This window comes from Chenopodium quinoa, unplaced genomic scaffold (assembly GCF_001683475.1).
Source record: "Chenopodium quinoa cultivar QQ74 unplaced genomic scaffold, ASM168347v1, whole genome shotgun sequence".
Taxonomy (NCBI): Eukaryota; Viridiplantae; Streptophyta; class Magnoliopsida; order Caryophyllales; family Amaranthaceae; genus Chenopodium; species Chenopodium quinoa.
The window spans coordinates 8654848-8726936 of record NW_018743252.1 but is presented as its reverse complement, the minus strand read 5'-3'; the positions used below and the strand labels follow the sequence as shown (position 1 = coordinate 8726936).

The 72089-nt window shown below is 37.5% G+C and overlaps 3 protein-coding genes across 4 annotated transcripts; all 3 read left to right on the top strand.

The window, feature by feature from the left end:
• The first annotated feature begins 27955 nt into the window (after positions 1-27955).
• LOC110735175 (mRNA-decapping enzyme subunit 2-like) lies at positions 27956-39895 on the top strand. The gene is made up of 8 exons (XM_021915350.1): positions 27956-28133; positions 28822-28973; positions 29278-29405; positions 33037-33132; positions 36003-36155; positions 36972-37075; positions 37159-37226; positions 39243-39895. Exons 1-8 carry the CDS (start codon positions 28054-28056, stop codon positions 39425-39427), a joined length of 966 nt encoding a protein of 321 aa, XP_021771042.1. The 5' UTR covers positions 27956-28053; the 3' UTR covers positions 39428-39895.
• Positions 39896-52188: 12293 nt separating this feature from the next.
• On the top strand, positions 52189-58554 carry LOC110735174. 2 transcript variants are annotated; one of them, XM_021915349.1, is made up of 4 exons: positions 52189-52572; positions 53826-54219; positions 56592-56641; positions 58049-58190. In XM_021915349.1, exons 1-4 carry the CDS (start codon positions 52386-52388, stop codon positions 58057-58059), a joined length of 642 nt encoding a protein of 213 aa, XP_021771041.1. In that variant the 5' UTR covers positions 52189-52385; the 3' UTR covers positions 58060-58190. The 2 variants fall into 2 exon arrangements, with proteins under 2 accessions (XP_021771041.1, XP_021771040.1); XM_021915348.1 differs by lacking the exon at positions 56592-56641 and having other exon boundaries at positions 52199-52572; positions 58049-58554.
• A 10042-nt stretch (positions 58555-68596) lies between these two features.
• Positions 68597-68953, top strand: LOC110734926. The gene has a single exon (XM_021915049.1). It carries the CDS (start codon positions 68597-68599, stop codon positions 68951-68953), a length of 357 nt encoding a protein of 118 aa, XP_021770741.1.
• The last annotated feature ends 3136 nt before the right edge of the window (positions 68954-72089 follow it).

Sequence of the window (72089 nt, the reverse complement as noted above, 5' to 3'; positions counted from 1 at the left end):
AGAACAATCTAAAATGTTACAAACTTACAACATAATGTCCAATTTAATAAATTAAAACGATAATATTTAAAGTGCTCTATAAATAAAATGACAAAACCATCAGTAATCCCTCCTCGACGCCGACTCCCAATGCGCAAGGGTCTGTTCCAGACTATCAACAACAGCTCTCACTGTTGCACTCATGTTGTCCTTCTCCAGAGAGAGTTTCTGTACGTCCTGCATTATCTTTCCCATCCACTGCATACAACAAAAAATAAAAGATGAAATACAATAACAACATATAAAACTTAATTAAAAGACAACGATAAATATAATATAAGACATACCGCTTCCATGGCAGTAGGCGGTGGCACATAATCATCATCGCTGTGGTCGAGATCTGCGATCAACCTCGGGTGCGAATACCGGTTGAACCATTCCATGTAGTAGTGGTCACACATGGGAGGAACCCCAGAGGGCGGCCGCTGCAACTCCGCAGTCCATAAGCGGGCCACCATCGGAAACTGGTCCCACATCCCGGTCATGATATCCGGCCATTGCACGACGTAGTCCCTCGACGATGCAGGTCGGACCGCCTTCATCGGGCATGTCGGGGGAGGAGGGACAACTTGGACAAATCCAAGCTGGCGAAGACAACGCTGGGGCATGTACGCCTCGACGATCTCACGATACTGAATGAGTCCCGTGTACAGGGTCCTGGGTACCCTAACACTAGGGTTCGGGCCGAAAGGCATCCAGTTCACCTGCACATACTTTTAAAATTTAATAACATGAATATAATATGTGCAAATAATAAAATGTAGAAACAATTTATAAACGTTACCTCTAAGGGGAACAGCCTGTCCAGCAATAACCGTATCGATCGGAGGCGGTCAACGGACTTCTTCTCCGAGCGCGGACTCCACGCACAAGCACGCGGCATCCCCTCATCAATAGGAACCGGGTCACGATGTGGTCGCAATGCAGGAAAGTACTCGTATATCCAGGTCTGCAATAGAGTCAGACACCCAGTGATACCTGCCGCGTCAGCCCGACTCGCAAATCCTAGTTGGCGATACAAATACGCCAACGTAGCCGATCCCCAGGAAAACTGGCCTACACTGTCGGGGTCACACGCCTCTACTATGTCGCGTGGCCTGAGCTTGTTTTCGCCGCTCTTATCCGGAAACAAGGTACATCCGAGGAGTAGAAAAACATAAGCACTCAGCTGTCCGTCGTGCGTCCTATGTGCACTGGGGTACAAACACCACTGCAACACGGATGCGATCTTCACACCGCCGTGTTCCCAAACACCAAGCGCCTCAGTGTATAGTGCAGCCCTGTCCACCGCCAACAACTCCGCCAGCAAATCTGCCTGATCCGCATTAGCCACAGCACAAAGTCGTTTACCCTCAACACGAATCCCCAGAATGGCCTCGATGTCATGTAACATGATCGTCATCTCACCGAACGGAAGGTGGAAAGAGTTTGTATCCGGCTGCCATCGCTCAATGAAAGCCGTGATCAGCGTATTGTCAATCTTATCGTGCATGGTGGCAGGAACGTGATTCACCCCAGTGCCCTCCAGTCGCTCGAACATCTCGCTCTCCGCCGGCCAAGCCTCAGCCCATGTACGCAAAAAGCTACAAGTCTTTTCCCGGGTATGACATTTCAACAACCCAGTAACTGAAGGCCTCTCCTAGTCCTCCCAAATACGGGCAGCTATGTGTCCTAGAAAGCTAGGAATCACACTCCCGTCAACAGGCCCACCGGGCACCTCACTCCTAACAACCCAAGAATCATTAACGACCCTCGACCGTTTCCTGCTTTCCCCAGATACAGTGGACGCAGATGATGTGCCAGATCTACTAACAAACCTACCACCCCTACCCTTACGCACCTCCACCATATGTGTCTCGTACATGTCATCAACCCTCTGACTGAATGGACCGTAATCATCATACGGTCCACTGCCATCGTCCACATCCTCATCCTCATCTGCGCCCTCCTCCTGCTCCTCCTCCTGGTCACCCTCCTCAGCATCATCATCGTCATCGTCATCCTCATCCCGACGGTGGATCCGTTCTCTACGAGCCGAGGCCGAAATACCACAGGATCTAACATGTCTATGCCCCAACCTCTCCACTGAATAGCTTCTACTAAGAAGCTCTACATTCTTCCCCGCACCATGACGACGCAGTGAATTCTACAAAAAATTTAAAAATATATAAACATACAAAAAATTATACGAAAAATAGCTACCACTACCCAAATCAAATAAACTAAAAACATACTAACAAATTAACATAATAAAGAAATTAACAAAACACTTAAATAAAAATAATAGAATAAAAAATACACTAAGAAAGGAAATAAAACCAACACATAAGAATATATATAAACAAAAATAATTCATTCCCAATTAAAATAAATTAACTAACCAAAAACAATATCAATAATAAAAAGTAAAATAAATTAACTAACCAAAAACAATATCAAATGAACAAAAAAATGTACTAACAAATTGAAATTGAGAATAAAAATAAAAATGTACAAATAAAACAAACAAATAATTGTAAACAAAATATAAACATAGAAAAAATAGTTGTATTTTTAAAATGTACAAATAAAACAAACAAATAATTGTAAACAAAATATAAACATAGAAAAAATACAACAAAATTGAAAAAATTTATAAAAATAAACAACATAATATAAAAACAATTGAAAAAGATATTACACAAAAAAAAAGGGAAAACCGCCGTGACGGAGGAGGGGCGCCTTGGCCGGACGCCCAGCCAGCGGTGGTGACGCCAGCTGCAGACGCCGCAACCAGTAGGCTGGCGCCTGGGCTGGACGCCATAGCCACGGTTGTGGCGCTATGTCGCCGCCGCCAATTCCTTGCCTTGCCGCTTCGACATTGCCGTAGTTTGAATATTTTTTTTTTTTGAGATGTTGAAAGAAGATGAGCGATGAGAGTGTGAGTGATGAGAGTGTGAGTGTTTTTTTTAGGTCAAGGGCAATATTGTCAAATCAAGTGAATTTTGTGGGCTTTATGTGGAGATTTGCGGGCGATGTTTAACAAATCCCATGGTCTATGGTGGCATTTGAATAAAATTGTAACTTGGTTTTTTTTTTTCTACTTTTTAGTTCAGGTATTTGATATTACCTATCCACCAACCTATTATTGATATAATCATCCTTATCACACTCCCTTTTTTTAAAAAAAAATAAAAAAAATCAATGCAACAATAGAAGAATATTTATCTTAAGTTTGTACCCAATTAAATTATGGATTATAATCTTATTCAACGAGCAGAGAAAATAATGTTGTGTTTCTATTTTTCTTGATAAGTATGATGAAGTCAACCCCTTTTCCCTATATGTCTCTTGCACATATTAATTAAAATTAAGTGTATTCATGCACCCCACTATTATTCCAATTAAGCTTATCTTTAATATCATTTTTTGACAACCTTAATATCATCCCATGTTATATAATTATAATCTCTAGCAAATTATCTGCCATCTTTTGTCAATTCAATTTGACCTTTCCTCATTTTGTCAGAAATTGATTTGTCTGCTACTTTTGGTCTTACAAGCTACAACATCAAACTTGCAGGATGGAAGTCAGATTGCAAGCAGGCAGATAATTTGCACTGGATTTTGGATATCCTATTGGCAGATTGCCGAAGACTTCCTGACTACATGCCTACATGGGCTTCACAATCAGAAATGTCGAAAGCACATTCTAAGGTTCCTCCAGTTCACAGATTCATCCTGGTTAGGCTACTCGGGTTCGTCTTTTGTTGTTAATTTTGTGTAGCAGTAGAATCATATAATTACTGATGATTAGAGAGCACCAGCCACAACCACAACAGTAACAACAGCAGAGGATATACTCAAGCTCGCTGAAGGATGTCAAAGCTATACGGTCTTGTTCATCAAAAGATTAGGGAAGCAAGTTGCTCATAGGCTTAGCAAAGTTAGAGTTCAAATTTTAATGGTTTCATGTTTGGTTAGAGGATGGAGTACCCCATGATTTACCTGGGGTTGTTTGTAATGACCTTGATATATATATATATATATATATATATATATATATATATATATCACTAGTGGAAGAAAATCTATTTGTAACGGGCAATAAGAGGCTTTTTGTAACGGGCAGCGGGCATTACATATGCGGCCGTTACAAATAAAAATGTTATTTGTAACGGGCACTTGTCCGTTATAAATAACTACTTATTCGTAACGGGCAAAACAAGTGTCCGTTACAAATAACCCTGTTTTTCGTAACGGGCACATAATTTACCCGTTACAAATAGTAGGGTATTTGTAATGGGCTGCTTCAGTGCCTATTACAAATAGTGTCCAAAAAAGGCAAAATATTAGGGGTATTTGTAACAAGCACAAATATTGTGCATGTTACAAATACCCTTTTTTTTTATCCATTCACCACTCAGATCAACTATAATAAATTAATAATACTAAAAATCCAAACATTGGTTTACATGGCAAATACACCAAAATTTAATTTACATCTCAAAATTTCATCTCTAGTGCTACAGTCTAGATGACAGAAAATTTAACACACAAGGGGACCAAAAAATAAATGGTCTCTCAATCTACTCGAATGCGTCATCATCATACTCTTGTTCATGCCTATAAAAACACAAATATGACAATATGTTACCTCTGACAACAACAATATCTAAACATTCACTAATTGAAGAATATCATGCACAAATTCTCAACCAAGCCTAACAAAAAACATGGAACTGGTATTACCTCTGTTGTTTAGCCAAGTCAATCTATACCTTGACAAAATGCAAGTTCATCCATGTCAATCTGACTTACAACCCACTATAAATCAGTTTCACATACTATTATGAATTCTAAGCTAACCAAAATTATGAATTCTAAGGTAACCTAAATTTAGAATTTCAATTATCTAAAACGTGAAGATATAACGCATAAATCCACAACACTTATATGAGTCACATACAATATAAACATAACAAAGGTGTTATGTATCATATTTTGCTCTACTATATTAATACTAATTTATGCGCACTTAAGATTAAGCTTGAGTACTTTGATTGATTAGCAATTCGGATTACAATTGAAAGATGATAAGCAGAACTTGAGGTTATGAATCTCCTAGTAGCTTTAGGCCACCAATCTCATAAGTGTTTCACTCTAAATTTCTGGATACCTTTGCTAAAGACCGACTACATTACTTATACTCAAGCCTTAGAAAATTCATGTGACTAACTTAGCTAAAATAGAAAAACCATCAAGAGACATTGTTGAAGTAGCTTGCTTTCCTTCCTTAATTTCTCTTTAATTAACTTTGTCTTGTTGCAAATTGTTTCCTCCTGCCTTTGACCCTTGTTGCCCCTGTTTTACGCGCCTTGATTACACCAAAAGGGCTGGCTGATTTGACCCTATGACCCCGTTGACCCATTCCATTACAAAAGGTATAAAGCATTGAAACATTTTATTCATAATTTATTATTAAGGTGAATAGCATACCCCTATTCTGTCTGATGGCCTTGGAGCCAATGCCTTACATGTCCAATATTTTTCGGAGCTATCACCTAAAAAGAAAATGCTCAAAACAAAAATCAAAACAATGAATACATTAAAAAGAAGATGAGCTTAACAAATGAGGAAAGTACACCCCCACTGAATGAAATGTCAATAACACAACAAAAATTTAGTCTCAATATGATTTAGGGTCGGCTAAATCAATTAAATAGAGCATAGCAAGATAACCGATTAAATAAAAGTGGGAAACTAAGTCAATTTCAATTCCTAAACCCAATTCAGTTAAAACATGTTAATTATTATTCATCAAGGTAAAAAAGATTCAATGAAAACCACCGCACTCACCACAAATCACCAACTATGTGCCGCACCTCTTATCCCAACCTCATAGTAGCCATCTCCCTCGCATATATACTATTAGAATTCTGCATTGCTAAAACAAAACCATCATAAGTTGATTAGTCATATCACAACAATCAATAATAATCATGCAACATAACTTTAATTTCAACTAGTTCATTGGTAAATATTATATCCTATGATCAAATCTCATAAGAATTTAATCAAAAACTATACTTTTCATTTAAGAAATATGAAAATTTTATAAATCAATGTCAAACTATCTATATCAGTCATCTAAAAATTAACCAAACAACTCATTCTGTCAAGCCACCCAATGTCAACAACATGACTGTCCAAAACAATAGCTCGTTGTAGGGAATATTTCAACAATCAACTTTGAGCCCTACTGTGATCATGCACTTAAGCATGGTGGCGCCCAAAGGGAAAGAAGCTAGAGATAAAAGAGTCACCAACAAGTTTTAGGAACTTGTAAACCGTTCACGGGTGTGAAGGTTACACCCCATTCACGATCACAGAGATCGCTAAATCCATAGTGGTCCGGAACCATGACTGGATATTTGGGGATGATGGTACAAATCCAACCTAAAAGAGATTGAACCCGCCCTAAATAGGCCTCTACTTAATTCTTATGATATTCATGCGCGCTTTCCGATCAACATACAACCAACAAGTTAACCCTAAACCTGTTTAATCAATGTTGATTGATTATTAATGCACAAATAAATCTATTATTGGTGATCACTTGAATTAAAATCATATTAGCCTAAAATCAAATTATTAATTATCTTAGTAGGCGTGATTTCAAGTACAAATTCTCCTTAAACCTGCAACAGAGGGCGTGATCAAGCAATAACAATAAATCATGAATAATAAAGCAATGTATAATTATTGACACAACAAATCATCATCATAATAACATCATCATCAATATAATCATCATCTCATCAAAACATGATTAATAGCAAGATCCTAGGCATGATACTAAACGGATTAATAACAAACCCTAACATGTCACTAAATAATAAAAATCAAAGCTTTAGCCTAAACATGATACTAGGAAGCAACATGATATTAGGAATTTTAATTAAGCATCCTAACATGATACTAGAAATCATAAAAGCATCGTAACATGATACTAGGAATCATAAAGACATCTTAACATGATACTAGGAATTAATATAAAATTCTAAGCATGATTTCTATATCAAAAGGAAGGAATAAAGATAGTAGATCTACTCACTTTGAAGCCTCGTACCTCTTTCTATTAAAACAACACACACGTTAGTAATTTCAAGAAAGGTTAAATCAAACAAACCAAATAAATCAAATAACAATTGAAATAGAGATTTGGACCAAACCCTAAGAACTATCAACCTTTCATGTCGAGGTCGAAGGCAACTACGAGAAGGGCTTGGAGTATTCAAGTCTCGCAAAGGTCGTATTGTGTGATGTGTTTCGGCTAGGCTTAGAAAGAGAAAGAGAAAGGAAGCTTAGAGAGAATTAGATGACTACTGTTGGTGAATGAAAACGGAGGAAATCGTCCTCTATTTATAGAAAAAAACGACCGAAAAGATCAGAAAACGATCTGAATTCCATCCGGAATAAAACAGGTTTTATCGCGTGGCGATGGATTCATCGCGTCGCGATGGGGATATTGTTGCGCGATGCTTTCATTGTTGTGTGATGGATCCATCGCTGCGCGATGCTTTTCAGAAGATAAGACTCGTACAGAATCCGACTTCCAATGAAATTGGGTTAGTTGAATATCCGTACTTATCCTTATTTTATCAGAATTAAATCTATTAAAAACACTCGTTTTATTCGAAATAAAATTCTTAATCATTATCTTTTCAAAACAGGATAATTAGAATCTAAAAGAACCTTCTAGAAGATTCTAGAAGATTAAGTTAAATCCTAAGGGTTTTAGAAATATTATGGACCCTCCACATGATCATTGGGTCCGCATACAAAGCTCGATTTGGGCCTAGTTTAGTATTTTGGCCATAACTTCCTCGTTATAACTCGGATTTGGGCTTATAATATATCGTTGGAAAGCTCTTTTCAAACCTCATCCAACTACACATTTATTGGATCTAGATTCTGGACCAAAATAAACTGGTTTGGATGTTTTTATAATGGACACGAAAAAAATGATTTTAAGGAACGAAATGAATTAAAACATTTTAGAAAAGAGATTAGAAAAAGAGAAATTCACGAGACTCTTCAACTCTTCACCTAACTCGATAAACAAAGACGTGAAAGGTACTCATCACTTGGTTTGATTTTCGGGGAGACACAATCGAGTGTCTACAGAAGCCCTCACTTTGACTGAGTTTGGAGAAACGTAAGTTTCGAAAACATAAGTCAATGTAGATCAATAGGGACGGAGAATGATTCAGAATGTTTTGCGATCCTAAATCATTCTTTTTAACGCTAATACCTGCAAACTAGCGTTATTTATACAAATAAGGGAGTTAATGGAGAAAAAAAATGTGTATCTGGGGGTGATGACAATCCTCTTTAGGAACAATTGTCAACACAATTCTTGAATGATGAGCGACAATCGGGTTTAGGGAAAGTTGTCAATGCCACGTAACAATCCATCTAGGAAATTTTGCCAACGCTTGGAAATTTGTCGATGCTATGCGACAATCCTTTTAGGAGAATATTGTCACCATCGACAATCCACGTCTTGGAACATTTGCAAAAAAAAAGATTCGATCGACAATCCGTCTCGGGAAAATTTGCCACTTCTGATATGAATGACAATCCACGTTGGGGAACCTTTGTCGAAATATTAAGTTGAATAAAGACTATGACAATCCTTTGGGAAATTTTGCCATAAGGAACTGGGTGTATGACAATCAAATCTCGGAAAAATTGCCTAGGATTTGATGAATGTATGACAATTCGAACTTGGAAAAATTTGCCAAACGGAGAAGGAGCACGACAATCCACTCTTGGAAACATTGCCAGAGGAGACAATCCAATCTTGGAAAAATTGTTAGTTGAAGAAGATGCGCGACAATCCACTCCTGGAAATATTACCAAAGGAGATGACAATCCAATCCTGGAAAAATTGCCAGATGAAAAAGGTGCTCAACAATCCACTCTTGGAAACATTATCAATTTGAGATGACAATCCAATCTTGGAAAAATTGCCGTATAGGTGATGTGCTTGAACCCTGCAAAAAAGATCAAATTTTGCCAAAGGACCTTGACAGTTGATTGGCTTGAGGTTGACTCAAGGCTTGGTGTTACTCGACTCATTATGTAAGACAAATGTACTTAGATCGACTCGATGTGTAATTCAACGTACTTAAATCGACTCGATGTGATGACACGACATGACTCAATGTGCATGCTTCGTGTGTGCATTGTGTTGTGACTGTGCTCACGTGACTCGAAAATGCAGAAAGAACAAAAATTTTCCTTCATTTTTGTGGAAGGTACCGACTTTCTCCCGAAAAAGAAAGAAGTGAAATGAATGAAGGTAAATTGTTGGTGAAAAATAAAGTTTTTGAACTTTCTCAAATGGAAAGAAGATGAAAAGAATGAATCAAGCAATGGTGCATGTTGAATGAGCTTAATCAAGCGTATGCGTTGATGTTGTATCACGTGGTGCAAGGATTGTAGTATCCTAAACTATCTTAATTAATGATTCGATAATGAAAGTATTTGGGTAACTTAGGCGCGGAGGCTAAGTACTTCATACTTTGTGATGCAGTGATGATTATGATAATGAGTGACTCTAAGAAGACAAGGCATGCCTCAAGGTTGTATCAAGATTTCATAACAAAGGGTTCCTAAGGAAAGGATTATTTGGCTATGTAATTGTGATGTGTGTGAAAGTGACACTAAGGTTAGGCTGCAAAGGCTAAGGGTGTGGAAAAATATTTTGAGAAGAGTCAAATGATGGTGCCTCTTAGGCTAGGTAGGCTAATGAAGTGGGGATCAAGCCCCCAAGTCTAGCTCTAAATAAATGGATAGGGATGAACATTGGAGATCCCTTGATATGATCATGCATGAGTGTGAGTGAATGAATTTTTATTACGGCCGCACCTCAATGCGAGGTTGCCTACGTATCCATTAGGAATCAGGTCGAACATAGCTCTAGCCGAACCTCACACGAGTGTGTGTACACCTCAAAGAGGTCTTTTAAGGGTTGTAATGGGGTTAGGCTAAAGGTTGAATAAGAAGGGATAAGGCTCAAGACCCAAAATAAGCCCCCAAGGTGTGCAACCTTGCATATAAATCTTGGTATTTGTATGCTTGAGCCTTCTCACTTTTGAACTCATTTTTATTTATTTTTTGCACTTGAAATTTGTTTTTGAATTTTATTTTGTATTAGTGTGGGCAATCTCGATCATGCGGTCTATCACTCACTTGGCATTCATGTTTCTTAGGCACGGTACCGAGCATTTGATAAGAGACGCAATCTGAGATGTGTTCATATCAAAGACATATTCATATCAAAGACATTGGAACATTTGCCCTTTTGCACACTTTTATTGCTTTTTTTTGGATTTTTTGAAATCTTGGTAAACATCACTCAAGCTTTTGCTTTGAAAATTTGCATAAGTTGTACACCATCCCATCCCAAGGTTAGGTAAATGTGGGTTGAAAAAATATAAAAGATCTATCATTAGACGAGGCTCAAAGTGTTTTGTCAAGAAAGAGATTGTATATTCAAAAGGGTGAAGGTGACATGAGGTGGCTACAAGGGGTGCCTCAATAATAAGTAAAATGCAATGCAATGATCATATGCAAGGAAATAAATGCTCATTATATTGAAATGGAAAAGGTGAAAAATCAAACTCATGAAATAAATCTAAGGAAGATGAAGGGTGCCTATGCTAGACTTATTGAGGAAAGGTTTGAAAAAAGAAGAAGAAAGCATGAAATCTTGGTGAGAAGCTTGCATTGTGCTTTGTGTCTTCCTTGACCAAAGGTTGGAGAAAGTGAAACCATATATGTTTTTTTGTCAATCACATGATTCAAACTTGATTCAACATGCACATGTAAGGAAAGGGTATAGTGTATGAGGTGAATGATATGTATGGGGAAAGCATGTAGGAGGAGAGTGTGTGAATGTGGAAAGTGTGAGGTCTGTAATGTATGGAAATGTGATGTGAAGGGAAAGGGTGTATTTGTACAAGGAAAGTATGTGAATGTGGAGGACATGGAAATTTGTGGGAATAAGATGGTCCGTTAACTCAAATGACGGAAAGGATGACTCATGCATGGACCTAAGACATGGTCATAGTGTGATAAAAAGTATGTACAAAGTGTGTGCAAGGACTCGTGAGTGAAAGTGATATGTTCAAGACTTGTGTCATGACCATGTGACTAGACATGTGGTTAGACTCATACAATCGGTTATTAATGAAATTAATTAATCATGTGAATTAGACTCGACATGAAGACTCGGCAAGAAAAGATCGAACCATCGCACAGCGATGGAACCATCGATCACGTCAACCCCATCGCGGAGCGATATTACTATCGCGTCGCGATGGAAGCTGATGCTTTGCGTCACAAGCCAAACTTCTGCGCCAAGACTGGAACGTTAGTTTTAACTTGTTTTCAATATTTCTTTCGAAAGGGTAAGCCTATATTCTTGCTAAGTCAAGTATAATTAGACTTTACTAATTCAAATTAATTAATTAATTAATTTATTAAGCAAAGTCCTTTAGTCATTGGTTAGATTGTTTACACTTTATTTATAAACACAAGTCAACACAAACGGTTAGTTTAGTCACAAGCAAGTATGCACAAGTAGTCAAGTAGTCACAACATGATGCAATGATCCTATGTTTTTAATGTATTTCGGATGGTCTTTCCAATGCGGACCTTTTTATGCTTATGCCACAATGTTAATCAAAATTACGCACATGAACATCTAGAATTTTTCAAGACACATCCACTCATTCTAAAGTCAATTGCCAAAATAAATTTTAGAAATGAAAATTAGAAATCCTCCCTAGTGGAGTCGCCAAAAAACTGTATTGAATATTTCAACACTCAACTTTGAGCCCTACTGTGATCATACACTTAAGCATAGTGGCGTCCAAAGGGAAAGAAGCTAGAGATAAAAAAAGTCATCAACAAGTTTTAGGAACTTGTAAACCGTTCACGGGTGTGAAGGTTACACCCCATTCACGATCACAGAGATCGCTAACTCCATAGTGGTCCGGAACCAAGACTGGATATTCGGGGATGGTGGTACGAATCCAACCTAAAAGAGATTGAACCCGCCCTAAATAGGCCTTTACTTAATTCTTATGATATTCATGCGCGCTTTCCGATCAACATACAACCAACAAGTTAACCCTAAACCTGTTTAACCTATGTTGGTTGATTATTAATGCACAAATAAATCTATTATTGGCAATCACTTGAATTAAAATCATATTAGCCTAAAATCAAATTATTAATTATCTTATTAGGCGTGATTTCAAGTACAAATTCCCCTTAAACCTGCAAGAGAGGGCGTGATCAAGCAATAGCAATAAATCATGAATAATCAAGCAATGTATAATTATTGACACAACAAATTATCATTACAATAACATCATCATCAATATAATCATTATCTCATCAAAACATGATTAACAGCAAGATCCTACGCATGATACTAAACGGATTAATAACAAACCCTAGCATGTCACTAAATAATAAAAATCAAAGCTTTAGCCTAAACATGATACTAGGAAACAACATGATATTAGAGATATTAATTAAGCAACCTAACATGATACTAGAAATCATAAAAGCATCCTAACATGATACTAGGAATCATAATGACATCCTAACATGATACTAGGAATTAATATATAATTCTAAGCATGATTTCTATATCAAAAGCAAGGAATAAAGATAGTAGATATACTCACTTTGAAGCCTCGTACCTCTTTATATTAAAACAACACACACGTTAGTAACTTCAAAAAAGGTTAAATCAAACAAACCAAATAAATCAAATAACAATTGAAATAGAGATTTGGACCAAACCCTTAAACTATCAACTTTTCACGTCGAGGTCGAAGGCAACTACGAGAAGGGCTTGGAGTATTCAAGTCTTGCAAAGGTCGTATTGTGTGATGTGTTTAGGCTAAGCTTAGAAAGAGAGAGAGAAATAAAGCTTAGAGAGAATTAGATGACGATTGTTGGTGAATGAAAACTGAGGAAATCGTCCTCTATTTATAGGAAAAAACGACCAAAAAGATCAGAAAACGATCTAAATTCCATCCGAAATAAAACAGGTTTCATCGCGTGGCGATGGATTCATTGCGTCACGATGGGAGATCAGAAAACGATCTAAATTCCATCCGAAATAAAACAGGTTTCATCGCGTGGCGATGGATTCATTGCGGCACGATGGGAGATCAGAAAACGATCTAAATTCCATCCGAAATAAAACAGGTTTCATAGCGTGGCGATGGATTCATTGCGTCACGATGGGAGATCAGAAAACGATCTAAATTCCATCCGAAATAAAACAGGTTTCATCGCGTGGCGATGGATTCATTGCGTCACGATGGGGATATCGCTGCGCGATGCTTTTATCTCTGTGTGATGGATCCATCGCTACGCGATGCTTTTCGAAAGATTAGACTCGCAGAATCCGACTTCCAATGAAATTGGGTTAGTCGAATATCCGTACTTATACTTATTTTATCATAATTAAATCTATTAAAAGCATTCGTTTTATTCGAAATAAAATTCTTAATCATTATCTATTCAAAATAGGATAATTAGAATCTAAAACAACCTTCTAGAAGATTCTAGAAGATTAAGTTAAATCCTAAGGGCTTTAGAAATATTATGGACCCTCAACATGATCATTGGGTCCGCATACAAAGCTCGGTTTGGGCCCAGTTTAGTATTTTGGCCATAACTTCCTCATTATAACTCGGATTGGGAATATATTGTTGGAAAGCTCTTTTCAACCCCCATCCAACTACACATTTATTGAACCCAGATTATGGACCAAAATAAACTGGTTTGGACGTTTTTATAAATTGAACACGCAAAGAATGATTTTAAGGACACGAAATGAAATAAAACATTTTAGAAAAGAGATTAGAAAAGGAGAAATTCACGAGACTCTTCAACTCTTCACGTAACTCGATAATCAAAGACGTGAAATGTACTCATCACCGGGTTTGGTTTTTGGGAGACACAATCAGGTGTCTACACTCATATATATCAATAATAAATCTAAGAGTATAAGTCCATTAAACATGGTTAATTGAAAATTGAACCATAACAAAGTTAGATCTTGATACTAATTAATATGCCATTTTTTTTGTTTGACATACATAATTAGCTCAGATGCAATAGTAATCTGAAATCCTTACAAATTCATTTTTTTTAAGAATAAATATATTCGATTAAAAATTTTAGAAGGAATGATATGTATCTTAAACAAAATGCAATTGCCAAGAAAACAAAATGGAAAAATTCATCAAATAATTATAAAGTCATGCATATTAAATAATTCATTATGAACTGGAAAACAAATTTGAAGATACACCAAAAGAGAGAGAGAGAGAGAGAGAGAGAGAAAGAAAGAAGTATGAAATAAGAATTAGAGAGCTAGGCTAATCATAGAATAAGATTTACACTACCAAAGTATGAGTATCGACAACACTACATAATAAAAAGACACATAATCATGGAATAAGATAACTAGAAGGAACTCATGCAATTAGTAATCAGTAGAGAATAGACTTTTTAAAGGACCTCTTAAGAAGAAAGTATGAGAAGGACATTGTATTCTATATGAAAACCAATTCAAAATTTAAAACAAAAATAAGCATCCACTCCGTAGTAACATCATTGCAGAGGCATAGAGTTCAGATCTAATAAATGAGAGTATCAGACTATAGTCCAAAGGTAAATTTTTTTGCCACCAAAATGAATATTAAGAGACCTAAACTAGAGACTAAATCAATTATATGCTTATAATCTCCCATCCATGAGAAATCAATTATAGCAACTTAAAACAGCAGAAGTGGTGCTTCAATTATCATAAACTAAAATATAAGTACACAAAAATGGATTTAGAATCATATTGTCGAATAAAATTATCTACTTTCATCAATAATTTTAGCTTTAGGCTTGCATTCAGCAACATGCAAAGCTCCTGCAGGATAAAAAATTGAAAGAAGTTATAAAACATTTCACATTTCACATTGAAAATCATCAATAAATTCAATCAAAATCATACATAATAAAATGACAAAGAGAATTATGCAGCGAATTACAAAAATAAAACTAGATCTAGTTACAAAAATAATGGAGCGAATTATAATTAAAATTCAATGTAAAAAAAGAGGTTTAATACCTTCTAATAGCAAAACCTCAAAGAAACTTGTAACAAAGACTTTCGCACTGAGCAATAGTGCAAAGATCCTTGTTGTTAACCCTCTCGCATACAGATCTGGAAACTTAAACCTCCTTTTCACAATCGAGGTCAGCTCCCTAATCCTTCTTCCTTTCACCAAATCCAATCCATCCAAACAATTCAAAACCAAAATCAAATTCGTAAAAACAAATTAAATCAAATCAAAAACAAAATTAAGGGGAAATTACCAAGAACGTTTTGGGTACGAGTAGCCCAAATGCTTATCTCAGTGCGCATAGGAGTAACCCTACCTTGAACACCGGAGTAACAATCTTCAGCTCTATCAACGACCGACTGTAAGCTTCATACCATCAGCGACCGACTGTAAACTTCATACCATCATCTGAGTCGCCATGATTGCAGAGATCTATATGGAGAGAGTGAAGAGAGAGAGCGTTAAATAGTGAGTGAGATCTAGAGAATTACAGAGAGAGAGAGAAGAGAGAGAGTGACGATTGTTTGCCTGCATGAAATGGGATAGGAAGTTAGACTTAGGTTTTAATTTACACCGAATCTATTTGTATCGGGAAAATAGCGCTCGTTACAAATATAAAAGTTTGTATCGGGCAAAACGTTGCCCGTTACAAATTGTGTAATTTTTATAACGGGAATCAATTTGACTGTTACGAATACTAATTTCCGTACCCACTATGCTGCTTTAATGTAACGGACCATTTTTTGCCTGTTACAAATAGGTTTATTGTAACTAACATATCATTGTCCGTTACAAATAGGGTGTTACAAATGACATTTTTTCCACTAGTGTATATATATATATATATATATATATATATATATATATATATATATATATATATATATATATATATATATATATATACACACACATATATACACACACACACACACACACACATATATATATATATATATATATAAACAAAAAAATTGTACTATTTGCAGCGCGAGCCGCGCTGCAAATAGTACAATTTTTTTGCAGCGCACAGGGTTAGGCACGCTGTAAATAACCATTTTTTGCAGCATTTTATGCGCGCTGCAAATAATATCCACTAAGTGCATCGCCCACATATGCAGCGTGTGAAAACGCTGCAAAAGGGGGGGTTTGAGCACGATGCAAATAACGTTTTTTCCACTAGTGAGATTAGGGAGTATGACTAGTATAGAGCAAAAGAAACAAAACCATGAATATCAAATAGAATCCAAACGCATACAACATGCCTGCTCATACGAAAGTTTAATACTCAATCGCTCATCATGAAAATTATATCAAGACACTTTATTTACATAAGAAAAACAATTTCATGAGTTAAAACGTAAATAAAAGATTCCTAAGTTCAAAATTAAGGGGTCTTCATTTTAAATTCTCTATTGTTGCGCGAATGAAAAAAATTGAAAACATTGGAATTTCGCAAAGAGGATAATATCTTCTCGAGCTTCAATCAGTAACAAAATTTAATTTCAAAGGAAAGAATTCGAAAGTAGCTAGAATAAAGTAAAAAGTTGGACAACATTTCATTTTCCCTCTTACTTGTTCTAACGAACGACCAATATTACTAGACTTAGAGAATTTCCCTTGTTAAAACTATGAATGGTCGAAAACGATTCAAACACACTCGTTTAATCGTTTCCAAGATCCTAGTTGTTATCATAATAAGACGGATCACGGATTTCTAGACCCATTTAGAGCAACATGAAAGGGTCTAATTTTTAAAAACAAACATGTCATCGAAGCTACCCAATATTGGGGGCTACGACACCCGAAAATATTAAATTGGGGCTCGAAAGCCCGAAATATAACCAAATTACACCAGTTCGATGATGTCTTCAAGAATTTCCTAAACTAATTAATTTTATGCAAATCTTGAAATCATAGTTTTATAAGTGTATAATAATAACTATCGATTATTGTTATCATTGATAAAACCAATTTTGCAACTTAAGCATGATCCGCAAGAACAATTTCATGCCATTATCAAAGTCCAAAGTTTCAATCCTAATTTTAATGCATAATTGTCATTCTAACACTTCAATTTACATTGAAATTGACAAGTATAGTCCATGTGAGCAAAGAAAAAAAAAAGAAATAAGTTCAAGCACAAATTTGGAAATCAAATGAAGAAAAAACATATCTGCTTGTGTATGCTCATACATGACTCAATACTTGACCACTTCACATGAAATTTATTGCAATATATTCCTTAAACATGTCACAATGATATAGAACAAACAAATTCAAGAAAACAAGTCGAATCGAATACCCCCAATTTCAAAAATTAGGGTTCTTCTTTCGATTTTCCCCATTTTGTTAACCAAATTCAAAATTTGGTACAATGAACAAGGAGCAAGAATTACTTTCCTTAGCTTCAAACGATAGCGAAAATGGAGCTCTAGAGAAAAAGATCGAAAATGGCAAATGATGAAGAAGAGCACGAGCCGCGGATCATGTTTCTTCAGAATTGTTCGTTGTTTAAGTTATGCGCGCAACTCATAAAGTTGTGCAAGACAACTGCACGCAACTTCTAATATTACGCGTGACACCCCAGCGCAATCCTCAAAGTTGCTCGCGGATCTGGTCAGCCAAAATGGTCATTTTCCCGGTTTTTGTTTTGTCTTCCAAACAAAACGTTTTAGCTCGTTGAATTCGCGCCTCGACAAGCTTTCTCGCGATTTTTTTTAAAACCTTCAAAAACCTTTTATTGCTTTGCATTTTGTAGTTTATTTTCTTCTTTGATAGTTTTTTGCATCATCCTGCATACACATCATGCTTTGTGCCTGCCCCAAGCATATGTTTTGGATGTTTTTCGTGAAGCACTTAAAATGTCCCGTTGTGGTGCTTTACGTAAAATCTCCCATAGACAGTTTGGCATTTTCCTGTACTGTCGTTTTAGAAATGTCATGTTTTTCGTATTTTTGGCGTCCATAACAAAAATACCGCGTACCGTACAGCGTAAAATTGTATGGCGTAACGTACATCGTAAAATTGTATGGCCTATGTGCTACGTAAAATTCCACTAGCAACGTGATCTGCCTCCCGTCGAAAACGATAGAACTTCTGTTTCTGTCATTAGGCGTTAGCTTAAACGAGTCGACGGGCGCGCCGAACCATCGGGGTCAGACGCCCCCCGTTGGAAGCAAATACGGTTAGCTAGGAAGCACTCTGGCTTTACCGGACAGTTAAGGTATCCGTCCACCCCCTATATAAAGAGCGGCCCCTATTGAAGCCGCACCCATCTAGACACGTGCCCCTAGTCTTGAGACGCGTGTTTTCATCTTGTGGACAAAACTGCTGAGTGAGTTGCCGATTTTCTTCTCTCTCACTGGATTTGGATATGTGCCTCCAGTCCTGAGACATGTATTTCTACCTTGTGGACATCGAGTATATGTTTTGACAGCATACGTCAATCTTTTATTCGAGTGCTAGGCTACAAATGCCAAAATCCCCCCATTTTATTATCTTTTACTTTGTTAAAATCATGGACTAAAGTTTCAATGACATATCGAGGGACTTTAGACCGCCGATGACATATTGAGAGGGTATCATCCTCTTTACTCTTTTTTAAACCCGGTACCTTCTCATAACATGACATCACCTAGGACAACCTTTACTTGTAAAAGCGTTCTATGCTAGCAAAGGGTCAATCTAGATTCTTTAGCGCACTAAAACCAAAAAAAACCTTTTCAGGTCTTAGCAGCTACTTGTCTTGAACACTTAGCGAATCGAGAATAGTTTCGACATTCTCAACAAAACTGAAATATTCCTTATCCCTAAGGAACTTCGCAGAATGAGTCTCGGATTCATTTCCTTGGCTACTTTGATCATCGTCTATTCTAGACTCGATCAAAGTGGGGGCTTACTATAGACATCTACTTTTGGTCCCCTGTCCCGAACAGAAGTGCTATGACGATACATAATTCCATCTTTGTGCTGGGTTGGAATGAAGAATGCTTATGGACTATTGATTAAGGCCTAAACACATAAACCAACTAGCTTGAACTAAAATGAAATGAACCAAACCTTGTTAATACTAAGCCCGATCAGCAATTAGGCCTAATCCAGAAAATTAAACCTAATTTTGACGGATTTTAGAAGCGTCTAGGTTAAAATCTAGGGCCGCCGCAAGAAAAACCGCGCATAACTCAAGGAGTCACGCAGTTGCGCGTGACACCGAGCGCAACAGTTATGCACTTGCGGAAGATTCGAAATTTCATAAAAATACTGAATCGAATCTTATCACAAAGCCACGCGCAAGACCACAGGCTTAATCACTTGCGCGCAGCAGCCGCGCACAACCTGCTACGCTAGAATGTCTGAAACCATAAACTCACCCATTCCCTATAAATAGAGGTTCAATACGAGCTTTGAACACACATAAATTAACTTAAAAAGTTAGCAGAAACTTATTGAACTTATGACATAATCATCCCTCTTGTCCTAAACACTCACCCTTGTATTGTTTGTTCTTACGGTGGAGGTTCCCGAACAAGTGTTAGGTTTTCAGCAATTCAACACAATAGGAATTACTTAAAATTGGTGGAACAAAACCTAAGTAGAGTATAATTCAATCAAATTATACAATAATCAATACTAGTTAAAGTATTACAATCCAAGCACCAAAATATCAAAGTAATCAGAAAATTACAAGGAAAACTCTAATGTGAAAGATACTAAAACTTGCCTCTACTCCAAGCCAATGAAATAACCAAGAACATGAGAATACAATGGACCACGTGAGTCTTCAATACCGGATACTTGTCTAAGGCGTGTAAACACTTTCCTAAAGTGATTATTTCCCCCACCACGGTACTTGGGTTGAAACCCCGGAAAATCACTTTGAGATACAATAGACAACACTACAATCTTTGCACTTAGATTTGTAGTAAGATGACCAAATTCTCAAAGAATAACTTAAGTGATAGAGATTTATATAAGAGATTGCAAGTTTCTTAGAGAAAAGTTTGAAGAAAAATGAAAACTAGGAGAGAGAAAATCAGAGAGCAAAAAAACCAGAACTTACGTTCTTCTTTTAATTTCGCAATTAAAAGAATAAACGAAATCGCAATTGCCAGGTGGCGCGGGCGCTCCCAAAGTGGCGCGGGAGCGCCCCAAGGAGGAGCGGGCGCTCCTCACGAAAACTGCGAAATTTCTGAAGGAAGACAGTGAGGGGCGCGGTTTAGGTGCGACCAGCAGCGCGGACGCGCCAACCAGGACGCGCGGGCGCCATCTCACCATTCCAATTTGCCTATTTCCAGAGAGGTCCGCGGTTTAGGCGCGCTCTCTGCGCGGCCGCATCTAACTTGCGCGGGCGCACTTTCATGGTCGCGATCGCGCAAACCATCAACACTCTAAATATCTAACAATAAGAAGGAGTCCATAAATGTTCTAAACGAAGATTAGTAAGGAAAAGTGGTAAATTCCCGAGCACTTAGATAAATCACCTTTCTTTTCTTGCTTAAACAACTTTTAATCAATTAATTAGTGTTGATTGATCACTTTGAATAACTTTAATTAATTAATTTCACATAGTATTCTTGCGTTAATCAAGACTAGAATTTTAATAATTAATTGATTGTTTTATCACCTAAGCCTAGGCGAATCTTGTTTATTTTGTTCCTTTCACGAATTTGAATTAAATAAGGATAACGACATTCGTTGCAATGTAATCTTTATGTGATTAACGTGTGTAAATAAAATAAATTAACTTAGTTTTAGGTATCGCGTTGCATATATTATTTAGTAATGAAATTGTGAAAAACGAAGAGCTAGTAGAGGCCGCACTAGGGCTAGGATGGCGATTCCCGTCAAAAAGAAACGTTATCTTAGTACCCTCGCTCCCGAACTCATTTCTGGTTTAGTAGACCAATTTGGGCATGGGTAAACTTATGATTCATGCTAAATATCCCTTGAACTTTACTTAGGAGAAAGGAATGAACGAGGTTTATGAGTTTTCCTAAAACTCATTGGCGACTCCCTATTAGTTTCTTACAAAAAAGCGTAATGATAGAATCAATTCTAATTCAAGGTCCCCCAAACAGTCAGGAATTCAAATCCTAACACACCTTCAGAGTGTAAAGTCCTAGGTTTTTAAAGGGCCATGGGCATAAAGGAAATGGGATCCCCAACGACGGGGTACCCTCCTCACAAAGTCATGTGTAGGATAATGTGCTTCATATGGTTTCATTGTCAACATGCGTATGCAATCATCTTCCCATTTTGCATTAATATACACCCTAATTCATTCTTATATGCGTCACTATACACATCATAAGAATCACTAGGGGTGAAAGTTCGGTATTCGGTTTGGATTATAACCCAAACCAAATCCAAACCGAAAAAATTCGATTTCAGATTTTTGGATCCAAATTCAACCGAATAGAAATTTGGTCCAATCCAAACCGAACTGAAATTTCAAGTTCGGAATCAAATCCAAACCGAAACCAAATATATTTTTTTGTCAATTTTTTTTTATTGAGAAATTAAGCAAATTCGTATAATTTTAAATTGTAAAATTGAGCAAATATGTATAATTTTAATTACAAATTATATATTAATAAGATCTAAAATTCGCAAATTTGTTAATTATTTATTACAAAATTAATCTATTCACGCAAATTATAAACAAACCAAAAAAAAATCATGAATGTTAATATCTCGTTGCTCTTCTATGCTTCGTAGACCTCTTGCTCGATTGTCAACATGAACTTTAGATTCATCATCAACATTTCCCTAAAACAATAAAATGTATAATAAAATAAAACGAATCGATTGAGTTGAAAATTTAGCATAGAAAAAAGTTCAGAAAAATCGAATTAATAGATAGAGGTAGAAAATTGAAGGTTAAACTTGCATCTGGAGAAGAAAAAAGAAGATATAAGCATGAGAAAGGTGAAGATGAGAGGAGAGAGGAAAGAGGAAAAAAATTATGAGAGAGAAATCAGAAATGTAATCTGAGTTTTTGAGGGGAAGAGAGGCGTGATTGTAACACCTCAATAATTCTCCCTTTTCCAAACCACTTACTTTAAATAAAATATAGGAGAACCATTTGCATGTTACCGTCACGTGTTAAAACGTTAAGGCTTTATAAAAGTATCGCAGCGGAAAACCAAACTTAAGTCTTTAAAAAATAACATAGTTTAGAAAACCAATAAGTCAAAGCTTACAAACTGGAACCATAAAGGCCCTTATTTAAAACCAAACCAATGTTCAAAACCCAAATCATAAATGAAGTAACAAAATATAAATAAATTCAACACAAAGAATGAATACTCTCAATCACACTAATCCCTTGACAATGCGATTGCCAAATCCCCGAACTTCACATCATCAAGCTAACCTGTGCAATATTGCTCCCCAATAATACAAGTGTAATACTCGGATCATCACAAGGTCATTGAAAGGCGAAGGCCATGACCAAAAGAAAACACACAAAAGCACGCAATCAGCAAAGCCGAGTACATACAAGCTACAACACACCAACTTAGCATACTCAACTAATTAAAATAAATAACATTCAACATAAATTCATTAACCAAGACTCCACATCAAAATAGTTCAATCAACTCAACATATTCAGTAACCAATTCCAATCCAATTGACTCTTTATATTTAATTTAATTAATTTAGTTTGGAGTAAGCAATAGACGAGGTTTTCCAACCCACCAAATCATTTTGGTCCCAAATGACCATTTAAAATAAAATTATAGTGCGATGCAAGAATGGGCGCGACTCCATTCTCACAAAGTTAGTCTAGGATCCCATCTAACTTTCATTATAAAATAAAATGTAAATACCAAAAGAAAAGAGGACATGTTGATCAAACAAGCCTCGAAAATCCACGAGCTACCACCGTGCACCCCAACCCATAATGGTCAATACTCTAGAAGTGCACGCTTTCCAGAGTTTTATTACTCATCCATGTTTCACTTTACGTGATTACAAGTTTAATTAATAGCCGACTCATTCAAGTAAACCATACATAACAATCATACATACAATTCACTTTTAATCTTATTTAGGACAATGATGATTGCATCACAAATTGACTTTTAATTCCATTAAACTTCCAAGATATTGCAAAATTGTTGAACATAGTCAACCCACCTAGCCATTTCGGCTTAATCCACCTTTACTCAACATACTAACAAGTCATGGTTTAGTAATAAATAAAATAATAGTAACCTCATGGAATAATTAATAAATTCATTCCACTTAAACCATTAAATTCCAATCCTTCAATAATCCAAATGTGGTTAACAAACCAATCCAATAAAAATATTCTTGTATTAACATTCCATACAAACAATTAATCCAATATAATTCAACATGTTTGCATCCATAATTCCATACAAACATAATTAGTTCATCAAAACATGTCTCATAAACATAAGCACATGAATTAATTAGATGTTTAACCAAACAATTTCCATTCAAGAGTTCTCTAGACATGAAACTAATTTCTTTCCTTTTGGTACCTAAACATGATACTACTTACAACGAGGTAGACATGTACGTACCTCGTGTAAACAATCCTTTGTGCCACTTTTAATCAATTAAAAGTCTCATAGGGAATAATCACCTCTTAGAAAACAACCAACAATCATAAATTAATACCCAAACAAATTTCCAGCAATATAACTTGATTTAAAATTCATTAAAACTTCCTGAAAACATGTTTTTATGCTTAATTAATCATTAGAAATTCAATAGGAATAAAAGCCCCAAATTAATTAATCATTAGAACCCTAAAATCCCAATTTAAATAAATTAAAACCCTAGGTTTATAGTTCATAAAATCTGAAAAAATTAAAACATGTGTAAAATCTGAAATTATAATCTTTATACCCTCAAAATAAAATTTTGATACTAAAAATATAAACTTTATACTATAAAATCAAAACCCAAACAATTACATATAAAATTATACAAAATAGTAAAAATAAAAAGGAGGAAAAAGAAGTAAAGGCCATGTGGGCCAGCTGGTGGGTCGGCAGGTGGTCGCCGGTGGTCTGGTGGCGGCGGCAGGGGGGTGCGCCGGAGGTGGCTGGGCGACAATGGTGGTGAGTTACCACTCACGTAGGAAGGAGGAAAGAAAAAGGAAGAAAAAAAGAAAGAAAAAGGAAAAAAAAAAAGAAAAGAAAAATAAAGGAAAAAGAAAATAAAGAAATAAGGGGAAAGAAATAAAGACTAACCTTTTTGTGTTGGGGAAAAAATTTGGGAATTCATGGGGGTATTTATAGGAGAGAATTGTAGGGTAGAATTGAGCCTCATAAAAATAATGGGCCAATTAAATAAATAAATGGGTAAGGCTTTATGTTTTATGATCATGAATTATAGGATATAGGTTCATAAAATAATATGTACTAAAATAATTTTTGACCCAAATTAATAATTTAAAACTTTTAAAATCAAACTTGCGGAAAAATACAATAAATGTTATAAATAAAATAAAATAAATTTATATAATATTTAAAAATACGGAGGATTACAATCTACCCCTCTTAAAAGAAGTTTCGTCCCGAAACTTAGCACAAAATCCCTTAAATTGCAAAACATTTGCATCAAACCATTTTAAAATTTTCAATATTATGTTGCTGGAATTCCAATTATGTCATAATATCGACACTAATACCTTATCACCATCCCAATTTACGTACTTCATTAGATACGTAAACAAATAAAATAGCTATGAAAAGTATAAAAACACCACAAAATAACATAAAATAGGGCAAAAAGCGCGAAATTATACGCATTCTACCCCCCTTAAAGAACAAGAGTTACGCCCTCGTAACTCACCTCATTAAATAACTCAGGGTATCTCTTTCTCATAACTCAAGGAATCTAAAAACAACATTAAACATCAATGCATATGCAAAAATGCTGATTTAATCACAGGAATATGATTCAAAAATCTTTCAAGTCTCATCCACTCATCTCAATTAAATACCAATCACTCAAATCGATAAATAACCAAGAATCCTCCCTAGTGGAGTCGCCAAATTGTAGGCGTCATTCGAAGCGCGCCTACTTTAAGCATGTTGTGAATATGCTTGGCACTCATACGATTGACATATACGATTAGGGACTACGATTAGGGACAAGGAAAGTAGGGAGCCGCCAACAAGTTTTTAAGGAACTTGTAAACCGTTCACGGATCATTTAAGGCAACCACGATTAAGGGACAAAGAAAGACAATAACGATTGACCCGTGAAGGTTGCACCCTATTCATAATCTATGAGATTACTAACTCCATATGGTTTGGAACCACGAAAGGAGGATCGGGGATGATGGTACGAAGTGAGTCATGGAGTCACATTCGCCCGTATTGGCCTCTACTCGATTCTTATTGTGAAAAGTAATTCCTGCGATTTTAAAGGCATGCAAACAAAGATTCAATTTGCTCCAAACTAATATTAGGCTAAATTGGTTGAATATTGATGCAACACATAATTCTAAAATATTGTGATCACTTGATTAAACAACAAGATTAGAAAGGAACCTAAACCGATCGTCCAAATTATCTTATTAGGCGTGATATTCAATTATATATTCCCTTTAAACATGCAATACGGTGATCAATAAATATAATAAAAATCAACATCAACATTGGAAGCAATTTAACCATAATAACGTTGGCCAAATCAAATAATGATAAACCTAATTATGGTACTAGCAACAAGAATAATAAAAAGAGTAATTAAGTGAATTAACTACTCACGTTCCACGTTTCCTTGAATTGTTACATCATGAATAAACTATTAGTAACTTCAATAAATAATAAATCAAATTGAATTAAATTAAATAAAAAGTAAAGTTGATTTGGTCCAAACCCTTAATTAATTCTACCTTTCATGCCTTGGTTTAAGTATAGAACTTCGGGTCAAGTATGGACTCCTTGGAGTGCTTTGGGAAAGTATTATGAGAGAATAGGGTGGCTGGTGTTTAGGCTAAAGAGAGAAGAGAATGATTGTTGGTGCAGGGAGAAAGAGAATGATTTTTGGTGCCCCGAAACTGGAGAAATCAGGTCCGTATTTATAGAGAAAATGTAAGGGGTGAAGCACGGAACCCTAGAAGTGAAAAGGCGCCGCGGAGAAACCCTAGAAAAATGCCGCGTCACGGCATGTGTGCCGCGACACGGCGCAAAATACAGTGACACGGTGCAATATACCGCGACACAGCACGGAATACCGTGACGCGGTGTGTCTGCCGTGATACGGTGTACATGTTTTCCTAAAAACAGTCCTGATTCATTTATTCCTTGCTTAATAATTAAGTACGTGATATATTATACGCTGTTTAAGCTATTCCGGATTAATTTTAGCCTTAGGGTTTTTATTATTTATTAATCGGGCTTAATTAATAAATAACACGAAATGGATTAAAAGGGTTTGGGTTAGGATATGAGTTGGATTGAGTTTGAATAAATGGTATGACTGATTTGTTGACTTAATATGCTTGACTGAACATGGATTTTAAGCACTCCCGAGATTAAATACTCGACTCGACCAATAATGACGGTGAAAGATTGTTCATCACCGGGTTTGGTTTTGGGGAGACATTTTCAGGTGTCTACAGTCGGCCATTCACTCACTGCTTAAATCTTTGCTGGATCCACAGAAACACCTTCTTTAGACACATAATGTCCCAAAAATGCAACATTCTCTAACTAGAACTCGTATTTCGAAAACTTAGCATATAACTTGTTGTTTCTAAGGGTTCTCAGCACAGTTCTCAAATGCTCATTATGTTCTTCCTCACTCTTCGAGTATACCAAAATATCATCAATGAAAACAACCACAAACTTATCCAAATACTCATGGAATACTCGATTCATCAAATCCATAAAGATTGCAGGTGCATTGGTCAACCCAAAAGGCATAACTGTAAACTCATAGTGCCCATATCTAATTCTAAAAGCAGTCTTAGGTATATCCTTATCAACAACTCTAAGTTGATGGAACTCTGAACGTAAATCAATCTTCGAAAACACACTACCTCCCTTTAGTTGATCAAACAAACGATCGATCCTGGGTAGTGGGCACTTATTCTATATCGTCACATTACAATTCTCTATATTTAATGCACAATCTCATGCTCCCATCTTTCTTCTTCACAAACAAAACAGATGCTCCCTAAGGAGATGCATTTGGCCTAATATATCCCTTATCCAACAACTCTTGCAATTGCACTTTCAACTCTCCCATCTCAGCAGGTGTCATTCTATATGATGCTTTAGAAATCGGTGCCATTCCAGGAACCAAATTTATTGTAAACTCCACTTCCTTTTTTGGTGGCATCTCAGAAATCTCTTCAAGAAATACATCCAAAAACTCATTCACAATTGGCACATCTTCCACATTCACCTTAATACTTATTTCCAAGTCTTGCACACAACAAAAGAACAAAGGATACCCCTTACTCACAAGTTTCGACAACTTCATTGCAGAAATAATCCCAATACCTTTTGGTTTTCCAAAACGTCTGTAAGATATAGTCTTTCCCAAAGAAATCCTTAAATAAACCTTTTGTATCTCACAATCAATCTTAGTTTTATAAGTTCGCCATTAGGTAGGCTAATAGGCGAGAAGCATAAGCTATCACCTCCTCCTTTTTTTTTTTTTTTTTTTTTTTTTATTTTTTCTTAATTTTTATTTTTTAAGTACAAATTACCCAATAACATCCATAAATAAGCATTGAGCCCATTGTTCCTCCTCCCTCGGGGATCAATTGATCAGCGACACACACATACAGTCTCGGAGCGCCGGAGTGATGTCAGGGCTTCACAGATCTTCTAGCGCTCCATTGAAGAACGGTCTTCCTCCTCAAGAACTCCTCGATGATCTCTGCAGGTTTCCATCGTCTCTCTCCTCTTTTTCCTCTATTTTCCGCCATTTTTACCACCTTTAATTCTCTCTATTCTACTCAACTCAACTTGCATTGTCAATTTTTTTTTTCATTTTTTGGTTCTCAATCTCAGTTTATTTGTCAATTCAATTGATTTAAGTTTATTTTTTTGTTTATGATGTTTAAATTCGGGCTTCTACAGCTTTCTCGACGATTTGTATAACAATAATTCGTCACTTTTTTGTTCTTCAATTTTTTTGTTTGTATTGTGTTTGAGTTTGATTTGGGTAAGTTGTCTTAAACCCTTTAAAATGATGAGAAAATGTTGATGTTGATCTATGTAATTTTGTAATTCCTAATTACCTATGTGTTACCAGTAGAAGATCTAAATTGATGTATAGGCGCGAGCCACGGTTTAGTACTGTGTGTCTTTAACTTGCTCTGTCGAGATAAATTGTCACGTTACTAGTTCAAATTACAGTATGAATACGAGTATTAGTTCCGGACTTAACAAAAAATGTCATAAATTTTCATGCTTAATTTGGGGGATTCCTATTATGCACAAATTATGCTTCTGTTTGCCGTCCATGCTGACTGTTTGACCATGATCAGATGACTCGTAGAAAATAATTCCAATATTTGTGCTGCCCTAATGCGTTATTTCTCCTGTTACATTGTTTTGAAATTGTGCAGCCGCTTTGTCTTGAATGTTCCTAAGGAAGACCAACAATCTTTTGAGAGAATCCTATTTCTCGTTGAGTATGCACATTGGTTTTATGAAGATAATACAGTTGAGAAGAACCCATCGTTGAAATCGTTTACTCTCAAAGAATTTACGTCATTAAGTATCCTTGAATCAATCATATTTCATTTTCATTGGGCGAATATCCCTTTTCCTACTTTTCCTTTTCAAATTTGCACATGCATGCATATCTTGAAATTGCTTCCTTACGATTGCAGAACACTTGTAAAAATTTACTTTTGAGATTGTGTGTGTGTGTGTGTATTGGGTGGGGGGGGGGATGGATTTGGTTTGGGGTTGTGACTAGTGTCTGATCTAAGATGGTTAAATTGATTGTCTAGTTTTGGCATTTATTGCAAATTTTGTACTTTTTGATTAAACACTTGTTTTACCTTCAATCCTTCTAGTGTTTAATAGTTGTGAGGTCTTGAAACCCTATGTTCCTCATATTGATGATATATTCAAGGACTTCACTTCCTACAAGGTTCGGGTTCCTGTCACTGGAGCAATCATTTTGGACAAAGCATATGAAAGGGTAATATCCATGAATTTTCATCTACTTTATTGGGGATCAAGTAATTTCTTTTCTTTATCATCTAGTGAAGGCATACCTTATTATCATTCTCTTTGTTTTACTTCTTGATATTTTGTCTTTACATTGTCGTATACTCGTATGGGAAGCTGAAAAAAGTTGTTACCTTGTGCTAGCACTTTTATTGGACAATTTGTCTTGGTAAGGCTTTGAGGTTTGGTGGAATTATAGACATTCGTTACCCTAATTATAGACATTTGTGAAATGTGGAAATAAAAATCTAAAAGGAATAGTTTTTTAATTTTATTTATTTGTCTGATTTTCTTTTGCATAAGTTTCAACGCAGTATTATACTCGTAATAATAGTATCTCTATGTACACATTACAAAAAAAAAAAAATGTTAAAATTATTAATGAAGATGAAACTAACTCGATCTCGCTGGACTATATTTAAAGCATTTTTTTGGTTAAAGTATTAAATTCCATTTGCAATAGAATCTCTCCAGATTCCAAGAGGGACAAATAAAATTAGCATGGAACAATATTCAATTCCTCTTTCTCCCATGCATTTTCAAACCTTAATAAGAATGCCATTAGGCCATCTACTTTCTTCAATCCCATCTTTTTTAATGTCATTTTGATTTCTCCCTTTTGAATCCTTCACATAAACTCCCGATTAACCATATCATGAGAAGTAATTGTATCACTTATATGTTAGGTTCGATCTCGATTGAATAGGTTATCAAAGTAAGATTTCCATCTATCTTTTATCTCCTTGTCTCCAGCATGAACTTTTTGGTCGATATCCTTCACACACTTGACCTTTTTAATATTTTGCGTCTTCCGACCTCTAAAACGAGCAAGTTTATAGAATCATTTCTCCCCTTCCTTCGTATCCAAGTTTGCATAAAGGTCTTGATTCACCTTTGCTCTCGCAATTCATCCCAAACATTTTACATTATTCTTGTTTGTTCTTTATTGCTTGTCGCACTTCTTCATTCCACAAAGATGTGTCCTAACTCGGTGGCATGCTTCCATTGGATTCTCCCAAGATTTCTTTTGCCATTTCATTTATACCATGCTCCATTTTACTCCACATTGAATCCACATCCAAGTTAGTGCTAGTGGGATAAATTCTTGCATTGTCTATCTTTCCTACAAATTTTAGTTGATTTTACCGTCAAAGTTTCCATCACTTAATTGTAGGCTCCACTTGCGGTCTCTGTCTTCTACACACCAGTAGTCTAGGGATCACCTTGTCAAATGTAACTCTTCCTCATAGCATTTCTTATTATAAAGAAATTAATTTGACATGCATTTCCCCCTCTTATAAATCACTAGGTGAGAGATCCTTTTCTCAAACCAAGTGTTCATGATACTCGAGTCATATGTCAATGCAAAATCCAAGATATTATTTCCAACTTCATTCCTATTGTCATAACCGAAACCTCCATGAATACTGTCACAACCATCCCTCCTAATGCCCACATGTCCATTGAGATCACCATCAATGACCTATTTCTCACATCAGGGAGTGCACCACTTCTTCGAAGTCTTCCCAAAATTCTTGTCTTATAGAGGCATCCAATCTTACTAGTGGTGCATAATAGACCTGGCAATCCTGGCCCGACCCGATAAGCCATGACCCGAAATTGACCCAAAAACATTGACCCGAAAATGACCCGACCCGACCCATACCCGACCCGAAAATGGAGTTGACCCGATCCTGACCCGACATTCGAACTAAGTTGACCCGATCCGAAATTGACTCGAAGTGTTTGATCCGAACAGACCCGATACCCAAAATTGACCCGAACAAACCCGATACCCGAAATGTCCCAAATTAAAATTACTTTATAATTGAACTTAAAATGTATTGTACCAAAAGTAACTCAAATTGTTCATCTTTAACCATAGCTAAGCTCATAAACTGAATTGATAGATTTTATTATAACAATAACAAAATATATACTCCGTATAAAATTATTTATTTGAGCTTGATTCACAAATGAAACAACCCGAACATGACCCGACCAGATTTTGACCTGACCCGAATATGACCCGAAATTGACTTGAAACCCTAATCGACCCGACCGACCCATACCCGACCCGAATGTTAGCTGACCCGAAATGACCCGACCCGAAATGACCCGACCCAACCCGAATGACCCATTTGCCAGGTCTAGTGCATAAGCACTTGTAGTTACGACCTCATCACATATTAGTATATCATATGCTTAACACTCACAATTCGATCACTCTTTCTAGACACCTCCATCACATCATCAACATATTCTCGATCAATGAGGATACCTACTCCATTCAAAGCTTATAACCCATGGAGCTACTTCCTTTGCCTTGTCCAACCCACGTTCTTTTAGGCACATTATGTTAAATCTCCTCCTCTTCATAACCTCTACTAATTCAACCAACAATAGACTTTCCAAGTCCCAAAACGCATCCTATTACCCTTACTATGTCCATGGACTAGCTTCTTTACCCACATTTGTCATCATGTGGGAACCCCTTGCATACTTAACACCACCCTTGGGAGCTGGGATAGTGCGTCGCTTGTGGGCGATGACCTAGTAACTCTTGCATATTTTTCATTAGACCCTGTGCAGCTCGTTGTTGACTAGGGAACGCCTCCATGATATCCAAATTTTGATTCATGTCCGTAAGATGTGACTAAGTTTTACGTTTGCGCCACAGACCTACTGCAACTCTCCTCCTTTTTCCGGGCTTGAGACCGGCGATGAATAGTGGCATTCACTAGCGCTGAATACTTATAACTTCTATATTAGTTAAAATTATAAAATCCCGTATTATGAAAATATAAATCGATACAAAAGTAAAAATAGTTTGTTTGATAACATTTGTTTATATATTAGGAAAATAATTGAATATTAGTTTATGGATAGTGCAAAAGACAAACTTGTTGCGATTATTCTGAAATGGAGAGTTCGATTCTATACACAACTGATAAATGGTGGTAATATCTTCATTGTGTTAACATTTTCCATATTGAAGTGATTCTTGTTGGCTATTATATACCTATACTTATTTCAAGATATGGAGCATCTGTAATGCATTAGGTTTATGGGAAGGGGTTTATAGGTAGGTCAATTAACTGGATTGTTGAGGAGGAAGACAAGAAAGTTAGTTGCTCCTCCTCATATACCTGAAGCATTGCAAGATCATATAATATTTAGAAACAAACCTGATCTTCCTACGTTTTCTTGTTTCGCTGGTTTTTTTTCTAACTATTTCTTGCATAGACCTTCTTTAGCTATTATGCTCACCCCTATCCTGTCGGGAGACTTCTGTTTAGGATTTTGATCTGAATATTCTTTTCCATTGATTTTCTTTTTGTATTTTTATTCTCTTTTCTTCTATGTTGAGTTGATTTATATCTGGAATCTTTGAGCTCTAAGTTACTAATCATGTTTCTTGTGTAATGCCAAAAACTAGGTAAAATATTATCAATAAATAGAGTGGTGATTGATTTAAGGCACACCGATATTGCCTTTTGCATATTAGATTTATCGTGCACTCAGTGCTATCCCTTTTACAAATATGGTATTCATATGCTACGTAGATATTATTGGTTTGAAGGACATTTTATTTTTTGCAGTGCTTGCTGGTTAAAGGGTGGAAAGGAACTAGCTGGAGTTTTCCACGTGGTAAAAAGAACAAGGATGAGGAAGATCATGCATGTGCCATCAGAGAAGTACAATTTTTTTTTTTTTTTTCCTAGCATCTCTCTCTCTTCAATTGTGCGTTTAATGTGGATGATTCTAAAAAATTATGCTGTTGTATGTTTGTTGATTATATAATGTCCATTATATTTATGAAACTGATATGTAATGGGTTTTGTAAGTAATCACCGTTTTGGAAAGGATTAGAACTTGCTAATATTTAGAAAACACTTCTATGATTTGTGTGAAAGATTTACTGTGCGACATTTGTCATAGGCTGTTGTGTACCACAAGGACTCTAGAATCTATTATTAAGGACATTATGCATGTTGATTATTTAGAAACTGATATTTGATGAAACACTTGACTCATATTTTAGTGACTCTAAATGTTAATCTCTAATTTCACGACAAGACAACACAATTGAGCTAAAAAGTATTTTTAACTCTTATTTGTAAATTTTATTTATTACACTTAATTAGAATGTTAAGTAAGGCTCCATAATATCTGACTTATTTTGTTTGAACTTATCTCAAGTTATTTGAACTTATATTACTCGAACTTATATTACTCGAACTTATATTATTTAAACTTATGGCAGTAGCAGAATTTATTTGTGAGCATCTTTGAACTTAATTTGACAAGAAAAATAAAAAACTAAAATTGCTTGTCTAAAACTTATTTGAACTTATTTTTTCTGAACTTATTTGTATCAGAACGTATATATATGAACTTATCTAAAAACTTTAATTGTGTGAATTAAGTCAAAATACATTGAACAGAGTGGGGTTTTAGACTCTTCCAACTTCTCAAATAATTGTCACAATCTTTAGGTGCTGTCTTTGTAACTCTGTGACCACCACTACGATGTTGATAATGACATCAGTTCATTTATATTTTCCTATGCTGCCTTTTGATTAAACATTACTTGCACCATTTACTTTGTGATTCTTTAGATATACGTTGTTGTGTGACCATAATTGTTTATTACTTGATGTGGTGGCTTCACATAATCGTATCATGGATGTAGTTCTGTTGTTGTGACTCAATAATGCTTTTATGTCCTCAAACATCCTTTCTTAGGTCATAACTTAGGTTTTTCTCCTCTCCTTAACAGGTAGTTAGCTGCTTGTATCTATATTTTATTCTGAACTTGGTACAATGCAAAATATAAAGTAATTTTTCTATATAATAGACCATATTAACATAACTAGAGTCAGTAGTATGGAATGAGGTAGCATCCGGAAACTTCTCATGTGAAGCAATTGATACAGGCTCTGTGTTTTTTAACCCTTCCTCATTGTACGGTCTTTTATTCATGGATACGTTCCTCATGGGCTTCATGGCCATTGGAAGCTAAAATTTTGTTCCAAGAAGTTTTTTCATTCTCTAAGGTGTCCTCTGTTCTAGAAGGGGAGTGTTTAGTGCGTAGAAAATCTCTTAGGTCCTGTTTTCTTCACCTTATTTTTGTTGATTTGAAATTATTTTTACTAATCTTCAATTATTTTTGCTGAACTGACATTAATTTTAGTGAATTGAAATTATTTTTACTGTTTCTCTATTATTTTTTTCCTTTTAAAGTTACTGATTTTTATTGATTAGAAATTATTTTTACTGACTGAAATGAACTTTTTTTACTGCATTGAAATTATTTTTACTGAATTGAATTTATTTTACTGAATATTAATTTTATAAGAGGTGAAGAGAGTAAGGCCTTATCCATACGAGTTTAAATTACTATTCTTTTACATTTGGGAAGTCTTCATTAGGCACCACTTTCATAGGCTATATCGTGATCAATTGGCATTGAAAGGAAGTTGTTTTCCAATTGAAAGTTTTTCCTTTTTAATTTCAGCTCACTTGGATCTAGCTGTTGAAAGGAATGAGGGGGGATGAAGGGAAAAGAAGGGACCAGACCTGATAGTGAGTTAGTGACCGGGTATCTTTCTTGAGGTAAAGGATAAAAGAGGTGATGTAACACATTTATGTTAATAGTATTCTGTTGTCAATCACGTTTTGGACGTCTGAGGAAGAGAACTCCATTCAAGTGAACTTTAGTGTAGCTTAGAGGCTTAGAGATTCTTACTGCAATATTATGAGCTGATTACAAACTTTAATTGGGTATAGGAGGGGTAGAGAGGAGGACTATCAATATATGCATATCAGTGATCTCAAAAACCAATTTCCCATCTGCATTTTCTGAAAAAGAAAATAAATATCATTATGTAATTTTATTTCTTTCTTGCTTAGAATTGCTCATTGATAATTTGATATTAACTCACTTTATAAGTATTTTTAGGGGGTGGATTTGAGAGGTGGGGAATCTGCAATAATAAAATGATCACAATTCACAGAAATTCTATATAACTCATGATTCCCAATTCATTAGCTAAGCTTTGGGGAGTGAGGGTGGTGGCAATGGTCTTCCTCAGTCCTGAAAATGCTTTGTCCCTGCTTTTAATCCCAAGCACTCTCTTCTTGTAGTTGGAAAATATATTTATTAGCTGAGGGCAGTCCAGTAATTTGCTTACACTTGCCAATAATTGGCTGAGAGTAGTTACTTAGTAGCTGTGTGCCACAAGCTTGTGGTTTCATCTACCTTTTACTTATCTATTATGAACAAGGAAATATTTTGTAAATTTGGGTTCTTCACATCTTGTTCCATGACATCTAGGAAAAATGACTTTGTGATGAATATTTGTTACCATTTGCTTAATTTTGTCTCATCTGCCATGGCTCTGATCCAGGTATAAAAAAAATGAGGAACCAATAGTATAGAACATGGAAGTTAAAGCGTTTGTGGGTAGAGGGTGACAAAAATGTGCTATCCTTTGGTTTGTTTTTTGTCTCTTGGTTGTGTGGGTTTTGATTTATTGGATCATTGTTTCTATAATGACTACAGGTTTTGGAGGAAACAGGATTTGACGTCTCTGAACTTCTTGACAAAGATGAGTACCTTGAGGTAATATTTGGGCAGCAGCGGGTCCGCCTTTATATAATTGCTGGTGTTAGTGATGACACCTCCTTCGCTCCACAGACCAAAAAGGAGATCAGTGTAAGAGTTTGTTTTCCTCGTTTTTAAAGTCTTTTTGGAGATACTCCGTAATTTCTTTCATGATTTTGTAGCCATACCCCCCCCCCAAAATTAAAGTGTCACATGTCCGTGACATTCTGGAATGTTGGAAATCCTAGTATCCCACCGGTACTTGAGATGAAACGAAGAATTCAGTTGACATAGGACACATTATACATTCATACAATCCTTATTCTGCAGAATAATATATCACTCTACCCCTCCTCCCCCCAGACAACTCACAACAACCTATATTTGCAGTAGGAGTGTGGAAGAGTATATTTTTTCTGGAGTTAGCTGTTTTTGTACTTTAGGTTGTTTTGTATTTAGATTCTCTTTCTATATACTATTGATTTTGATGATTGGAATTTGAAATACTGCTATAAAATAATATCAAACCGAGGTAGTATAAAGAAGTCAAAATTTGATTTGTTTAGTATAAACAAATTTTGATATCCAGCACGTGTTCCTTAATTTTTTCTTTCTCTCTTTTCCCCGGCTCCCCCTTTTTCTTTCAATACCTTTCTCTCCATTTTTGTTTACTTTTTTCTTTGGTTTCTCTTTGTTTAATCCACATGCATGTGACCTTTTCTACTATGAGATGGAATAAGCCTCCCCATATTCCATTTCAAGCCCCTCATGCGTGTAATTTTTATATATTAAAGTTACTTTTTCTAATAGTCATTCTTATTCTATCACAGACCAGTCTTCCACAAGAACTACTCTTTCTTTAGTTTTAGGAAGTCTTATGTTTGCGGAGAATCCTCATACACTAACATTAATGTTTTCTGTGCTCAGGAAATTGCATGGCATAGACTAGATGATCTCCAACCTGCTAGTGATGAAGTTATATCACGTAGTGTCACAGGCCTTAAGCTTTACATGGTTACTCCATTTTTAAAGTGAGTTTATTTAGCAGACCTTTTGTTTGTTCAGGTTTTTGTCATTTATGTCTTATGTCCCAGTGAGTTTTTGTACTTTTCAGATCATTAAAGACATGGATTGCAAAGCACACGCCTGCAACTGTTTCAAAATCTGATGCTTCTCGCAGAGGTTTATCTTTATTTATTTATATTATCCTTGGCTTTTCAATATCTATCAAACATATCCTAGTCGTTTGACCTGAACACTTATGACTTGGAATTGAATACTAACCTAATAACCTTATGGTTAAAGTTGAAAAACTTGAAATCACTTAAACTTACAAGTTTTTGCTATTTTGACTTTGACATTCATTCTGCCTTGACTGATTTAATTGTTTATGATATTGTATTCGAATTCCATGTATATTTTCATAAAACATGATATATTCCTGTATGAACCATTTTGTATGTGATTTGCAACAAATGTAATCTACTTCAAATGATTCAAGCCTTATTGCAAATTATATGCTTACATAAACAATGTTGGAAAAAAGAATGTGATTAGGTGACCCAAAATGAAACGACCCAAATCCAATTCAAATGACCTATCTGCCACCTGCATTTTCTATGAACGATTGAACAAATCTTATGCGGTGCACGCTCAGCTAGAGCATGTCCAGTGTGCTAAAAATTTGTAGTTTACAGAGAAAGAAAGGTCTGCTGCACCCAAAAATTGGTCAGTATATTGATTTAACATTGGTTACCAGTGTTGGTATAAATATAACTTCAAGTGTCTTGACACTTTGTCGCATCAAGTTTGGAGATGGGGACTCTTTAAATTGGACATGAATCGGAAACATGACAAAGTTTTAAAGGACATTTTGCTCGTTCCATAATTTAATAGGATTTTACTTGGGGTGGCTTTTATATAATTCTTACTAGGATTATTTCATTTCTTTAGTTGGTAATGTCATGTTACTTGTGAGTTATTGTTACCTTTCTTTCACTATCTTGAACATATTGTGCCACTTCACTTTGTAACTTAAAAGAAATAGAGGAAGTGTATGTCAAGCGAATGCGCAAGTGGATTTCACATGATTGAATAAATTAATGAAAGGAAAAACATATATTGTTAAAAAAAAAAATGCACACACCCCAAAGAAGGGAGAACCTGAAGTGCCATAGTGGCAAAAGTATAATAGTATTGTCAATTTGTTTTTATTTATCAAGGGACAGGTCTTTCTTTTTTATATTTTTAACTTGTTTGCATTAGTTGGTTGGGTTGCTGATAAATGATAATAATTATTGAAAACAAAATTAATAATTTACTTATTAATTGTGTAATTATGAACATATCGGAGTATTATACTAATAGTTATTCAATACTAAATACAACATAGTCATGCTATGATAGCTCTGGTCATATTATATTCAAAGTATTCTTCTTAAACTGAAGAAGTGCAATGTTTATGTAAAAAAAAAAAAAATGCCGCGTTGGCTGTGAATTTTTTTTTTCCATTACATTCAGGACAAGCTGCTTTCACAATTTCGCCTTCACTGGGGATCTGGTCATTGTTTTCTCTGTATTTATCAGCTTATATGTATAAAACGGTTTTGATGAGATGCACCAAAAGATGTAGCTTGAGGCGCACAGCTTTTATTTTTTCTGTATTTTTTATCCGCTTTTTATTAAGTTCGCCTGACTTCAACGAGGCATACTACTGTGGCACACCTCAGGCGCAGGGCAATCCCTATTGACCCTATCGCCTTGGTGCATCTTGATCCTTTCTTTACGTTGGTTTATACACCAAGAATCACCTCTCATCATATCTGGCCCAAACTGACTCTTTACCATTATACATATACGAAGAATCACCACTTTTCCAATTTTAGGACGTTGGTAAAGTATATACAATTCTTTCTCATTATATTGCTGGAAAAATAGGAGGGGTTTCTGGTGACATTTATTAAAGCCTCATGGCACTGTCCAGTTGACCTTATGAAATATAAATGTAAAATGTGTTTTGTTTGGACTCTTGGGGCACCGGGACTTGGTTAGTGTCTTGCTTTTTTGTCTTGCTTCCTGATTGCTTTTTAAAAGCTCAGTTTGGATTATAGGAGTAGGTACTCATATGTGAAGTGTGCTTGTTGATGTTCCAGTTTGGCTTATGCTTTTTATCTGTATGATTTTGTTGATACATCACAGGACTTAGTGTTTGGAAGGCGAAAAATAACTCTGGGGGAAGCAGCTCAGCCATGGTTGACATCCAGCAGCCTAAGATTGCACCTGATACTCATGTTACTGAAAAAGGCCCAGGCAAGACCCTTAAAAATTTTAATTTTGATACCTCATCAATCTTTCGAGCTATGGAATCAGGATTTTCTGCGTAAATGCTCTGCTTGATGCTAATTTCCAGAAGGCTGTCTCACAGTTTCTGCTACAAAAATGATAATAAAGTTTAGTACTGCACATGAATTAGCCGAGGTAGTTCTGCTTCTGTACATTGTATTTGTCAGGAGTTTCAGGTTTCTAGGTACTTGTACATTATGTACAGAATTCCTTCGAAGTAAAGGCAGTTGCTGCCCATTATGTCAATCCTCGTTTCTAGCTGAATGTCATTTACCATGTGCCTTAAATATGGATGAGCTATTCATGGTAAATAGAATGGACTGTTGTTCATACTTATTCTACTTGAGCATTCTAGATTTTCTTATCCTTGAAAGGGCAAGACTAGTATTAGAAACACAATGGTCAATTCGAGATAGTGGAGGTCTTACTAGGTAGAAGCATGAATCTATCTATGTATTATGAACTCTTGTATCAAAAGTTTAAATCCAATGCATCGAGTTCTTTTGTAAGAGGACCCTGATCAATACTAAAGTGCTAAGTGACGCTAAAGTGCTAAGTAACACCGACGATACTAGATAGCATTGTGAACATTGTTCTGCTGCTTACTTCGAATTACGTATTTACGGAGTATCTACTACCAAGTGGTTGTCTCAAGAACTTTGCAAATTGTGATCAATATCAATATAAACTATAGAAGGAAAAATATTGATGACAATTTTAATTAATTTATTTATTTTAAAATTGATGACAGATTTTTAATTAATTAATCTATTTATTTTATGTTATGATGTAATGCTTGTTATTATATAAGACTAATGAAAACGCAACACGTGGACACTTGACTTATAGTTGTGGGTTTGGTGACTGGTTTGACCTTAAAAATGAAATGGGTATAAAAGATTGTTTTATTGAATAATAATAATATAATCAAGCAAATGTTGGATTATTAGCATAGAATTTTCTAAAAAAAGTATGTCATCCTATTATATTTTCTTTTATAAACATTATATTATTATTATTATTATTATTATTATTATTATTATTATTATTATTATTATTATTATTATTATGTAGTAAATGACAAAATGAGTAACAAATTTAATAACAAGATAATTGACTCAATTGAGTCACAAATTAACGCATACTAATGGTTAACTTTGTTTCGGGGTTTTTTGATGTCCTGCGGAAGAGTTACAATTCCGGGACTGATATTCGTGCGCATGTACCTGCAAAACAACGGAGACTCCTTGTGGTGGGAGTTTCGCCTCCAACGATCAAGTTAGTACTTGCTTAAGGAGTGAATAGTGCGGAAAGTAAAGGTGGGAGATCTGGTTCCTCTAGGTGAGGAGTGATCAATGTGTTTAGGCTTCTCTAGGTGAGAGTAATTATGTTGCTTAATCCCCCTTAATGAGGATTAATTAGAGTATTTATAACTTTGGGAAACGTGTCAAATACTAGGTTTAGGTTAACCTAGGGCTAACTGGGCTTCCCTTGGAAATTGGGCCCAGGTGGCCGTTTGGCTTATTTGGCATACGGAGGCCACGTGGCGTGACACAACTGGTCCATGGTGGACAGATCAACTCCTGACACGTGGCAGGCTTCTATTGGCCCATGTAGCGGACACTTGGCAGAGCCTGAATGGTCCACTTGTCAGATGGTGATTGGTAGGGGAAAATCCCCTAATCATTTTCCCCTCACAGGTGGCACGTGACTGTTCACATGTCACCTGTGACAGGTGTCGGCCTGTAACAGGCGACGACCTGCTACAGGTGTCGCCCTATGACGGGCCGAGCATTTTTCCCGCTCATTTTTTGAATTTGGTGGCGACTCTTCGCATTCTCCTTTGCCCTATATAAAGGCATGTTGACCAAGTCTTTTGTTCACATTTGCGAACTTTTTCAAGAGAACTCTCGGACCCTTGAACTTGAGCTCTAACACTTTGCAACTTTTGACCTGCCAGGATGACTGTTTTACTAGGCGCCTACTCGATCAAGCTCTTCTTCAGAACTTAAGTTTCAGGCAACTGTCTGTTTCTTTATTCTTTTTGCTTTTGCACTTTTTCTTTCTTTTTTAAAAATGAGACCTCAAAAGCATCCGGCACGGCCTAGGTTAGCAATCAGCCGGTCACCGGGGACGGCTGAGTCTAGGACTAGGGGTACCGACTGCCCCTGCGGTACTTCAAACTTTGCGCAAGTCCCGGAATCCAACTGTCTTTGTATCTATGCAGGACAGTATGGCAAGAACAAAAAAGACCAAGAGAATTGAAAACTCTGATGGCTCCTCTTTCCGGGTTCATATTAGTGAGTTGTCGGACCAGCCGCCTGATTCCGCAGGGATCCAAGGCGGCCCTTCTGCCGAGAGCTCTGAGGAGAGAGCTAAAGTAACTCCTTCCCACTTCTTTGTTGACCTGGCCAGTCAGCAAACGACCCCTGAAGAAGAAGAGGGGTCGACCCCCTCAAGGAGAGGGGAGGAGTCGGACTCTTCTGATAGTGAGTCTGGCTCTAGCTCTTCAAGCCGCCTCTCTATAAACTCAGAGGAAAGGCATGCTCGCTTGCATGAGGCGAGAATTTCTCATGCAGCTGAAAAGGGGGACGGCTGGTCGGAACCATCCGCCTCTCATATGGAGTTGAATACTCCTTATTACTGTCATGTCCCAAAGGGCCGGATTAAGGCCATGAAAGAACGAATAGACACTTTTCTATCGGACCATACGATGGGTCCGGATTATCAAGTATTTGTGTCGGATGGTGAGGATACATTTGTCTGGCCCGCGGGGTCTAGCTATGGGGACGCCTGTTTTGGTTGCTACGAGACGGCCATCAAAGCTAGACTGCGATTTCCCTTGCATCCGGTCGTTCAACAAATCCTCGATGGATACGAGGTGGGGCTTTGGCAGTTAGCCACGAATTCTTGGTTCAACATCCTTGGCTATGAAGCCGGATGTGAAATGCACGGGGTGGAGCCAAATTTTGAGGCGTTCACCCATATGAACTATCTCAGCCGGACCCCCAAGGCAAGCGGTACCGGCTGGTACCAAATAACGAGCCACAAGGGTTACCTAATGACTAGGGGCAAAGAAAATAAATGGATGGATTGGAGAAACACCTTCCTCATCATTGCCAGCCCTGACCGGTTGCTGAACAAGCGCTAACATAGGTGGAACAAGGATTAGCCTCTTCTAGCAGGCGGTCGCAGCATGCCGCCTGTTCCCCGTAAGGCTCGGGAAGAGATCCTTGACCGAGGACTCTTCAAAGTAGAGATTAGGGAAAACTCTACTACTGGGGTACGAGAGCAAGTGCCCCTAAACTGCGTCCCAGAGTTTCAATGGCTCTATGACGAGTTTTTTCTGGCCGCTTGCGGCCTTAGCAGTCGGTCCTCCAGAGGTAGCCGGCCTCTTTAATATGTGTACACTTCTTTTGGCTTGTTTTCGAATTTTTTCTAACTCTTTGTGGTTCTTGTTTGTAGTTGAAGTTATGGACCAAATTTCCGCATCTAAGAAGGCGGCTGCCTTGCTGCGAGCCTCCATCATGCAACAGAAGCGGACCTCTTCTGATTCTCCTGCCAAGGAGACGCCCATAGTGAGTTTCGAGCCTTAGAACTTGTCTTGAAAGACTACTTATACTCGTATTGACCATTCATCTTTTTCACAGGCGGGCACTTCCAAACCCTCCTCTTCTCAGCAGCCAGATACGAAGGCTCTCAAGCTGACGATTGGGAGCTCTCCTGGCTCAGCCCAGAAGCAGTCGGCTGACAAGCAGCCAATCACCCCACAAAGTGTGGGGAAACCATCACAAGTCCTCAGTCGGCCGCCGAGAGGTATAAAACTGCTCTGCTAGACTTGACTTATTTCTTCATCGCTTTCTTCACATTTTTGATGTTTTCTCTTTTTTGGATGCAGGCGGCCCTCAAGAACCGGACTTGGTCCAAATGGCCAAGTCTATGATTAAGGTCGTCCCTCAAGAGGAGAGGGATGCGGTCAAGGGAGTCAGCACCCTTGACCTAGACGGCATCATGGGTCTCCTTTCTGAGGTAGACTTGGAATAATTTTAAAGTATTAACTTTGCATGCCGCCTGTTATTCTCAAATGTGACGCTTGTTTTTCCTTTTTTCAGACTATGCTGAGAGTACACGGCCTCCGAAGGCCGATTAGCGCCAAGAACAAAGAGGTAAGGGCTGCTAAAGCTATGGCCGCCTTTGACGTTGATAAGGAAATGTTTCAAATTGCCCAAAATGAAATTTTGACAACTGATATTCTTTATTATCAGGCGCAGGCCACTTCCACTATTCGCGCTCAGTTGGAGGCGGCCAAGAAGAAGAATAATGAGCTGGAGGCGACTGTGAAGGGTCTCCGAGATGAGCTGAAGCCGCTTAGGCATAAGATGACCCATTTTGAGGCCATGGAAAAATCCTTGGCGGCTGTCAAAGACCGCCTGCAAAAGCAGGAGAAGAGCCTCACTGACGAGCTCTCGGCCAAGGCCGAGAAGGAAAAAATTGAGTTAGTCCAAGCCATGATGGACGACTCGGCTCAAATCAAGAAGATGACTTGGACGACCCTCTTCCCAAAAGCTCACTATGCCGCATGGGAGAAAAGTTCAACGCTTGTACTGAATCGTACAACCAACAAATTATGAGGCAGGCGGCTGAGGAAGACAAGGCGGTTGAGTCCAGCTTAGAAGAGGAAGAGGAGAAGGTGGCCTTGCGGCCGATTGAGGTGGATGCGTCTAAAGAAGCTGCTCCTGATGCCGAGACAAGTAATAAGGATGCCTCCCAGAACCAGGCGTCCCTTGCTGATCAGGCGGCAGTCAATACTGAAACCCTGCCTCAATCTTAAAGCTTTTATGTCTTTACTTTTTCTTCGGCCCGCGCGCCGTTTGTTCTTGTATCATTTTACCCGGCCAGGGGGCCGGGGTATTGAATATTTTGCTGGTCTTTATGGTCGGCTGTTTATATGAATTTGGCGACCATCTTTTGGTCGTCTTTGCTCATTGAATTTTGCTTTATGCTTTATTTTTGAATATTTTGCTAAGTGTCGAGGATCCTTGATATCCGCTTGCATGTCATACCGACTGTTTCGGCTAGCCATGTATTTAATATTTGTAAGCCAAAGATTGCGAACAGGTACAAAGTACCGACTTCCTATGCCCCTAGACGACTGGTTGTCTTGGTTCTAGATTAGGCGATCAGTCGACCATTTACCCAGTCGGACCCCAACATATTTTAGGCAATACGTTAGGTTTGTTTAACTTTTTCAAGTTAGAAAGGAACAGGCCGCTTATAACTAGCCCGCTTGTTTGTTAAGATAAGAATAGTTCTTGAGTCCTTGTTTGCCAAAAAGCAGTCGACCTGCGAACCAGATTTTCAAACGTGTTTGGTTTGAAAAGAGATCATCTTAGTAGGGTCGGGGTACGAGAGCTCTAGTTTGCCTTTAGGCAGGCGGACTCGTCATACCTTTTGAATCCTTACTAAGTATGAGAGAGTGACTTATGGATAATCTTTAAGGTTACCCACTCGTCATCTTTTATGTTTGAGAAGTAGAGAAACCAGGCGGCAGATGTCGGCTGGTCCCCTTGATTCACCAATTTTGTTGGCTATTTACTCAAGAGGTACCGGCTGTACTTATCCCAAGTAATACAGACGGTTATCCGACTCGGATGTTAACTGCTAACACTTGTTTGGTTTAGTGTTAGAGTTATCCTTGTCTCAAAAACGGCTACGTGGTTGTCCTTGGGGACAGTCGTCTAGGTGTCGTGTAATTAGTTTATAGAACAATGTTCCACCCAAAAGGGAGCTGCTCTCTGCGACGAATTTCATCCCGAGGGATGCCGCCGGACGCCTGCTATGATGTTGGGACAGGTCGTATTAGTTTAAAGATAAGATCAGCTGGCTGGGCACCTGGTCTGATCATTCGGCCATAGGCCTTAGGTAGTTCATGGCGAACTAAATATAGGAGAGTAGCCGACTGTATAGCTACAGGCGGCGTGCCCTTCTTAATTGAATGCACATTTGAGTAAAATGGAGAGTAGCCAACTGTTTTATCAGTTGGCATGCCCCTAAATTGATAGAAAAAACGGAGAGTAGCTGGCTGCTCATGGAACAGGCGGCATGCCCCTCATAATACAAAATAGATGAAGCAAAGTAGCAAACTTTTATTAGCAGCTCTTAGCTGTTTACATCATTCAAAAATAATATTTCTTTAGATTATCTACATTCCAGGTTCGAGGCAAGGGTTGGTCGTCTGGTGTTTCCAGGCGGTAGGTGCCGTCCCGGACCTCTTCATAGATTCGCTAGGGTCCTTCCCAGTTGGGAGTTAATTTGCCTGACTCATTAGCCCTACCAACTGCTTCCATCTTTCCTAGGACAAAGTCCCCCACTTTGAGTGGACGCCTGTGCACTCTTTTGTTATATGACCTTGTCATTCTCAGGCGGTAGATTTCATGGCGCAGAGCTGCATTGCCCCTTCGTTCTGGAAGTGAGTCTAATGCCAGGCGCATGGACTCCCAGTTCGCCTCTTCATCATACAACATTATTCGAAGAGTCGGCTCGTAGTGTTCAATTGGAAAAACAACTTCTGCACCATAGGTTAGGAGGAATGGAGTTTCTCCAATCGACCCTTTTTCAGTCATCCTAATGGCCCAGAGAACATGTGGTAGTTCGTCTTCCCATAGGCCGCCTACTCGTTCAATCTTCTTCTTAAGACCGTCTGAGATGATCTTATTGAAAGCTTCTACTTGGCCGTTTGCTTGAGGACGGCCGACTGATGCAAAGCAGTGTGAGATGCCTTGGTCTCCCAGCCAATTTTTGAGAACAAATGTCTCAAATTGGGGACCATTATCAAAAACCATAGACATGGGCACCCCAAACCGAGTGATGACATTTTTCCAGATGAATGAGATCACATCCTTCGTCTTGATTCCCTTAACAGCCTCAACCTCAACCCATTTGGTGAAATAATCGACTGCAACATGTATGTACTTCTTGCCGCCTGTAGCAGGCATATAGGGACCTAGGATATCCATGCCCTACTTAGCAAACGGTAGTGGGCTATGGATGGCAGTGAGATCAGTAGCCGGACGGTGAATTAATTTGCCAAACCTCTGACACCTGTCACATTTTTTCACCATCTCCATGGCGTCTGCTTCTAAGGTAGGCCAAAAGTAACCCTGCCGCCTTGCTCGTTGAGCAAGCGACCTGCCGCCTACATAAGAGGCGTAGTATCCAGAGTGCAGATCTTCTAAGACCTCTCGTCCTTTTTCTGGGGTAACACATTTCAAGAGGGGTTGAAGGTACCCTTTCTTGAAGAGTTCCCCCTTTCGCATCTCAAAACTGGACGCTCGCTTTTTCAGTATAGCCGCCTGGTAATGATCATCCGGCAAGGTGCCGTCTGTTAAGTATGCCCTGATTGGGTCCATCCAGGTTGAACTTCAATCTAGAATTCCAATAGGATCTTCTTCAATACTTCTCTTCTCCATAACTTCCCAGAAGACGGTTCTTGGAGTATCACAGGAGGCCGAGGAGGCCAACTTTGAGAGAGCATCCGCCTGGTTATTTTCAGACCTGGGCACCTGAGTCAGATAAAACTCTTCAAGTGACCCAACCGCTTGTCGTATCGCCTGCAAATATTAAATCATGGCCGGATGGGTTGCTTCGTATTCGCCATTATACTGACTCACTATCAATTGTGCGTCAGAGCAGACGTCTATTCTTCTTGCCCTAGCCGCCTTGCACATGCGGATACCGGCCAGTAAAGCTTCATATTCTGCCTTGTTGTTCGAGGATTGGAAATTAAAACGTAGAGCATACTCATACCTGTCGCCTTCTGGCGACTGACATATGAAGCCTGCTCCACAACCATTTGAGGTGGAGCTCCCGTCCAGATAGACCTTCCAGACTTGGTCTGGAATTTGAGAATCAGAGGGCCGAGTCATTTCCACAATAAAATCAACAAATGCTTGCCCCTTTACTGCTTTTCTTGGCTCGAATGTGATTTCAAGGCTCTGAATCTCTATTGCCCATTTGATCATTCGGCCTGACAACTCCATGGTTGTGAGTGGCCGCTTGATTGGCTGATCTGTGTATACGACGACTGAATGTGCCAAGATATAAGGCTTCAATTTTCTAACGGCCATGAAGAGAGCAAGACCAAATTTTTCCACTAGGGGGTACCTCAACTCGACATTTTTCAATACATGACTAACAAAGTAGACCGGGAGCTGGCAACCGTCTCTTTCAGCAATGAGGACGGCGCTTAGAGCATGGTCAGATACTGCAAGATACATGTAGAGCACTTCTTTGGGCAAGGGACTGACCAGCCTTGGTAAATAATGTAGATGGACTTTTAGTTTTTGGAAGGCCGCTTCAGCATCCGGCCCCCATTCAAACCTTGCTTTCTTCTTTATTGCCTGAAAAAAGTAAAGGCACTTGTCGCCTGATCGGCTGAGAAATCTTCCCAAGGCCGCCAAACAACCTGTTAACTTCTGAACCTCTCGGGCGGTGCGAGGCGACTGCATGTTAATGACCGTCTGCACTTTCTCAGGGTTCGCCTCTATACCTCTCTGATTAATGAGGAATCCGAGAAACTTCCCAGACTCAACCCCAAAAACACATTTCTTGGGATTAAGAATGACATGGTGCCGCCTGAGTGTGGTGAATGTTTCTCGTAGGTTCGCCAGATGATCCGTCTGAAGTTTGGACTTAACAATCATATCATCTATGTATGCCTCGACATTCCTTCCAATTTGGTCGAAGAAGACCGTGTTTATCATTCTTTGGAAGGTGGCCGGGGCGTTCTTCAAACCAAACGGCATGACCGTGTAGCAATACAGCCCTTAATCAGTGACGAAGGTCGTCTTCTCTTGATCTTTCTTCCACAACGGAATTTGATGGAAGCCAGAGTAGGCGTCCATGAAGCTCATTAAAGCGTGGCCGGCTGTTGAGTCGACCAGACTGTCTATCTTAGGCAGTGGGTAGCTGTCTTTTAGGCATGCTTTGTTTAAATCAGTGTAGTCAACACACATGCGCCAGGTACCATTCGGCTTTTTAACTAGTACAACATTTGCAACCCAGTCAGGAAAGTAACATTGCCGAATGAACCCTGCATCAAGCAGCTTTTTAACCTCGGCGGCAGCCGCCTGACTTCTTTCTTCACCATGGTTCTGCTTCTTTTGCCTGACCGGCTTCTTTTTCGGATCCACGACCAATTTATGTACAGCCAGGTCAGGACTGATACCTGGCATTTTGTGAACTTCGAATGCAAAGATATCCTTGAATTCCTTCAAGAGTTGGTGAAAATTTTCACCCAATACTTTAAGAGCAGTCGTCCCTACTTTAACTGTTCGATCAGGACGTGAGTCGTCCAGGACAACATCCACGTGTTCGCCAGCCGGCTGAGGGAGGAATTCGTCCGACTGCTCCTCTGCTAGTAATTGCTATCTTTTTTCTTTTCTCTCGGCCCCCAGTTGGGTAGCCTTTCTTTTCTTGCCGCCTGCTACTTGGGCAGGCGCATGCTCCTTGATGAGCTCAAGGTCAATTTTTTCACCACTTGGGCCAGCAGTCGCCACAGTGGGTTTGATATCCGAGAGGTAACACTTTCGTGCCATCTTCTGATCTCCCCTTAGGGAATCGACTATTCCATCATCCCTCTCAAATTTGAGCAGCATAAGAGAAGGGATAATGACAGCTTTGGAGTTGTTCAGGGTGGGTCGTCCTAAGATCATGTTGTAGGCCGACAGTTCTTCAACTACGAAGAACCGAACCACCATGTGACGGCCCTCCCCTTTCTTACCCAGACGGATGGGTAGATCCACTCGTCCCACTGGGTGTACAACACTTCCTCCAAACCCCACTTAAGGGTGAGATACCGGATGTAGGTAGTCGGTTTTGTACTTGAGCTTTGCCAAGCACTTGTTGCTGATGAGATCAGAGGAACTGCCGGTATCTATGAGGATCCGGCCAACTCTTTGGTTGGCCACCTTACATTTAATGACAATGGGGTCATCATGCGGCCCCTAAACAACTCCCAGATCCTCTTCTGTGATGACAATTTCTGGGAATGAACTCTTGGCTGTCCGTCCTTGGTGAACGGAATTAACATCTAACCGCCTGATATTGTCTTTGTTGCCCCTAATAGTGGGGCCGCCTCCTGAGAAGCCGCCTACTATAGTGTAGACGACTGCGTCATCAGTATCAGAACTGTCAGCCGGCCTGTGATTCTTCTTGGCCGACTGCTTGTGCTTGGGGGGAGCATTCCCCTTGGACTTCTTGACATAGGAGTCAAGGTTGCCTTTTTTCAGCCAGGCGGTCCAGGTAGCGCATGAAGCTTATACATTCATTGGTTTCATGACCAATATCCTCATGAAAATGACAGAACTTATCTTGGTTCCGATTGCTTGCAGAACCCTTCATGAGGGTCGGCTTCTTGATTGAGATCCGGCTCTTGATTTCTTTGAGGATAGCTTGGCTATCTTTGTTGAACGCATACTTGGGAGAGTATGGTTTGAATTCTTTCTTCTTCTTCTGGGCTGGCTGTCTAGAGGAGTCGCCCGCCCAGACTTCTTTTCGCTTTTTCTCATCTTTATTTGCCGACTGCTTTGGTCGGCTGTCTTTTTTGTCAGACCTCCTTCCATCCGACTGTTTTCCAGTGTTACAGAGGTCAGTCGCCTGTATGTAGGCTTTAGCTTCAATCAGTGCTTCTTGGAGAGTCGCAACCCTCTTTCAGACCAAGTCGAACTTGAAGGTCGACCCATCCTTAAGACCTCTGAAAAAGTCAGTGTAGGCTACCTCATCCGGCAGCCCTTGTATTTGAATTCTCATCAGGTTAAATCGCCTGATGTAGGAACAGAGTCCCTCCTTCTCACCCTGCTGAATGGTCCCTAAGTCAAGGGTCGTCTTTTTAGCAGGAATGTTCATAGCAAAATTGGAGGTGAACAAGTAGGCAAGTGTCTTGAAATTATTCACATAACCAGTCGACAGGTTGCCGAACCACTGTTGTGCGATTCCCTTGAGAGTCGCTGGGAAACACTTTCACCAAGTGGGATCATCCAACCCTTGGAGGTACATTAGGTTGGTGAACGCCATTAGGTGATCTTCTGGGTTAGTAGTGCCATCATAGGCGCCTACTAACACATTCTTCACTTTGGCCGGCTGGGTGGCCTCAATAATTTCCTTGGAGAAGGCGGACGGCTGTTCTCCAAGTCTGAGCAACCGTAGTTGCCAATCCAATGGTTGGGCGTTCCTTGCCGCCTGCCCTCCAAACAAAGGAGGCTGCAAGAAGTGTTGTTGTTGCGGTACGAATGGTACATTTGGTACCGATTGTTCTTTATGAAATCCGGACCGACGGGAGGTGTCGCCTGTCTGACTGTCATAGTTTTATTGGGAATACCTCATGGAGGTATTATGAAGACTGTCGTGAAAATCGGACGTAGAGGCCGACTCTGACAGTTGGTCATTCTTCTTCTGCTCTAATAACAGTCGAGCATCTGAGTAAGTTTTCTTTGATCCATCCGCTTGGACATGACAAATGGGCTTTCTTTTCCCTGGTGAGGGAAAGCGATACTTTGTTAAGTCGATCACAGGCGGCTCCCACTTCCTAGAATTAGGGTGAGGAGTCGCCTCTTGACCTTGTACAGGCTTCCTTCTTCCAGGCTGAGAAGGTTTTCTAGCCGACTGCTCCTTGGAGGGAGCAGGCGTCTTCTTATTGATGAGATCCTGAATCTCCCCTTTGAAGCTATTCATAAAAGTCATGAGTTCACTTCTAGTGATGGGAGCTGATCCCTCGGCCGCCTGTTGATGATCAAGCGGCTAGCCGGCAGGTTTACTAGATCCAACCTGGCAATCTTTTCGTTCCTTCTTTTTCAGAGGAACGGGTTCGTCGAGCTCGCAAGGTCCCGTCTGGGCCCGTATGAGTCTCAACCTCAACCTCATATTCAATATCCTGGTCACTATAGACCTGAGGGTCGTTCGTAGGACGCCTCTCGCTCTGAGTTAGTACAGACTGTGATTCCATCTCGAAAGTACTCTCCCCACAGACGGCGCCAAAATATTTCGGGGTTTTTTGATGTCCTGCGGGAGAGTTACAATTCCGGGACTGGTATCCGTGCGCCTGTACCTGCAAAACAACGGAGACTCCTTGTGGTGGGAGTTCCGCCTTCGACGATCAAGTTAGTACTTGCTTAAGGAGTGAATAGTGCGGAAAGCAAAGGTGGGAGATCTGGTTCCTGTAGGGGAGGAGTGATCAATGTGTTTAAGTTTCTCTAGGTGAGAGTAATTATGTTGCTTAATCCCCCTTAATGAGGATTAATTAGAGTATTTATAACTTAGGAAAACGTGCCAATAACTAGGTTTAGGTTAACCTAGGGCTGACTGGGCTTCCCTTGCAGGTGGCCGTTTGGCTTATTTGGCATACGGAGGCCACGTGGCGTGACACAAATGGTCCATGGTGGACAGATCAACTCCTGACACGTGGCAGACTTCTATTGGCCCATGTAGCGGACACTTGGCAGAGCCTGAATGGTCCACTTGTCAGATGGTGATTGGTAGAGAAAAATCCCCTAATCAAACTTCATGTAACAAATTCATTGCCAGGCTCAAATATTAGTTTTTACAAAGAAAAATTAGATTGCAAACCATAGGACATGCATGAGTTTTATACTTTGCGAGTCAAAATAAACATAATTTTGTAAGTTTGACTTGGATTGATGAGAACCAAATTTATTTATTTATATATATATTAGAACTTTTTTTTTTTTTTTTTTTTTTTTTTTTTTTTTTTTTTTTTTTTTTTAGGATTGAACTTTTTTGCGTGTATCAGACCGAATCAGATTAGACGTAACTTGTGGCATATGGTGGTCAAATTACCATCCCTAATTATCCCCAAGAAGAGAGACGGGCTAATCTTTGCCCACACTCCATTGGCTAATTATTGGCCACTTGGCCAGTATAGGCGCTGTTTTTTGCAGCCTCACTTCCACTTTGCATCGCAAAACTCCTCCAATTTAGGCGGAGATGCGGTCCATACCACTAGGCGGCGTCGGCATCACACTAACGCCGACTTCCAACGCCGCTTCCTGTAAATCTTCCATCTCTCCCACCTTCAACACCACCAAACTACGTCTTCCTTCTTCCTTCATCTCACCCCACTTCTCTCATCATTTCTTTCTTTCTTCGTCTTCTCCGCCCCCCAATTTCCAAGGTATATATGTATACAGTAGTGTTTTTTTTTTTTTATTTTTTATTTTTTTTTTACTAGTTTCATTCTGTATTACTCCAAATTATGCTAATTTTTTTGTTCAATTTTCCCCTTTTTAACTTTCATTGATCATTGACTTGTGTTTTTATTATAGACATGTGATTAGCAATAATGGGTGTCAATGGATTTCATAGAATTTTGGGTTAGTGAATTTGTAGCTCAAGTAATTTAGTATTAGTTGGCCCTTTTTGGTTGAAGGGATTTGAGTCATTTGACTGAAAATGAGGCTATTGTGCCTGTCTATTGAACAACTTGGCTTTTACATTTGTGTTAGTTATGGCAAAACAAGCAGATATATAATTCATACTAGCTCAATGCAGCAAAGTTGAAGTGGGTGTCTAAGGTGTTTTCTATTTGCGTGTGTGAATTCCCTTTTTTTTTTCTTACAAGCATGCCTTTTAGATTAACAATGCGTTTTGTGTGTGGCTGGCCAAACCATCCGGCTGATATTAAAAGAACAAAGTAACCCCTATAACACTGAACGAGTAACCCTATAACACTAATGAAGTGACCCCATGATGGTTAGTGTGGCCAGCCACATATAGAAGTTGGTGTTAGACCAATCCCATATTCCTTAGACGACCAAATTCTGAAAATTTATTTAGAGTTTACTAATACTTCTATTTCAAAATATGTTAACAAATTGACTTTTGGCACTATTCATTTACCTTAATTTTACCATAATTTTCTACTAATATATACTATCAACTAATATTATGGCCAAACTATGTACATGTGACATGCGCCGTAGATCCTTGTAGATTGTAGTGTCGATATTGTTTTGGGTGGAAAGACGAACTTACATAGTTACATAGCATCAGAAATGATCCTTGTAGATTGTAGAGTTGATATTGTTTTGGGTGGGAAGACTAACTTACATAGCATCAGAAATGAGAATGGGTCTAATATCTTGCCCTTTTCAATTATTGTCAGTGTTAAAACGATGATTTTTCTGTGTTGTCACAATTATTGTCAGAAATGAGAATGGGAATGGCAAAAGTTAACTTATTAAAATGATGATTTGTCAGTGTTGTCACAATTGTGCATATTGTTGAAAATATGTTAGTAGATTTATTGTAGGTAGTTGATGCATATAGTAATCTCCCTGTTTTATCGTTTCTGAAATTTCCTGCTTGGAGATGATAAATTGTAACTTAATTGTTCATATACCTTGGTGGTTGTGGTCTCAATTCTAGGAGCTTGCCTGGCTAGTCAAATTGCAGACTTGTTTCCATCTGTCACACCTGAGGTAGTTGTTCGAGAAGCTAGATTGGATGACAGTTGGGAAGTGGTTGAAACACATTGTAGCTCCTTCTTCCCTGAATATTCCTTCCCTTTGGACTTTGTAATGAGGATCGATAGACTCATTGCAATGATATTTGGATTTCCTGTTCCTCATGGTTGCAAAAGGACTTGCTTGGTCGCAGTTGTTGGTAGCTCTACAAACACCTTCTACATTGAGAGTGATGATCTCAAATTTGGTGGATTTGATGCGAAATTCTCTCTAAATAAAGGTCATGTTGCGGGAATCTTAACTGTGGACACTGTTGCTGATTTCTTACCTAGAAAAGGATCTTTGAGGCAACGAAGGTGCATTCTGTTTAACCTTTGGCTTTTGTGTTTGGATATGTGCATTTCATAACTCTAATTTCTTTCCAAAAAAACAGAAATTGGAAAATAGCATACTTTAATCTTAATTTTGTTAAGTGATTGATTCGTGCATTAAACACAAATACCCAATACTTCAATATTCTTCCAACCACTATGTTTTTTATAAACCACTTTTTTGTGTAAAAATATTTTAAATAGGCAAAAGAAAAGAGAGAATTATTGGATGTGTGCTCATTAATGGGCTTAATATTTGAATAAAGGATAGAAAAGAGAGAATTATTGGATGTGTGCTCATGAATGGGCTTAATATATGAATTTCAAGGACTAACAATTAGGCCATCATGAGTCAAGTGCGTATGTATTTCAATATAAATAGCTTAGGCAAATAATCTTCTAAAAGTCATGACACTACATCCTGATTTCATAAAAGCACTCAAGTAAGTATATGTTTAACAAGAGCCAAGACTAGGTATAACATCTTGCATTGTTGCTTTGCATTAAGGTGTTCATATGTGTGTGTGATGTATTTGATAATGGGTAGTCATTTGCGCCTTATTTAGAACAATCAATCAATCAATCAATCAATCAAAGCCTTAATCTCATAATTGGGGTCCTTATTTAGAACAAGATCAATATAAATTTCACTAGTGGTGAGAGTTAAGGCGACTAAAATGTAGTAGAACACTCTTTGGAAAAACGGAATCAGATTAGGCTTTGAATTGCTTGATTCCCACACCATCTTATAGTTGTTTCAACTATCGTTTTGGATTGACACTTTGAATTTGGAATCTGTACATTACCTAGTATGCTCTTGATGAGGCAATTGGCTTGGTGAAGAAAGTTTTACAATACTAACGTTGGTTGGCTGTGATTTTTAATTTGATTTAAAATTTAGGCAATAAATATATAATGGAATGCTTTGAAATCTACTATAAAATGGTATTGGTTTGACCCAAAAATAATTATTGCTAGAGAACTTATGGTCCATATAGTTTAAGAGTGCTTGTTTTCTGAAATCATTAATTCCTTTTAAGTCTCTACTTTGTTTTTAAATATAAGGGAAAAATATGTTATTTGAAGTTTCCAGAAGTTTGCGCTCGTTAAGTATCATTGTATCTTTCAGTTTTTTTGTTCTTAAAAGTCATATTATATACTTTCTCTGTTCTTTTTTAATCACAACATTAGGGATATCATACTTGCAAATGGACATTTTAAAACATTAATATCTTAAAGGAAAAATTGTCAAAAATATTATGACTTTTGTATAGTCTTCCAAAAATTAAACGACCTCTTGATTTCCCAAAATAATACCAACTTTGGGGGTATCCGCTTTAAATAGTGCATGACCAGTTGGTAGCTTGCTTAATAGGTTAATTGTGACAAGTGGCACATTGTAATTGGTAGGATTTTTTTCTTTTTTTTTTATTAAAAATTTGACTGTAATTTTTGTAAAAAAAATCAAACATCCCTCTCATTGACCCCTCTCCTTGTGAGCCCCTTTCCCGGCCACCGCAACACCCTAGCCATCACCAACCTAGGCCACCACCATCTTATCTGCCCTTCTTCTCAGTTCTCACCCAACCATCCGTAGACAACCACCACCTCCCTTCTTAAAAATAATTGAGGGGAGGGGGAGTTTGGTCGGGGTGGGGGGAGGGGGCTGGTCAGGGGAGTTGGTCGGGCAGGGGGGAGTTGAGAGAGAAATTATAAGGCTGTAATGAGGTTATTTTTATAATTGTTTTGTGTATCATGCTGTTATTCAAGTTTTTTTGAAGTGATATATATAACAAGGCCATTGAATTATATCAGTACAATTTTCTTGTAGCGCTAAAAGTTTATAAATCATTTATCACTAGTGCTTTTTCAAGGCTTTTCCGTTTTGACCTTAAGTGGTCATTTAAGGATTGTTAAGGAACATCCTAGTTTCCACCATTTGTTGATTGTGCTATAGAGGCTTTAAAATTGGTAGAGTTTCTGAACTAGATTGATACGAACTAGAGAGAATTTTGACGAGTAGTTAACTTTTACTACATAGGTCACTTCTTGTTCAAAAATCCTGCAGGTAACATATTAATTATCATGTAAGTTGTTGAGAATAAAAGATTTAATATGGATTTTTGCTTGGGTAATACCGTAATGCATGGAAACAAAGAAAGAAATATAATCTATGTGTGGGGGACCCTGAGGTTTTTCACTCATTCATTGGTAGTTTCAACAATCCATCCTTTGATGATTGTGATTCTAATCTGTTAAAAATATGAATGGGGAGAACATCATTTTTGACTTGGAAAGAGCTCTTGTTTCTCTATCAACTTTTGACATCATTGTATTCAATTGAAATACTAGTGCAGGTTAAGATGGTTGAGTACTAGGACATTATTGTGGATAGAAAACATTGCAGGTACTGTCAATGCTATCTAATAGGTGCAAAGGTTAAACTGATTTATATCTATGAAATATGCATGAAATCTGAAATTTTACAATTGGACGACAAAAGTTCTAATGATTTCTCTAGATATGGATTATAGCATGTCCTGAAATTTGTATATCTGAAGCATGCCTTTCCTTGGAATGGTGCTCCTTTTTGATAGACTGTTTGTCACATGTTGACATGACTATGATTTATGGGTAATTGGGTATAGTACTAGAGTTAAAGGGGTGACTCCCAGGCTTCTGAAATTAGGTCTTAAGGGGTTTGAATTTCGGAAGGTGTAAAATACCAAGCAGGACAGGGAGTTGAAAGAATGACTCCCTTTGGCAGATGTGTGGGCATCAAGGAGGAAGCTGGATGAGAGGCATCTTCCAACTTCCTATAGAAGGCACTGATAATATTGGCTAGGTATCTTTTGTGAGTGTAATAAAAACTACCAACATCCCGTTTTGTAGTGGGTAATAAATAGAGATATTGGTAATGATTATGAGTAATTTTTATGAAGAACATTCCATGTCAATACAAGTAATGCTAGTCCCTCGAATTCCTACTTTTCTTCAAAAGTTTCATTATTGGATATGGAGTACTATTTTAAAGGTTACGGATATTGCTTGCTAATGGAAATTTGTGGGGAAAAACAAAACATGTTTAGGGGTAGAGTTTCATTCAAATGGTAATGAACATGAAATTTTGTAGCACAATTACAAAATAATTCATTACCATTCCCACAGTTAATGACCACTTATCAAACGTGCCGTAAGAGCTCATTGTCATCCTCTTACTTGGCTATGGAAGTATTCAATTGTCAGAATTTTATATACTTCGTATTTGATGTTTTTTAACGTGAGCATTAGGTTACCAAGCTAAGTTTGGTATAGTGGAAAGGAGAGCATCTTCCAACCATGAGGTTGGAAGTTCAATGCCCACTAGTGACAATTTGGGGGATGAGATTCCCTTACTTTCCTCGCACTCTCCCAAATTGTTTAGCCTGTTTCTTTTGTTGATATTGCTCTTATTCATTCTTATACGCACTTGATAACTTACACATGCACACTAATAAAGTAAAAAGCAGTTCGTTAACCAGCGGAGAACCCTATCAACAATAGTACTGTCTTTTTTTTTCTTACTTTTAGTGGTCAATGATAACAATGTTAGATGAAGTTGGGTCTGAATGTTAAGTCTAATTTCCGATTCCACATATAATGGCCTTTTTTTTTTTTTTTTTTTTTTTTTTTTTTTTTTTTTTTTTTTTTTTATTCTTCGAGTTATGAAGTTACTGAAGACATTTGACGGATTTTACAATTTAGCTGTCATTACTCATTAGTATAATTATACTCCCAGAATTTGGGAAGCTGTCTGATAATAGTGCTATGACAGGACGGGTATAGCATACATTTCAAATGTGGCAGTGCGAGAGAAGTTTCGACGCTTGGGGATAGCTAAAAGGCTCGTTGCCAAGGCTGAGGCTCAAGCTTGGACCTGGGGCTGCCATGCTGTTGCACTTCATTGTGATATGAAAAACCCAGGGGCGACAAACTTGTACAAGAGTCAGGGTTTTAAATGTATAAAAGTGCCTGAGGGAGCGAATTGGCCCCAACCCAAGACCTCTCCAGATATCCAATTCAATTTCATGATGAAGCTTGTAAGAGCTCCAACAACCTCCTCATAAGTTGTGCATATTTAAGAGATGTATATTAAAGAAAGGGGAGGTAATTAGGAACCATTTCTTGTACAAAATTTGCCTCACTTCTCGTATTTGTCTGTAAATGCCATGTGCTGCGTTCCACGGGACATGGCTGCTGTCTGTATAATCAAAGCTAGATTATTATTAATTTCACTTTCATTACCTAAACAAAAAAAGGAAAAAAAAAAAAAAAAAAAAAGCTCTTAACAGACCATCCCACCGTATGAAATTCGCTCAACAAGCCCAATTACACTCCGAATCAACAGTCGTGTATCAAACTGTACCCAATTACAGTAACATCCGTTACGCTTTTTAATGCAGGACATTGATCATGTTGAAATGAAAGATAGAGAGTTGTAGAAAGTTGACAAGTGTTATCTAAATCTATCTATACTTAGTATTTAAAAAGACAAATCATCATCTCCATTATGCCACATGTAAATTTTATTTTTCACCAACAGCACATGATACCTCATTTAATTTTTCTTTTTTTGATCCCCTTTCTCATATTGAAAAAACACTAGTTTAATTCAATACATGTATGAATGTTGTTTGGTTTACTTTCCCCCAACTTAATATATTTTATAATTACATTCAATTTTCACCCTTTCTTCTCCTTTATAAACTATTCATTTTTCAATAAAAACATATAATAAAATAAAGATTTATATTGTATACTGTTTTGGGTAAAAATACCCCCCGACCACGTGGCCCAATAAGATGGTGACACGTGTCACCTTAAGAGAGGATCAAAATGAACCTCTCCTTGGCTGACACGTGGCATCCCGAATCATTTGGAAAAAGACGGCCTTCAAGGCCCAATTCCCGAGATAGCCCACCATTCCTAGGTTTCCGTAACCTAGGATAGCGGCACAAATCCCAAGACCCTATAAATAGGGAGATGTTCCCACCTTGGGAGACATTCATACACATTTATTCAACACGAACAAACCAGAGCAGTCAATGATTGCAGATAATTAATTCTCACCTCAGAGAATATTCCCGATCTCGGAATCCGAGAAGATACTAGTTTACTTTCCACACTTTTTACATCTTTCGAACACATTCTAACTTGATCGTCGGAGGCGGAACTCCACCCAACTGGAGTCTCCGTTGTTTTGCAGGTACAGGCGCTCGGAATCCAGTCTTGGTGTTGTAACTCTCCCGAGGGACACATAAAACCTCGAAACATTTGGCGCCATCTGTGGGGAGAGTACCTCTAAAATGGCTTCAGAAAAACCTGTACCGCCTCCTAATGAGAAACGGCCTACGGCCGGATTTGAGGTCTATTCGGACCATGACACTGATGACGACTTTGAAGTCGAAACATATGTGGCCGCTGATGGGTCACTCAGGACTAGATGCACCCGTCCCATAGAAAGAAGGGAGCGGGGTGATGAACAAGCTGGTCCTAGTAAATCATCCGGACAACCGTTTGGACAACACCAGGCAGCAGAAGGCACAACACTAATTACTCGAGACGAACTCATGAAATTCATGACAAGTTTCAAGGGGGAAATCAAGGACCTGATAGACAAGAAGATGGTTGGCTCCAACAGGGGTCAGTCTGCAATACCCCGTATTTTTATATGTATTTTAATTTAAATAAGTATATCTTAAAGTATTTAAATAATTCGAAATGAATTATTTATGGTTTTTATTAATTTAAAAAGAATTATTTTAATTAAAAAGTTATTTTTAATATTTAATAATCTTGAAAATATTTTATTTTGTGATTTAAAAATATTGGGGCTTATTATTTTATAAAAAATAATTTTTAAAGACAATGGTATTTAAGGAAAGTCAAAATACTAGTTTGACTAGGAAAGAGATCATTAAGGGTAGTAAAAGAATTTTAAGTATGAGGGATATTGAGAGGGGGTATAAATACCCATCATATGCCTAAGGTGGAGTGCACCCAAAGGTAAACTCTCTCTCTCCTCTTATTTCCTTTTCCCCTTCCCCTTTAATTTATTTTATTTAATTTTAATCACCACCCACACATACACCATACACGCTGGTCGGCCACCACCACCAGCACTCGCCGGCAGCAGCAGCCACCGGGTGACGGCGGCAGCCAGCCTAGGTGGTTGTGTGTGCCAGTGGTTTACCAAAAAAAAAAAAACCTTTCTTTTTGATTTTTAATTTAAATCTACCTTAATCTAATTATTGTATTTGGGTTTTGTGATGATTTTAGGATGTTTAATAATAAGTATTTTGTATATAAATTTTCAGATTTAATTTTGAATTTAAAAAGCCCCAAAATGAAAACCCTAGATTTCTACATTTATGTATATTGATGGAATTTGATTGTGGGTAATTTAAATTATGGAAATAGGTGTTTTAAAACATAATTACAGCAATTTTATGAGTTTTAATTAAGCTGGAAGTTTTATATATAAGCTATAATTATGTTTCTTGAAAGGATTTTTAATTACCCATTAATTGGGAATAAAAGTAAGGGTTTTAAATAAAATTTTAGATTATCTTAGAGGGTTTATGAGTGATTTAAAGAGAGTATATATTGCTAAAAATTTGAGTGGAAGAGGTATTATTACTTCTTTGTAAGTGTGGTTTTTAGGAGACTTTCAAGTGAGTGATTTTATTTAATCGTGGCGATTTTGAGATCATATTCAAGGTACGTTCGCATATTAGTAATTATTTGAATATGTAGAAGCATGCTAGGCTTTGATTAGTTAATTCCAAGTAGTATCATGATAGGTATTGGTGGAATTTGTTGATTGGATTGATTTGGTGATTGATTATGAAATATGAATTTTTTGAAGTGAATTGTTGATTGGAATTAATTATGTTGGCATGTTGGCTGTGAACTATACTTTTATTATTGGCATGATAGTGGGCATGTTCAATTAAACTAAGTGTTTAATTTGGTTTGGAATATTGAAAAGAAATTTTATTATGGTTCATATAATTTTTTATTGATGCTATAAGCATGAGGAAGGAGCTATTTAAGTGACTATGTACACGAGGATTAAATTATATTTTTGGTGCCTAAGTGCACTTAAGGTGTTCTAAACACCGAGGGATAGGACTTGTGGTGCTTTATGCGCTTAAGGTGTTATTTAACACCGAGGTAGTTTAAAAAGGATTCAACATTAAATTTATGTGGTCACTAATTATTTAAGAATTAAATTGGTATGTTTGATTGCTTGAATGAATTATAATGTTTGATTGTGTTGTGGTTTGAGAGTCATCACCGAGTCTAACAATATATAAATAACGTAAAGTGAAAGAGATTACGCACCAAAACTCTTGGAACGTATATACCTTGAGTATGAACATATGGGGGGAGTTATGCGACTTTAATTTGACCATAACTTTTACTGGGAGTATAGGACGGTGTATTTTCCTTTTTATTATGCGCAGGAATTCCGCCACTTACGAGTGGTTTATTGTATACTGGCACGGTTAGCTCCCGTGTTAGTACCCCTTTATTGGGGCAGGTTTGGGGGAAACCCGTTCGATGCGTAATCAAAACTAAATGAACATTGGTATTAGTCTAGTTAGATGTTGAATGTTTTGTGTGCTTGTAAACAGGGGCAACACGGTAAGTTGTGTGTTGTTAGGATGAAAGCATGTTAGTGTGTTTTATTACGCTTATGTACCCAGCTTTGCTGATTGTGTGTTTGTATGTTTGTTTGGCCTTGTCTTTACCTTGTCCCTACGACGACCCATTTCTAATGGCGAGTAGTGGGGACAAGTAGAGAGAAGCTTTTAAGGTGATGAAGCATATTCATGAAGGGCATGAGTGAAGAGCGAATCATGCTTAGTTCTCATAGGAATATGATGTGTTTTATTTGCTTTGAATATTATTTATTTTATTATGATCATGAGACTAACGCAAAGGTTTTAATATTGATTAGGTTTTAAGGGCCTACAATGGTTCCAAGTTGTAGGTTGACTTTGTTTGACTTAGTTTGACTTTTACTTTCGTTTTTGACTCCTTTAAGTTGATTTGTTTTTAAATGGTTTTAAGACTGTATGCGAGTCTTTGATATTTTCCTTAGCCGTTTTCCACGGTGGCGGTAATGTCTTAGATTTTCCTTTTTCGTATTTTAAAAGGGCAAATTGGGTATTTTAAAGGAAAGGAACTTCTAGGGTGTTACAAAGTGGTATCTGGGAGCTTTGGTTGAGATTTTGTTACCGGTAAAGCTAAAAACGTATTTTAAAGTGTTTTGTTTTAAACTTGGCCAAGTGCTTATTGAATTAAATTATTTTAAAAGTGAGTTATCTTAACTTATTTTAATTTTTTGAAATTGGAAAATTTATTTATTTATTTTTTTTAGAAAAATCCAAAAATTTATTTATTTTTGGAAAAATCCGATTTTTTTTTTAATTAGGGCATCCGAAATTATTTATTTATTTATTTAGGGTCTCTGAAATTTTTTTATAAGTGGCCGAATATTTTGGTCTTTTTCGGGTTTATTTTGAAAATTAATTTTTCAAAGAGGAGTCAAAAATATTTTTAGTTTGTTCATTTTGCAGGAAAGCAAGGATTGAGGTAAGTATTATGTGTTAAAAGCTTTTAAAAGCATGTTGGTGAGCTTGGGTAGGAAAGAATTTGAGCATATAAGTTAGAAATAATCAAGTTCTTGTATGCATTAAATTTTAGGTTGTGATGTTTGGTCATGTGAATTGATTGAAAGCATGTGATTATATGATTAGAATAAGTGAAATTGTTTGATTGAACATTGAACCTAATTCATGCAAGAATTGTATTGTTTTTAATTTCTTTGGGAAGGGAATTCTTTTCTAAACCTTTTCCTTTTCAGGATGTCGATTCTTCCTAACAAACTTTCTGAAATTGGTACTCTAGTTAAGAAAGACTATGAACATCCGTTTGACTATGTCAACAGAATCCAATTCTATTGTGCCCACATGAGCAATGTCCTAGGAGACAAGAATTATGATCTTCCTGATCGTGTTTCCGCTATGATTATTCATTGCCTTCCAGATGAACCTCCATATCTTGATGTTAAATCAAAGTTTTCTGATTTCTATTTACCAGGTGACATTCCAAACTACTCTAAATACAAAAATTTCTATGGACAGTGGTAACCTGGTTACAGATACTTGATTTCTTACCTTGTTAAAGTTGAGAAAGATCATTGTCAGCATTTAAATATTCCATATCCCAACTATTACTATAATATTCCGGTAGGGAATAATTCCCCTTCCACTAGTCATCAGTCAGGAAGTTCTTCTCCCACTCTGGGAAATCAAACAGGGACAGGTGGAGGGCAAGAAGAAGGAGAGATGATGGATGAGAGTAACCAGACTGTTGATAGTTCCATTATGGGAATTCCAAATCCAAATCCACCTCCAACTCCAATTATAATTGATATTTCATCTGATGATAAGGAAGATGAAGAGTTTGTCCAAGTAGAGCAAGAACCAGAGTCACCTGAACCAATGGAAGAAGAGGATGACCCTGAATTCGATCCTAGAAGCTACATACAATCTCCCTACAGGAGGGATAAAGTTTGAAAGGACTAGATTTTTGTAGTTTCATTTCTTTTAGGATTCTTAGATTCATTTCCTCATTTTATCATTCCAGTTTTAGTAAAGCAATAAGTGGCATGTCCACATGAGTCAGTAAACTTATGTAATTGCATAAGTTATTTAAACTCATTTTATTTCACTATTCCATTCATTTTCTTACTTATCAATAAAATTCCATTTAATTCTTTGTCAACTAATTCATTTTATTGACAAATCATTCATTTCGTTTCCAAATCTTTTATTTCGTAACACTACTCCAATAAGCCATTTCTTGCTAAAAAATATTCCAATAATTTATTCTAAACTTTGGGTATCCATGGGAATTATTTTTATTTATTAATGTGATGCTTTATTAAATGTGTGGTTGGTTAGCAATCAATATTTGGTTGAAAAGCTACAAATTTTGGGAGTTTTAAATTCCAATTTGTTAGCTTAAAATTTAATGTGTATGCTTCAAGGGTGTTAACTATTTAGGTGGGTGGTTAACTTGAGAGCTAGCTAAGACCGTTTTTAATAAAGGCCCCTTAGTATTAATTCAGGCGAAGAGGAATGGCAGGAGGGAATGGTAACAACAATGATGGTGGAGAGTTGAGTGAAGTTGTGAGGCAATTGGCATGGAACTCAACCAATAGTGGAGATGCTCAGGGAACTATTTAAGAAGGTGGCACAGAGTAAACCACCAACCTATCAAGGAGAGCCTGATCCAATGGTACTGGAAAACTGGTTGAGGGAGTTTGATAAACTGTTCGGGCAGTAGGGTGTCCAGAGAACTTAAAAGTAGGTTGTGCTACCTATTACCTTAGGGGCGAAGCTGACCTTTGGTGGCAGCAAAATGAAGCTACCATTACGGCATTACCTGGATTTAGTTGGACTATGTTTCAAGAGAAGATTAGGGACAAGTTTTACCCTAGCTTCTTACAGAAACAAAAAGCTGAGGAATTTTCTAATCTTGCTATGGGGAATATGTTAGTTACTGAGTACTACACCAAGTTTATTGAGCTGTCACGATTTGCTTAGGAGTCTGTTTCTACAGAAAAGTCTAAGGCTAGAAAGTTTGAGAGTGGTCTGACTACTGATTTGCAGTTAAAGCTATGTGGTCAAGTATTTGAAACCTTGGATGAAGTGTATGGGAGAGCTGCACTCCTATATGCCTTAGAATTAAAGAAAAAGAAAGAGATAGCTGAGATAAAGGGGAAAGAAAAGAGAAAAGAGGTGGGACAGAATTCTGGAAACCTACAAGGTAACCAGAACAACTTTAAGAAGCAAAAGTACCATCATAATAACAACTTCCACAACAACAATAATTTTCAAGACAACAATCGCCAAGGTTGACGGAACTTTAATGGTGGAACTAAGAACTTTAACCAGGGATATAATAAGGATGGAAGGTGCTATTTTTGCAGAAGGTGCAAGAATAACCACCCTGGTACGGATTGTAATGGAAATTTGGTTACCTATCGTGTGTGCAACAAGCTAGGACACAGGGAGTATGAATGTTTCTCTAAGGATCCCAACCGAAACAAACAGGGCAGTAAACAAGGCGGGGCTCAAAGGAATTTTTAGGGAAGTAACAATTATTCCGGGAACAAGGGGGCACAACAGAATGCGGCAAAAACCAACAATAGTAATGGGAACAACCAACAGAAAGGTGGAGCTGCAGGAAAGTTGAATGTTATGAGTAGGCATGAGGCTGATTCCACGAAGGATGTCATCACTAGTACCTATTCTATTAACTTTATTCTTATGAAAGTCTTGTTTGATTATGGTGCAACTTTTTCTTTCATTTCAAAGGCTATTGTTTCAAAACTATCAACTGTTTGAAAACCGTAAATGAGGTAGATTTGCCTATAGCTATTCGTACGGGTGGGGTAGTAAAGTGTAACAAAATCTTTAGAGATGTACCTTTAGAAATCGAAGGAAAAGTGTTTTTGTCGAATCTCATTGAGTTTGGATTGAGTGACTTCGATGTCATTTTGGGAATGGATTAGTTGAGCAAGTACAGTACAGAGATTGGTTGTAGATCACAGAAAGTAAAAATGACTACAAATGATAAGGAGTTGGTGACATATGGGATGCATGGTGAAACCAAGTGCCCAAGGATCATAACTGTGTTAAAACTGGAAAAGTATATTAAGAAGGGGCATCTAGTGTATTTTTGTAGTGTGAGGAATATGGAACATGAGGAGACAACTAAGCCTGAGGATGGAAGTTGAGAATGAGTTTCTGGATGTGTTTCCAGAAGAAAATCCTAAAATGACACCTAAAAGGGCAATTGATTTCACAATAGAGCTAGTTCCAGGAACAACACCAATTTCCAAGGCACCATATCAAATGGCACCTGCAGAGATGAGTGAGTTAAAGGAGCAATTGTAGGATTTATTAGAAAAAGGTTATATAAGACTAAGTGCATCACCTTGGGGAGCGCCAGTGTTATTTGTGAAGAAGAAGGATGGAAGTATGAGGTTGTGTATTGATTATAGGGAGTTAAATAAGGTCACCATAAAGAACAAGAACCCATTACCAAGGATTGATGACCTATTTGACCAGTTGAGAGGCACAACTGTGTTTTATAAGATTGATTTAAGGTCTGGATACCATCAACTTAGGATTGCAGATGAAGATATTCCCAAGACTGCATTTAGAACAAGATATGAACATTATGAGTTTACAGTAATTCCATTAGGATTAACGAATGCTCCAGCAATTTTTATGGACTTGATGAATAGGGTGTTTCATCCATTTATGGACAAGTTTGTGGTAGTGTTCATAGATGTTATACTGGTGTATTCGAACAGTAAAGAAGAACACGTAGAATATCTAAGGGCAGTTCTGCAAACACTAAGGGAAAATAAACTTTACGCAAAGTTCTCTAAGTGTGAGTTTTGGTTGGAGAAAGTAGCATTTCTGGGCCATTTTGTGTCCAAAGATGGAGTAGAAGTAGATCTCGCAAAGATCGAGGCAGTGAAAGGTTGGCCTACGCCGAAAACAGTGTCTGACGTTAGGAGTTTCTTAGGTTTAGCAGGGTATTATAGACGTTTTGTGAAAGATTTCTCGAAGATTGCTAAACCTATGACCTCTCTAATGAAAAAGGACAAGAAGTTCGAGTGGGATGACAAATGTGAGGAGGCATTCCAACTCTTGAAACAAAAGCTAATCACAGCGCCAATGCTTACACTGCCAGACGATAGTGGAGTTTATGAAGTATATAGTGACGCATCCAAGAATGGTTTAGGATGTGTACTTATGAAAAATAGGAAGGTGATTGCATATGCATCAAGACAACTAAAGACTCATGAAGTAAATTACCCTACTCATGACTTAGAACTAGCTGCAATCTATTTTGCACTAAAGATTTGGAGACACTACTTTTATGGAGTGAAATGTAGGATTTATACAGACCATAAGAGTTTGAAATACATTTTCACTCAAAGGGATTTAAACTCACGCCAAAGGAGATGGTTAGATTATACGACAGATTATGACTTAGACATACAATATCATGAGGGGAAAGCAAATGTAGTTGCAGACGCTCTAAATTGTAAAACCAGTCATGGAATGAATACTTTGATAGTGGCTGATGAGTTATGTAGAGAAATGAGGAGAATGAATCTAGAAGTGGTAGAATACGGAGTGTCAGCAGGCATACTTGCGAATCTGAGAATCCAAGCAATAACATTTGATGAGATAAGGGAAAATAAAAAAAGGAGATGTAAAGTTGGATAGGATTCGTGAGAAAATAAAGCAAGGAAAAGCTATGGATTTCATGATTCATGAAGACGGGAGTTTAAGGTACAAAGGTCGTTGGTGTGTAACACAAAAATGTGAAGAGGTAAAGAGAAAGTTGATGGAAGAGGGTCACAATACACCATACTCAGTACACCCAGGAGGGGATAAACTATATAAAGACTTGAGAAAGGTGTATTGGTGGCCTAGAATGAAGAATGAAGCTGCAGAATTTGTGGCAAAGTGTCTAACTTGTCAGAAAGTGAAGATAGAACACAAAAGACCGCAAGGAACTGTGCAATCATTGGAAATTCCTGGATGGAAATGGGATTGTATTTCAATGGACATTGTAACTTGTCTCCCAAAGTCAAAGAGTGAAAATGACACCATTTGGGTAGTGGTGGATGGACTTACCAAATTTGCAGTGTTTATACCAATGAAGGAGACCTGGAAGATGGAACAACTTGCAAAAGCTTACATAAAAAATGTGGTGAGATTACATGGAGTTCTAAAAGATATTGTGTCAGACAGGGATTCTAGGTTTCTTTCAAGGTTTTGGAAGATCGTACAGGAAAACTTTGGTACAACACTTAAGATGAGTACAGCTGTTCACCCTGCCATAGATGGGCATACTGAGAGAACCATTCAAACCTTGGAAGACATGTTGAGGGCTTGTGTTATAGATTTCCAAGGAGGATGGGAGGATAGCTTGGACTTAATTGAATTCTCCTATATTAATAGCTACCATGCAAGTATTGGCATGGCTCCATTTGAGGCATTACATGGAAGGAAGTGTCGCAGTCTAATTTGTTGGAACGGCATAAGTGAAACAATGATTCTAGGGCCTCAAATGATCGAGGATACAGTTAAGAAGGTGAGGGAGATTCAAGCTAAGATTCAAAACGGCGCAAGATCGCCAAAAGAGCTACGCGGACTTGAAGCGTAGAGAGGAGGAATTTGAGGTCGGTGACAAAGTATTGTTAAAGGTGTCACCAATGAAAGGTGTAATGAGATTTGGAAAGAAAGGAAAGCTTAGCCCAAAGTATATATGCCCATATGAGATATTGCAAAGGATAGGCAAAGTGGCTTATAGGTTGGCCTTACCTATGGAGCTAAGTAAAGAGCATGATGTATTTCAAGTATCTCATTTAAGAAGGTATATCCCTGATAAGTCACATGTGCTACAACCTAAAACTATTGAGTTAGATCAAAGCTTAACTTATGAGGAAAGACCTGTCAAGATCCTTGACAATAAGTGCGTAGTACACGCAGTAAGGAAGTTAAGATTGTTAAAGTGCTATGGTCTAACCAAAAGTATGAAGAAGCAACTTGGGAAGCCGAAAATGAGATGAAAAAGAAATATCCTGAGTTGTTTAAGGTATGGTGAGTTATGGGGACGTAACTCGTGTTCTTTAAGGGGGGTAGAATGCGGTAGAATTTCGCGTTTTTCCGTATTTTTAGTTATTTTTGTGCTTTTTGCACATTTTTAACGGTTATTTCAAGTAGTTTTGATCTTAAAGTGAGTTAAAGGCAAAAGTATTTAAAAGAGTACAAAGTGAGGAAAAAGTTTGATTTTCGTTGCCCAAGTTTCAGTACGAAACTTCTTTTAAGGGGGTTAGACTGTAATACCCCGTATTTTAATTTAAATAAGTATTTCTTAAAGTATTTAAATAATTCGAAATGAATTATTATGGTTTTTTATTAATTTAAAATGAATTATTTTAATTAAAAAGTTTATTTTTAATTATTTAATAATCTAGAAAATATTTTATTCTATGATTTAAAAATATTGGGGCATATTATTTTATAAAAAGATAATTTTTAAAGTCAATTGAATTTGAGGAAAGTCAAAATACTAATTTGACTAGGAAATGGATCATTAAGGGTAGTAAAGGAATTTTAAGTAGGAGGGTTATTGAGAGAGGGTATAAATACCCATCATATGCCTAGGTGGAGTGCACCCAAAGGTAAACTCTTTCTCTCCTCTTATTTTCTTTTCCCCTTAATTTTTCCCCTTCCCTTTTAATTTATTTTATTTTAATCACCACCCACACATACACCACACACACCGACCGGCCATCACATGCCACCACAGGCCGGCGGCCACCACCACTAGCACTCGCCGATAGCAGCAGCCACCAGGTGGTGGCGGCAACCTGCTTAGGTGGTTGTGTTGCGCTGGTGGTTTATAAAAAAAAACTTTCTTTTTGATTTTTGATTTAAATCTACCTTAATCTAATTATTGTTTTTGGGTTTTGTGATGATTTTAGGATGTTTAATAATAAGTATTTTGTATATAAATTTTCAGATTTAATTTTGAATTTAAAAAGCCCCAAATTGAAAACCCTAGGTTTCTAAATTTATGTATGTTAATGGAATTTGATTGTGGGTGATTTATATTATTTAGATATGTGTTTTAAAACATAATTAAATCAATTTTATGAGTTTTAATTAAGCTGGAAATTTTTATGTATAAGCTATAATTATGTTTCTTGTAAGGATTTTTAATTACCCATTAATTGGGAATAAAAGTAAGGGTTTTAAATAAAAATTTCAGATTATTTTAGAGGGTTTATGATTAATTTAAAGAGAGTATATATTGCTGAAAATTTGTGTGGAAGAGGTATTAATAATTCTTTGTAATTGTGGTTTGTAGGAGACTTTCAAGTGAATGATTTTATTTAGTCGTGGCGATTTTGAGATCATATTCAAGGTACGTTCGCGTACTTAGTAATTATTTGAATATGTAGAAGCATGCTAGGATTTGATTAGTTAATTCCAAGTAGTATCATGATAGGTATTGGTGGAATTTGTTGATTGGATTGATTTGGTGATTGATTGGTGAAATATGAATTATTTGAAGTGAATTGTTGATTGAAATTAATTATGTTGGCATGTTGGTTGTGAACCATACTTTTATTATTGGTATGATAGAGGGCATGTTCAATTAAACTAAGTGTTTAATTTGGTTTGGAATATTGAAAAGAAATTTTATTATAGTTCATATAATTTTTTATTGATGCTATAAGCATGAGGATGGAGCTATTTAAGTGTCTATGTACACGAGGATTAAATTATATTTTTGGTGCCTAAGTGCACTTAAGGTGTTCTAAACACCGAGGGATAGGACTTGTGGTGCTTTATGCGCTTAAGGTGTTATTTAACACCGAGGTAGTTTAAAAAGGATTCAACATTAAATTTATGTGGTCACTATTTATTTAAGAATTAAATTTGTATGTTTGATTGCTTGAATGAATTATAATGTTTGATTGTGTTGTGGTTTGAGAGTCATCACCGAGTCTAATAATATATAAATAACGTAAAGTGAAAGAGATTACGCACCAAAACTCGTGGAACGTATATACCTTGAGTATGAACATATGGGGGGAGTTATGCGACTTTATATTTGACCATAACTTCTACTGGGAGTATAGGACGGTGTATTTTCTTTTTTATTATGCGCAGGAATTTCGCCACTTACGAATGGTTTATTGTATAATGGTATGGTTAGCTCCCGTGTTAGTACCCCTTTATTGGGGCAGGTTTGGGGGAAACCCGTTCGATGCGTAATCAAAATTAAATGAACATTGGTATTGGTCTAGTTAGGTGTTGAATGTTTTGTGTGCTTGTAAATAGGGGCAACACGGTAAGTTGTGTGTTGTTAGGATGAAAGCATGTTAGTGTGTTTTATTACGCTTATGTACCCAGCTTTGCTGACTGTGTGTTTGTATGTTTGTTTGGCCTTGTCTTTACCTTGGCCCTACTACGACCCATTTCTAATGGCGAATAGTGGGGACAAGTAGAGAGAAGCTTTTAAGGTGATGAAGCATATTCATGAAGGGCATGAGTGAAGAGCGAATCTTGCTTAGTTCTCATAGGAATATGATGTGTTTTATTTGCTTTGAATATTATTTATTTTATTATGACCATGAGACCAACGTAAAGGTTTTAAATATTGATTGGGTTTTAAGGGCCTACAATAGTTCCAAGTTATAGGTTGACTTAGTTTGACTTTTACTTTCGTTTGGTTTGACTTTTTTCAAGTTGATTTGTTTTTAAATGGTTTTAAAGATAGTCTTCCGCTGTGTGTGAGTCTTTGATATTTGCCTTAACCGTTTTCACGGTGGCGGTAATGTCTTAGATTTTCCTTTTTCGTATTTTAAAAGAGCAAAATTGGTATTTTAAAGGAATGGAACTTCTAGGGTGTTACACAGTCGGGCAAGAAACCTTCTCTCTCTAAGAAGAACAAACTGGTCAGGGACCGAGAGCCCAATCCGCATCCTAAATCAAAGGAGGGAAAGCGGCCTCTGATCGATCTTACTAAAATCCGATTCCCTGAGACAGGGAAGAGGAAGGCCATCCGGCATGTCCAACCGGATGGCTCAAAGAAGACTTATTCTAATGCCCGGATGTTAATCCAACAGAAGAAGAGTTAACAACTGTCCGAGTCGGCTTCAATGTCGACTTACCCAGACAGCTTTCAGAATA

Coding starts and splice junctions, on each gene's coding strand:
- LOC110735175 (XM_021915350.1), top strand. CDS start 28,054: ATGTCAGGGCTTCACAGATCTTCTAGCGCTCCATTGAAGAACGGTCTT. Junction 33,133..36,002: donor ATGCATGTGCCATCAGAGAA/GTACAATTTTTT, acceptor TAATGACTACAG/GTTTTGGAGGAAACAGGATT. Junction 36,156..36,971: donor AGACCAAAAAGGAGATCAGT/GTAAGAGTTTGT, acceptor TTCTGTGCTCAG/GAAATTGCATGGCATAGACT.
- LOC110735174 (XM_021915348.1), top strand. CDS start 52,386: ATGCGGTCCATACCACTAGGCGGCGTCGGCATCACACTAACGCCGACT. Junction 52,573..53,825: donor TCCGCCCCCCAATTTCCAAG/GTATATATGTAT, acceptor TCTCAATTCTAG/GAGCTTGCCTGGCTAGTCAA. Junction 54,220..58,048: donor GGATCTTTGAGGCAACGAAG/GTGCATTCTGTT, acceptor GTGCTATGACAG/GACGGGTATAGCATACATTT.
- LOC110734926 (XM_021915049.1), top strand. CDS start 68,597: ATGAAAGGTGTAATGAGATTTGGAAAGAAAGGAAAGCTTAGCCCAAAG.